At 40.0% G+C, this 57,926-nt stretch overlaps 8 protein-coding genes, 2 non-coding genes and 1 pseudogene across 11 annotated transcripts; 9 read left to right on the forward strand and 2 right to left on the reverse strand.

The window, feature by feature from the left end:
- The first annotated feature begins 7,098 nt into the window (after positions 1-7,098).
- Positions 7,099-7,205, forward strand: LOC125582754. Its single transcript, XR_007320208.1, has one exon. It is a non-coding gene; the product is annotated as a small nucleolar RNA R71 (small nucleolar RNA).
- A 2,920-nt stretch (positions 7,206-10,125) lies between these two features.
- On the forward strand, positions 10,126-10,232 carry LOC125582576. The gene has a single exon (XR_007320033.1). It is a non-coding gene; the product is annotated as a small nucleolar RNA R71 (small nucleolar RNA).
- Positions 10,233-16,286: 6,054 nt separating this feature from the next.
- Positions 16,287-18,392, forward strand: LOC106381942 (farnesyl pyrophosphate synthase 2-like). The gene is made up of 10 exons (XM_013821880.3): positions 16,287-16,587; positions 16,651-16,791; positions 16,882-17,085; positions 17,182-17,270; positions 17,362-17,413; positions 17,502-17,597; positions 17,678-17,722; positions 17,802-17,891; positions 17,973-18,044; positions 18,123-18,392. The coding sequence occupies exons 1-10, from the start codon at positions 16,345-16,347 to the stop codon at positions 18,249-18,251; spliced, it is 1,161 nt and encodes a 386-aa protein (XP_013677334.2). The 5' UTR covers positions 16,287-16,344; the 3' UTR covers positions 18,252-18,392.
- Positions 18,393-21,815: 3,423 nt separating this feature from the next.
- On the forward strand, positions 21,816-23,899 carry BNAC02G33500D. Its single transcript, XM_013818652.3, has 7 exons — positions 21,816-21,908; positions 22,073-22,159; positions 22,265-22,459; positions 22,550-22,708; positions 22,801-22,854; positions 23,068-23,199; positions 23,438-23,899. Exons 1-7 carry the CDS (start codon positions 21,816-21,818, stop codon positions 23,837-23,839), a joined length of 1,122 nt encoding a protein of 373 aa, XP_013674106.1. The 3' UTR covers positions 23,840-23,899.
- A 208-nt stretch (positions 23,900-24,107) lies between these two features.
- On the forward strand, positions 24,108-25,725 carry LOC106381941 (DNA-directed RNA polymerases IV and V subunit 4). The gene is made up of 9 exons (XM_013821879.3): positions 24,108-24,274; positions 24,360-24,425; positions 24,501-24,569; positions 24,636-24,710; positions 24,791-24,902; positions 24,989-25,066; positions 25,158-25,191; positions 25,275-25,343; positions 25,460-25,725. The coding sequence occupies exons 1-9, from the start codon at positions 24,223-24,225 to the stop codon at positions 25,532-25,534; spliced, it is 630 nt and encodes a 209-aa protein (XP_013677333.2). The 5' UTR covers positions 24,108-24,222; the 3' UTR covers positions 25,535-25,725.
- Positions 25,726-27,236: 1,511 nt separating this feature from the next.
- Positions 27,237-32,774, forward strand: LOC106380219 (subtilisin-like protease SBT5.4). Its single transcript, XM_013820028.3, has 9 exons — positions 27,237-29,239; positions 29,324-29,436; positions 29,507-29,604; positions 29,675-29,839; positions 30,148-30,883; positions 30,962-31,207; positions 31,288-31,405; positions 31,720-31,933; positions 32,004-32,774. Exons 1-9 carry the CDS (start codon positions 29,156-29,158, stop codon positions 32,537-32,539), a joined length of 2,310 nt encoding a protein of 769 aa, XP_013675482.2. The 5' UTR covers positions 27,237-29,155; the 3' UTR covers positions 32,540-32,774.
- A 7,914-nt stretch (positions 32,775-40,688) lies between these two features.
- LOC106381938 (probable galacturonosyltransferase 4) lies at positions 40,689-43,792 on the forward strand. The gene is made up of 9 exons (XM_013821876.3): positions 40,689-40,922; positions 40,997-41,031; positions 41,134-41,175; positions 41,267-41,339; positions 41,424-41,578; positions 41,850-42,121; positions 42,201-42,558; positions 42,643-43,218; positions 43,318-43,792. Exons 1-9 carry the CDS (start codon positions 40,820-40,822, stop codon positions 43,591-43,593), a joined length of 1,890 nt encoding a protein of 629 aa, XP_013677330.1. The 5' UTR covers positions 40,689-40,819; the 3' UTR covers positions 43,594-43,792.
- Positions 43,737-45,785, reverse strand: LOC106381939 (myb family transcription factor PHL7). Of its 2 annotated transcripts, XM_013821877.3 has the most exons (7): positions 45,536-45,785; positions 45,192-45,332; positions 44,966-45,042; positions 44,843-44,885; positions 44,710-44,767; positions 44,546-44,615; positions 43,737-44,464 (listed from the first exon to the last, which is right to left on the reverse strand). In XM_013821877.3, the coding sequence occupies exons 2-7, from the start codon at positions 45,307-45,309 to the stop codon at positions 43,976-43,978; spliced, it is 855 nt and encodes a 284-aa protein (XP_013677331.1). In that variant the 5' UTR covers positions 45,310-45,332; positions 45,536-45,785; the 3' UTR covers positions 43,737-43,975. The 2 variants fall into 2 exon arrangements, with proteins under 2 accessions (XP_013677331.1, XP_022552694.1); XM_022696973.2 differs by lacking the exon at positions 45,536-45,785 and having other exon boundaries at positions 45,156-45,332.
- Positions 45,786-46,350: 565 nt separating this feature from the next.
- Positions 46,351-47,417, forward strand: LOC106378539 (transmembrane protein 87A-like). Its single transcript, XM_048749158.1, has 4 exons — positions 46,351-46,486; positions 46,745-47,070; positions 47,174-47,269; positions 47,406-47,417. Exons 1-4 carry the CDS (start codon positions 46,351-46,353, stop codon positions 47,415-47,417), a joined length of 570 nt encoding a protein of 189 aa, XP_048605115.1.
- A 1,079-nt stretch (positions 47,418-48,496) lies between these two features.
- Positions 48,497-50,025, forward strand: LOC106381935 (NDR1/HIN1-like protein 2). The gene is made up of 2 exons (XM_013821874.3): positions 48,497-49,328; positions 49,703-50,025. Exons 1-2 carry the CDS (start codon positions 48,618-48,620, stop codon positions 49,787-49,789), a joined length of 798 nt encoding a protein of 265 aa, XP_013677328.1. The 5' UTR covers positions 48,497-48,617; the 3' UTR covers positions 49,790-50,025.
- Positions 50,026-50,122: 97 nt separating this feature from the next.
- Positions 50,123-51,108, reverse strand: LOC106381936 (annotated as a pseudogene).
- Positions 51,109-57,926: the final 6,818 nt, after the last annotated feature.

Genomic DNA, 57,926 nt, shown 5'->3' on the forward strand with positions numbered 1-57,926 from the left:
GGAGTCCTTCGTCAATGGGAATGCCAGACTCCACTCTCAGCCTGGATAAGTGATCAGCTACACCATTCTCAACTCCTGGCTTGTCCTTGATCTCTAAATCAAACTCTTGCAGCAAAAGAATCCATCTCAAGAGCATGGGCTTTGCATCCTTCTTCGCCAAAAGGTGTCTCAACGCAGCATGATCTGTGTAGACAATGACTTTAGATCCCACCAAGTAGCTTCTGAACTTCTCAAAGGCAAAGACAATGGCTAGCATCTCCTTCTCTGTTGTGGCATATCTCATCTGAGCATCATTCAGGGTTTGGCTCGCGTAGTAGATCACATGGGTCTTGCCATCTTTCTTCTGCCCCAAAACAGCTCCCACAGCATAATCACTAGCATCACACATGATCTCAAAGGGGGGATCCCAATTTGGTGGCTGGACAATTGGAGCACTGATGAGTTCACCTTTCAGCTTCTTGAAGGCTTTTAGACACTCCACATCAAAGCTGAAGGTGGCTTCTTTTCACATCAGCTTGGTCAATGGTCTAGTGATCATGGAGAAGTCATTTATAAATCTCCTGTAAAACCCAGCATGACCGAGAAAACTTCGGATGTCTTTCACTGTCTTTGGTGGGGGCAAACCAACCATAGCATCGATTTTGGCCTTATCCACCTCAATCTCCTTCTCTGAAATCTTATGCCCCAGCACAATCCCTTCTTTTACCATGAAGTGACACTTCTCCCAGTTCAGCACAAGGTTGGTGTCTTCACATCTCTGTAGGACCCTGCATAAATTTGACAAACAAGCAGAAAACGAAGATCCATAGACAGAGAAATCATCCATGAACACCTCCACAACATCCTCAATCAGATCAGAAAAGATCGACATCATGCACCTTTGAAAGGTAGCTGGAGCATTACATAGACCAAATGACATTCTTCGATATGCAAAGGTACCATAAGGACATGTGAATGTTGTTTTCTCTTGATCATTGGGATGTATGGGGATCTGGAAGAATCCTGAATATCCATCAAGAAAACAATAGAATGGATGATTTGCAAGTCTCTCAAGCATCTGATCAATAAATGGAAGTGGAAAATGATCTTTTCTAGATGCAGAGTTCAGTTTGCGATAATCAATACACATCCTATGCCCAGTGACTGTTCTTGTTGGTATCAATTCATCCTTATCATTTTTAATCACAGTTATACCACCCTTTTTTGGCACAACATGCACAGGAGATACCCATTTAGAATCTGAGATAGGGTAGATAACACCAGCATCTAAGAGTTTAAGAATCTCTTTCTTTACAACATCCTTCAGGTTAGGATTTAACCTTCTTTGATGCTCGATAGAAGTCATTGATTCATCCTCAAGATGTATCCTATGCATGCACAAAGAGGGTGATATTCCATTGATGTCATCAAGTGAGTAACCTATTGTTTTTCTAAATCTTTTAAGTGTTTTCAAAAGTTTAGATAGCTCAGTTTCAGTAAGTTTACTACTCATAATGACTGGATAAGTTCCATTAGGACCAAGAAATGCATACCTTACACCATTGGGGAGAGGTTTAAGCTCCACCTTAGGCGCCTTAAGTTCGCTCCAGTCGTTTTGCTGGGTGTCCCCTTGTTGAATGACCGAGGCTTCCTGATGGACAATTTGAGGCAGCTCCTCATACTGATAATTACTACCAAATCCTCTGTGTGAATCCAACATCATCCCATATGTAGCACTCTCCAGGTTCTGAATCACTTCAGCTGGCCTCTCTATCGTCAAAGCATGCTGTAGAGGGTCTTCTATTGACAATTCTTCAAGGAGCTCATCAGCAATGGCATCCATCTCTTCAATGTAGAAAACTTGCCCTTGAACTGTTGGTTTCTTCATTACCTCCTTGATGTCAAAGTGAAGAACATGCCCTTTACCCAAGTGGAGATCAATCTTGCCCTCTTTCACATTAACAATTGCTCCTACTGTAGCTAAGAAAGGCCTTCCAAGGATTAAAGGATCTGCAGCTTCCTCACCCATCTCAAGCACCACAAAGTCTGTAGGGATCTCATATTTTCCAACCATAACGGGTAGGTCCTCCAAGATACCCACCGGGTACTTCACTGAACGATCAGCCAATACCAGAGACAGTCTACACTTCTTGTACTGAGTAAAACCAAGCTTCTTAGCAACAGATAAAGGCATCAAGCTGACACTAGCTCCCAAATCGCAGAGACATCTATCAAATACCATAGGTCCAAGAGCACAAGGTAATGTGAAGCATCCTGGATCTTCTAGCTTCTTTGGAACAACAAGCCTCTGGATGATGGCACTGCACTCATGAGTGAGAATCACCACGCCCTTCATTTCCTTCTTCTTTGCAGCTACAACATCTTTCAGGAACTTACTATATTGAGGAATTAGCATGAAAGCATCAATGATGGGCATTGTACTTCTCTAGCAGCTGCCTCTTGAATCTACCAGGGAATGGTAGTTTGGGTTCATAAGGAGGAGGAACAAAAGAATTTTCACTTGCTGGATGATACACTAAATATGAATCTTTGCTACTGTCAAGTTAACAGTTGTGATTATAGTACTTTAGATTCAATCCAGAGGACCAGTCTACACTTTACTCTTATAAATTTAAATGACAAGCTAAGAAGAAAATGGTTTTCAATTCAATTGGTGACGCGGAAAACAAGTAAACTAGAGTTTGATTCAATTTAACAAGAAGCTAGCCTAGGGTATTTCATTGGGTGTTGAGCGAGAGCCAAACAATTATTCAAGCGCGATGCAGTGCTTTCTAGAACTCGGATCACTCAGCTGGAACACCCCACTGTCGTGGTGGTGATCTCTTTGCTGGTCGATCCCATCATCTAACTGTCGTTGAGATGAGAAACGACTGCAAGCCCTAGAGATCAGGTCCGATCAGTTCACTTGCTACCCTAATATCTACTTTCGCTGATTAGGGATACTAAGCTCATTCAATACATGTCAAGCTATCTCCTAAGCGGTTAGCTAGGCGATAAACTTAGGATCTAACATCAAGTGATCAGATTAATGGAAGCCTTAAGAATAGTATGGATGAAGAATAATCAAGAATAGCTTATCTATGTTTAGCTCATATTTCAACACCCTAAAAACCCTAGGCGAGCTAGATCACTACTCAATCATGATGCAAGCAATCAAAGACATAGATCCTGAATGAAACTGCATAATAAAACAGATAGAAAGAGGGTTCAGGATAATCTTCTCTATGGTGAGAGAGATGGAGCCTTCTCCCTTTACAATCCAAAAGCACAAAAGTCTCCAATGGTTTTCTTCTGTCTAGAATAGCGTAGTATGGTAAAGAGAAACAGAAAATATGATATATCAAAGCCACAGGCGGCTGGGAGAGAAAACAAGGATAATTAGGGCAAATCCCGTAATGATTGTAGTTTCCTTAAAAATCTCTGCCGCTGGAACACTCACTCGGAACAGTCACTCGGGTTGCTCCGCTATCTGACTGTTCTGCGTGAAAACCACCAAATTGCATTGTTTTCTGCCTCTTTTGTTCCAGCTGGTCCATCTCCCATCCAATGCAACTCCAGACCTGTAATGACTCCAAAAGGACTAGAAAGACTCGATAAAGACTTGAAAACCAATTTAAAAGCATGTATACAAGATGTATAAAACACCATATATCAATTCCCCCAGACTTAGATTCTTGTTTGTCCTCAAACAATGTCAAGTATCAAGAACAGGGAGAAAGGTTTGAAAGTGTGGGAACTCTCCTATTCTCAGCAACCATACTTTAACCACGAATCTCTGAACCATACAAGCAGTAAAACTAGGACAACACACCCTTACCGGAACCCCACTGACTGCTGTTCAAAAATCGGCTCCATACTCTTCATCTCAAACCTGAAAAAGGAACACTATCGAGACAGAACTCCTTACATTCATTTAAGAGTAGTGTAACCTTCTCATCACAGGCATCATTCAGGGTAGACGGTCTAGGTGTGGAACAGGCTATTTAATGGTGGAGTTAAAAGTGTTTAGGGGCTACCATTTCATTGAAGAGGATGCAGGATATCACACAAAATGACAAGAGAGGATAGATCCATTGATGTCCACAGCCTCTACTCGTTTTTGCTCTATCTGGTGCGACTGTTCTGATGATGGAACAGCCAACTGATTGTTCTGCGTTCCACTTTCCTTTTGGTACCCACTCCTTTGCTCGATCTTTCCAGTGGCTCATATTTCTTTGATCTCATCCCCTTATTTTTTTTTTTTTTTTTTTTTTTTTTTTTTGAAGACTGATATGGTGATGTGACAAAGAAGGAGGTCATACATGATCGTTCTGAGTGCCACTGGTGGTTCTGATTTCGCAACCATCCTGGTTCTCCACCCCTGCTCTTGCGCAGTTCATTGGTTATGGAGCGGTTGCTCCCTTAATCTGCTTGTTCTCCTTTCTGCCATAATTTCTGGAGCAGTAACGAGTAGGAGGCTGCGTTGATCCTTTCCTCTCCGACCTTTTTGCACATATCTGCACATATGACACTGAAAAACAAATGCATGAAGGTGGAATAAAATCTAAGGTGCAGGGTGGGAACTAGCTAAAGATGAGCTAGCCACTCAGGATCAGCAAGATGGATAAAAAGGATAAGAAGTCCTGAGTGTGTTCTCGTTTCCCTGATCTAATGCCCATAACAAGAAGGATTTCAGTCAAGATTAGGTTCAAGTAAGGTGGAGTTAAGTCTACCCAGTGTAACCTGATCGGCTGAGAACATCTGGAGAATCAAGTGAGATATGTCAGGGTGTTCCAGGTCCACATGTGTGTCTTTCGCCACTGCTAAGGTCACTAAATAAGATAACTAAAGCACGAGGTGGTCAGTGATCAACACGGAATAAGGGCCTAATTCCCACAAATTTTGACTGACTCAAATTGACACAAAAGAAAAACAAAAGAAAGAAACGAGTTAGTAAACGACGAAAACCCTCCCCCAGACTTACTTCACAACGTCCCTGGTGTGAAAATAAATCAGAGAGAAGGTGAAAACAAGAATAAACATTTTTTTTTTGGGGTCGAGATACTTACCTGAGTGGAGCAGGCACTCCATGAAAATTCTGGGTGTTCTGTCGTCAGATGGTCGCCTGGAACAACCGCTCTTTTCAGGGGGTAGGTTGTTCCGTTTCTGCAACCCAGAATTTTTGAAGTATCTCGAATTTTTATGCTTTTTGACCTGAAACTCAATAAACTAAAACGAAAATAAGCAACCAAAAACAAAAGCAAGTTATATTTACACTTACCAGTGGGTTGCCTCCCACCAAGCGCTTGGTTTAAGTCACTAACTTGACTTGGTGACAGGGATCAGTCGGGTTGATCATGAGGACTTGTTCCAAAACAAGCTCCACAATCAGACATGTTTCACAGCTGCTTTTCCTTTCTCCTTCAGCTCATGTGTGAGAATAGCTCTGATTTTAGAGAAAGGTTTAGAGGTACCCTTGCACTTTACCTCATACTCAATGGAGTTCCCATCACACTTGAGAGGTATCAAAGTCATTGTAGGATCTCCCTTGACCCTTTTCTTCTGGACTTTCTGTTTCACCCTTGAATTCCCTCTGAATTTAGTAGGATCAGTGCTAGGTTCTTCATCAAAGAACAGTCTCCTCTCACCCTTATCACCATGCTCCTTCTCTGGAACAACCTTTAGCTTTTCTACATCAAACACTGAGATGCAAGAGGCGTGTGATGAGGAAGATCTGGTGGGTACAGCCTTGTAGAAAATTTTCTTGTTGATGTTGGAGAAGCAGACTCTCTTGTTGGGCATATCGATGGTTGCTCCAACAGTAGCCATGAATGTCCTTCCAAATATCAAAGGCATCTCATGATCCTTGTTCATCTCAACAACTTGAAACTCAGCAGGAACAATGCATTCCCCTACTTGAACATGAAGGCTGCGGATGGTTCCATATGGGACTGCTCTGGAAGAGTTTGCAAAGGTCAGGGTCAGCTGAGAACGCTCAACATCAGCAATACCCAAATCGTCTACAATATAGCCTTTGAGATGAGATTCACACAAGAACCAGAGTCACAAAGAGCGTCCTTGAAGGTTGTTCCTGCGATGGAACATGGGAAAACAAACTTTCCAGGATCATCAACGTTAGGCAATACCTTCAGTGCTGGCGTAGACAGTGCTCTGGTGTAGAGGACCTTGATCTCTTCTTGAGTCTCTCTACAGTTTTTAAAGAACTGGAGCAATGGACGAATCTGCAGAGCATCTTCGAATGCAAGTTCTTTAGGAAGCCTTCTCACCATCTTGTTAAAACCTATCAGCTGCTCTTCACCAATGGGATCCATCAGATGTCTAGGTGGAATTGGATAGGGAACCTTAGGAACATAAACTCGGACTGGTGGAGTTTCAGCAGGTTCGCGAGGAGCAATCACTTCAGAGCTAGCAGACTGCTCCGTGTTCTCTTATGCGACTAGAATAGTCTCAGCAAACGGCTGCTCTACTGCATTACAGTGCTCAGTCCTTGGATTTTTATCAGTTCTTCCAGGGAGCGTCTCTTGTTGCCTCTTGACACTCTCAACTGTTTGAGCAAGCTGAACATCGATCTTTCTCATATGGATCGCAAGATTGTCATACTTGTTATTCAGCTCAGTGAACATGTTGCCCATCCTGGTGTCAATTTCTGTGGTTACCTGATTCAACACCTTGGCCTGAACCTGCTGACCCTGCAACAGCTGTTGCATCATCATACCCAGACTTTGCAGCTCATCTGGTTGATTGTTCTCGTTAGCTGGAACAGCTTGCTGATTGCTCTGCGGTTGTCGCTTGTTATGGTTCTGAATATGTCCGGCCGTAGCTTTCTCCATGCTGAAGACGTGCCCTTGGTTGTTTTTCAGTAGTTGATCAACCTTGGCAGTCAGCTCATCTATTTTCTGGGTGTCAGAACTGTTCCCTTTCATGGAGCAATCACTCTCCTCTTTCTTATTAGCTGAGCTAGCAGCCATGTTCTCAATCAGCTTAAACGCTCCATCAGTGGTTTGAGTCATGAAGTCTCCATTGCTCGCAGGGTTCAGAGCACCTTGGTATTTCCAGTCCACTCCATCATAGAAAATGTCCAGGAGGTAATCATCATCAAATCCATGGTGAGGACATTCTCTGCGATAGTCATTAAAGCGCTCCCATGTGTCACAGAAAGGCTCATCAGTGAGCTGTCTGAAGGAGGTGATCTTGTTCCTCAATGCAGCTGTTCTCACCTTAGAGTAGAAATGGCCAAGGAACGCTGATCGGACCTGTTCCCATGAAGTGAGAGAGTCGGTAGGGAGAGAGTTCAACCACCGTGCAGCTTTTCCATCAAGAGAGAATGGGAATAACATGCACGTGATGTAGTCTGGTGGAACACCATTCACGCGAGTGAAACTACAGACTTTTTCGAAGCTCTCAATATGCTCCATTGGAATTTCTGTAGAGAGACCAGAGAACACCTTTCTCTGTACTAGACCAATCAAAGCAGGCTTGATCTCGAAGTCCTGCCTGGTGCAGAGTGGAGGAACAATGGCAGAGCCCGTAGTAGGGATGTTACGCGGAAGGTTTCTCTGCCCGATTGGAACAGTCTGCGCCTATTGTTCCTGCTGCGCGAGAGCAGCCTGTTCAGCAGCATCCTGCTGAGCTTGGATGGTCTGCTGCATTTTTTGCATCTGCTGCTGCATGAGTGCCATAGCCGCAGCGAGATCATCCTGATTGGCGTGATCACCCATAGTGGTGTCAGTTTGCCTTGGTTGTTGACGGTTCTGACGTTCTAATCTCGCTAATTCTTCGTTGGTGAGCTGATGCAATGGTCCTTGTGCGTTGCTCCGAGTATGTCTACTGGTCATGCACCTGGATCATTAGCTGTGACAAAGAAACAGAGGCGAGTTAGATATCTTAGACTTAAAATGAAACTGAAAAGTAGAGGTAAAAAAAATCTGGTCCCCGTCGCAACGGCGCCAAAACTTGATACACTAAATATGAATCCTTGCTACTGCCAAGTTAACAGTTGTGATTATAGTACTTTAGATTCAATCCAGAGGACCAGTCTACACTTTACTCTTATAAATTTCAATGACAAGCTAAGAAGAAAATGGTTTTCAATTCAATTGGTGACGCGGAAAACAAGTAAACTAGAGTTTGATTCAATTTAACAAGAAGCTAGCCTAGGGTATTTCATTGGGTGTTGAGCAAGAGCCAAACAATTATTCAAGCGCGATGCAGTGCTTTCTAGAACTCGGATCACTCAGCTGGAACACCCCACTGTCGTGGTGGTGATCTCTTTGCTGGTCGATCCCATCATCTAACTGTCGTTGAGATGAGAAACGACTGCAAGCCTTAGAGATCAGGTCCGATCAGTTTACTTACTACCCTAATATCTACTTTCACTGATTAGGGATACTAAGCTCATTCAATACATGTCAAGCTATCTCCTAAGCGGTTAGCTAGGCGATAAACTTAGGATCTAACATCAAGTGATCAGATTAATGGAAGCCTTAAGAATAGTATGGATGAAGAATAATCAAGAATAGCTTATCTATGTTTAGCTCATATTTCAACACCCTAAAAACCCTAGGCGAGCTAGATCACTACTCAATCATGATGCAAGCAATCAAAGACATAGATCCTGAATGAAACTGCATAATAAAACAGATAGAAAGAGGGTTCAGGATAATCTTCTCTATGGTGAGAGAGATGGAGCCTTCTCCCTTTACAATCCAAAAGCACAAAAGTCTCCAATGGTTTTCTTCTGTCTAGAATAGCGTAGTATGGTAAAGAGAAACAGAAAATATGATATATCAAAGCCACAGGCGGCTGGGAGAGAAAATAGGGATAATTAGGGCAAATCCCGTAATGATTGTAGTTTCCTTAAAAATCTCTGCCGCTGGAACACTCACTCGGAACAGTCACTCGGGTTGCTCCGCTATCTGACTGTTCTGCGTGAAAACCACCAAATTGCATTGTTTTCTGCCTCTTTTGTTTCAGCGGGTCCATCTCCCATCCAATGCAACTCCAGACCTGTAATGACTCCAAAAGGAATAGAAAGACTCGATAAAGACTTGAAAACCAATTTAAAAGCATGTATACAAGATGTATAAAACACCATATATCACTGGAGCAACAACTTCACCATCTTTCACTGTTTTCTTCTCTTCCCCAACCTTTCCTTTACCTTTCGCTTCCACAATCTTCTCCAAGATTTCATCATTGATTTTCTCATCAACAATCACCACTTCATCATCTATGTTGATGGCAACCCCCTCACCTTGTTTCTCAGCATCCTTGGTGAGAGCTTTCTGAGGTAACTCCTTACCACTCCTGAGGGTGATAGCTTTCATGGTCTCCTTGGGGTTTTGCTCAGATTTTCCAGGTAAAGAACCTTGTTGGCGATTTTGTTGAGTGTTCATGGCAGCAAACTGGTTCTCCAAGGTTCTGAACTTGTTGTTGAGCTCATTGTAGCTTCCATCAATCTTTGCGTGTAGGTTTTTCAACTCATAGCCAACATGCTTCTCACTTCTTGTCTGAAACTCCAAGATTTGTTTCAGTAGGGCATCAGTGCTGCTGACTGGAGGAGTAGAGGTAGAAGTTGTAGGTTGTTGTTGGGCAGGTTGTTGTCCTTTGTTGTTGAAACCGGGAGGAGGGTTTTGTTGAGGCTGATAGCTGCCTTGCTGGTTGTTCCGAGGCTGATAACCACTCTGTTGGTTGTTGGAGTAAGATCTCTGTTGGTAGTTGTTGTACTGAAAGTTTGGCTCTTTCTTGTACCAGCTACCATTGTTGTTGATGAAGCACAGCTCTTCTTGCCCTTCCAAACCATCTACTTCCTGGACCACAGGTGTGGCTTCCTTGTTTGGGTTACCAACAAAGTGCAGCTACTGCTAGGTGGCCTTATCAGCAATGAGAATGTCAATCTTATCCTGGAGAGCCTTTAACTCCCTCCTCGTCTGCTTGTCATCTGTTCGACTGCCTCTGTCGTGGTCTCCACTGTAGACAGCATCACTCTTTACCATATTGTCAACCAGCTCTTCTGCATCTTCCTCAGTTCTCCCCAAGAAGAACCCATTGCTAGTTGTATCCAGTCTGGCCCTGTACTTAGGCAGAGCACCACGGTAGAATGTGCTCAGCAAGCTCTCCTTGGAGAAACCATGGTGTGGGCAATGAGCTTGGTAGCCCTTGAATCTCTCCCAGGCTTCACTGAAGCCTTCTAAGCCTTTCTGTTGAAAACTGGAGATCTCATTTCTCAGCTTAGCAGTTCTTGAAGTAGAGAAGAACTTTTCCAAGAAAGCTTTCTTGCAGTCATCCCAAGTGGTGATTGAGTCACTTGGTAGAGACTTCTCCCACTGTCGTGCCTTATCCCCTAGAGAGAAAGGGAATAACTTCAGCTTTAAGGCATCCTCAGACACACCATTGGTTTTTGACAACCCACAGTAGCTGTCGAACCTGTCCAAGTGATCAAATGGGTCCTCTAGAGCCAAGCCATGGTACTTGTTGTTCTCGATCACGTTGAGGAGTCCTGATTTGATCTCAAAGTTGTTGGCTGCTACAGCTGGTGCTCGGATTCCCAATCTATGACCATGAATGTTGGGGCGGTCATAAGTGCCAATGGGTCTAGCTGCTCGCTGTTGGTTATGTGGAACGTTGTTGGCATCATTTTGAGGTATGTCTCCCATATCTGTATCCAATCTCTGCAAGTGAGACTGTTGCTCTTCTTCTCTTCTCTTTCTAGCACACTCTCTCTCTAAAGCTCTGATGTCTGCGGCTCTTGGAACTAGGTTTGATGGACCCCTGCTCCTCAAGTTCATACACATGTAAATTAAAGGGAGGTGAAGAAAGAGAATCAGTAACTAAAGAAAATAAAAATGACTTACTCTCAAGCAAATGACTAAATCTCAATGTTCAAATCCACTTAGAGTTTGGCAACGGCGCCAATTTGATATTAGGAGTTTTCAAGGCTCGTAGGACAAATGTTGTAGTATAAATGATTGTCGAACCAATTCTAAGGGATTTCAAGCACTGAGAATGCAAGTACTTACTTAATCTAAGTGCAACCGATGATTTTAAAGGTTTTCTAAACTAATGATTATTACTAATGCAGTTTCAGAATAATAAAAACGGTAATTGAGTTGACTTTCTTAACTAAGGAAATGAGAACTCATGGGCATAGGAATTAGACCTTGGGTGTTCAAGTTTCGAACTAAGGATGGCAAACGAGCAATCAAACTATCTACCTTAAGCTTAGACACGAATCTAAACAAACTCTATGTCTAGATGAATGTTCATTTACTAACACATTTCAAACAACAAATGTCTTCGGTTGAATAATATGGAAGCAATCATTACTAATAGGTCTAAGGCTATCTTAGCATTTCTAACAACAAATGTCTTTGGCAAAATATGCTAAAAGCTTAGAAGAGTTGTTTCAGGCATTTCATCGAACACCTTTTGGGTGGAAAATGCCTAAAGATCAACTTTTGAGAAGCTAACTCAGAAGATGCATTATCATTACTCTACTAGCAAGGTTTTGGAATGATCTACTCTAAAACATCCTAGCTCTAACCTAATCACCATTAATCTTCCTAACCCATGAATTCAAATGGTGATTACTCACTACTCTTCATGATTCCTCTTAAACCCATTTTGGATTTCAGATTAATCATACAGAGGGATACAACAACGAATTGGAAAAACAGAATTGCAATAACTAGATGATTCAAGAGATGAACTTTCCAAAGGTTTTTTCTTAGAATAAAGATAATATGTCTGGTGGCTGCCAAGAGTACTTAAAACATAGGTTTTCAGAAGTAAAAACGTGCATAATAAAATGACCAAAAGGCCCTTGAGTAGAAATGAATTCGAGTAATCAGACGTCGCGCAGCGACCTCTAGTAGTCGCTCCGAGAGGTCGCTCCAGGCTTCGGGAGCGACCTGGAGAGGTTGCTGCGAGACGTCGCTCTGGGTCGCTCTTCGCGAGCGACCTCGCTACATCGCTCTGGTCACGTCGCTCCGAGTGATGGAGACGCGAGCGACCTCGCTGCGTCGCTCTGGTCAAGTCGCTCTGGGTGATGGAGACGCGAGCGACCTCGCTGCGTCGCTCCGGTCAAGTCGCTCTGAAAGGGTGTCACAGCGACTTCACGGTGTCGCTCCGGTGAGGTCGCTCCCATGCACTGCTCGTCCAATGATCACCTTTTTCACCTCTTTTGAGCTCCAAATGCACCCAAATGTCTCCAAAAACTTCATGTGGTACTCCAATACCTGATAAGGACTCATGTTTGCAAAATGCAACCTAAACATGGCGAAATCCTAGTCTATATGATCAAAATGCACATGGGTGAATGAATAAGACAATGAAAATATGCAAGATATCAGAAGTCCCTGTTACAAACAAGTCATCGATGTATATATCTATGATCAGAAGCTCTCCCTTATCTTTCTTTTAATATACCGAAAGTTCCTTGGTGCACTTCGTGAACTCCATCTCCTTGAGAACACGGTCGAGTTTGATGTTCCAAGCTCTCAAGCTCTCGGCGCTTGACGTAAACCGTATAGAGCTTTGCTGAGTTTGTATATGTGATTCTCTTTACCTTTCTCTTCAAAACTTTCTGGCTGAGTTACGTATACATCCTCGTTTAAGTCTCCATTTAGGAACGCAGTTTTTACATCCAAGTGATGGATCTCCCATCCATTGGTCGTTGCTAACGCCAAGAGTAGTCGTATGGTATCTATCCGAGCAACTAGTGCAAACACTTCGTCGAAGTCTATGTCTTGTTGTTGCACGTAGCCTTTTGCAACTAGCCTTGCTTTGTATTTGATCACCGTTTCATCTGAATTCCTCTTGATCTTATAAATCCACTTCAAACCTATCGGTTTCACACCTGCCGGCTTCTTGACGAGCTTCCAGGTCTTGTTTTTGATGATAGATTCGATATATGCCTTCATTGCATCGATCCAAGCTTGTATTTCTGCAGCTTCGTTTAACTTTCTGGTCACCATCTATGGTAAGCAAGAGTCTACCACCTTCAACTTCGGCGAGTAGAATGTAATCATCGAACTGCTTTGGTTTACTGATGTTACGACCATATCTTAATGTTACATGCTGGTCTTGGTTTGCATCGTTGTTCTCTGCTACTTGCTCTTGTTCACCTGCATCTACAACTTCTTCTTCTTCATTATTGTTTTCCTCTTCATGGTGTTGGTGATCTTGATGCTCATCACCATCTCCTTCTTCTGTAACATCGATATGAGGAAGTTTGAGAGCTCCCGGTTCATCGTTTGTAATCATTGTTGTTGTCCAACTCTTCTTCTCATCGAAGATTACGTCTCTACTAACAATAATCTTCTTCGTGACAGGAACATAGAGCCTATAAGCTTTTGAACCAGGCTCTATCCCGAGATTGATTATCATTCTTGATCGATCATCGAGCTTACTAAGATGTGGAGCATTGATTTTTGCAAAAGCGATGCAGCCGAAGATCCTTAGATGCTCAATGTTTGGTTTCCTAACAAATAAGCCTTCGTATGGAGTTTTGTTTTCCAAAGCCTTTGTAGCAATGCGGTTGATGATATACGTTGAATGATGTACTGCTTCCCCCATAGCTGATTAGGAATCTTCATAGTTTTCATCAAACTTCTAGTCATCTCCATTAGTGTTCCATTCTTCTCTCGACCACACCGTTTTGTTGTGGTGTATACGGTGCGGTGAGATAACAAGTTACACCGTTTTATTCACAAAAACGAATGAACTCAGAAGATGTGAACTCTCCTCCTCTATCAGTGCGAATAAGTCTTGAGTTTGAGCTTCGTTTGATTCTCCACGTACTCCTTGAACTTTTTTGAACCGATCGAACGCTTCACTCTTCTCTCTTAGCAGCATCGTCCACATATATCTTGAGTAATCATCAATTAAGACGAATACATATCTATTGTTTGCTGGTGTTGATGGTGATGTCGGACCGCACAAGTCACCATGTACCAACTCCAATGCGTGTGATGCTCGATACTTTGCTTTAGGCGGGAAAGACTTCCGAGTTTGCTTCCCAACCAAGCAGGCGCTGCACACATCTTTCTCATGTATCACCTGAAGCATCCCTACTACCATCTCCTTGTCTACCATATTCTTCATGACTCCAAAGTTCACATGTCCTACCCCCGCATGCCACGTCCATGTAACATCAGTTTCTTGTATTTTAATACACTTCGGATATTCAACCTCCATTGGCGTCTTGTACAATCGGTTTGGTTGCCTTGCGACTTGTACTAATAGCCTTCCACGGGGATCTTTCAGCATCAGTAAGTCTTCTTTCATATTAACTTCACAACCCATCTTGTTGCTTGTCCAATACTTATGATATTGTGTTTAAGACTTGGGATGTAGTAGATATCTTTGAGTGCTCTTGTCTCCCCTGTTTTTTCGATGAATGTGATTGAACCTTTCCCAACAATCTCAACGTTTGATCCATCACCGAATTTGACTTTGCCTTTGATGCTCTCGTCTAGGTTTGAGAAGAACTCTTTCTTGCCTGTCATATGGTTTCTTGCACCATTGTCAAGGTACCATACACTCGTATTTTCATCGCATTCATCAAACCTCTTAGGAAACACTCTCTCTTCGTTGAGGAATACTACTTCATGCATATATAATGCATCTACTTCTTGTATTTTTGTTATGTTAGCTTCTTCTCTTGGTCGTGTAGGACAATGTGACACGAGGTGCCCCATCTTGTCACATCTCCAACATCTAACCTTAGAGTAGTCCTTCTTGGTCTTGTCTGAAGCTTCTCCTCCTTTGTTATGACCATCAGAACCATTAGACCTTCCTCATCCTCTTCCTCTTCCACCATAACCTCTACCTCTGACTCTTCCTTGCGAGTTGTTATGGCTTTCATTACCTTGCGTATCATTCTTTCCAAACATGAGCTTCGATTGACCTTCATCTTGGGTTTCTTCTTTTATGTGTTCATCGAAAGCCTTCAATCTCCCAACAATATCTTCGAACCCCGTTGAATTTAGATCCAACACTTGTTCTAACGAATCTACGATGTGAATGAACTTTGTTCTTGGAAGTCCCTTCGGAAACTTCTTTACCATCTTCGATGCTTCCATTATCTCTCCAAACGCGGCTGCTCTCGATGCTAAGCCTGAAAGTTTTCATGTGTAGTCATCCACCGTGTCTGTGTCTGCCATCTTCAGTTTGTCGAACTCAGACATCAAAGTCTGTAACCTCGCTTCTCTCATGCGATCAGCACCTAGGTTACAAGATTTGATAGCTTCCCAAATCTTCTTCGATGTATCATGCCCTCCTATCTGAAGTATTAGCGCTTCCGGGACTGATTGAAAGATTAGAGCAATCGCCATATTGTCCTTCTTTGCATCATCGCTCCATGGATCAATCGTATCCCAAACATCGTATAAACGAAGCATCACTTTCATTCGCATCGACCATACGGTGTAGTTGGTCGATGATAGGATCAGACATCGTATGTCCTTCTTCATCTCCAGACCTTTATCACGTCCTTGAGAATTGTTATTGTCTCCCATGTTTTGATCGAGTTACAACTCCTCTTGTAAACGATCTTCGAAATCTGGAGCTCTGATACCAATTAAAGTTGCACAAACACAAAGATTATAAGAACTTCTCTTCATATTAGATTTAGAAACTCTCTCAAAACTAAATCTCTCAATGTGTTTCTCTTGATGGAACATCTCTCTATGAGAACTCTTTATATAGGACGAAGCTACATCTTTTCCTATGGGCGAAGCTACATCATTTCCTAATAATAATACGAAAACATTCCTAAGCTCGATATGTTTTTTTTTTTCCTTAACTCATCAAACTTCACTTTAATGAGTTAACTTGCTCCTCGTGTTTTATCTATTTTTATGAAAATGTATTTTTAAAGAAAAAACTATTTTTACAAAAAAATTGAGGGCTGGCGATATCCGAAACTTAAATTCTGCTGACCGCACTTGCATTCGCTTCACTTAAAATACACTTATCCGCAAATTAATTTTTTTTAAATCTATCGATCCACACCCGCGTTGCACCGGATCAAACGACGCGGAACATGCATGTATAAAGTAAAATTCCCAGGTCGCTTAGTCCTCCAAGTGACCAAAACATGCCCCGACCAAACACGACGGCGTGGCATCTGAAAAGGCCCATTATCATATGGGCTTCTCTCAGCCTCTTTCTTAATTAAATTAAAATTAGAAAATTATTATTGGCTGCACTGGCTTTTGCCTTGACAAGTCAAGTGTTAAAGTGGGAGTTGGAGAACAACAACTCCGACTGTCTTGGGGGAAGTAGGTGGCACAGGTCGTAAATAAGAGGAAAGACAAAGGGTATTTTCGGAAAGAAAGCTAAATGAGTGTGAGTGGTTGTTGTAGGAATCTGAGAATCACAATAAAGGCTGTGCTGCATTTACGTCTCAGGCCTCCTCGTGGATCCAGTCCCTATCGTCGTATCCAAAGTAGGCACCTTTCCTCCTCCTCTTCAATGGCGGATCTCAAGTCAACCTTCCTCAACGTCTACTCCACCCTCAAATCCGACCTCCTTCACGACCCTTCCTTCGAATTCACCGATGCATCACGTCTCTGGGTCGAAAAGGTAACTCTTTTAGATGCTCAGATCCTCTCCCGACCCATATCTTGATTCTGTCTTTGTTTGTAGATGTTGGATTACAATGTACCTGGAGGGAAGCTGAATCGTGGTCTCTCAGTCGTGGACAGCTTCAAGCTTTTGAAGGAAGGTGAAGATTTGACCGAGGAAGAGGTTTTTCTCTCGTGTGCTCTTGGTTGGTGCATCGAATGGGTATGTTAAAGGTTCAACCTTTTTTTTTGAATCTCTAGCTAGATTAGATACCCTCCTATCTTAATCTCTTGTTGTTGTGTTGTGTTTCAGCTTCAAGCTTATTTCCTTGTGCTTGATGACATTATGGATAACTCTGTCACTCGACGTGGACAACCTTGCTGGTTCAGAGTTCCTCAGGTTGGTATGGTTGCCATCAACGACGGGATCTTACTTCGCAATCACATCCACAGGATCCTCAAGAAGCATTTCAGGGGAAAGCCTTACTATGTTGACCTCGTTGATCTCTTTAATGAGGTAATAATCTGTCTACACTCTTTTTACACTGAGCTGAAGCATTGATAATTAATTTATTATCCTAGTCTATTCTTTTTTTATATATATATATTTTAGGTAGAGATGCAAACAGCTTGCGGCCAGATGATTGATCTGATCACCACCTTCGAAGGCGAAAAGGATTTGGCCAAGTACTCATTGCCAATGTGAGTCGAAGTAGTGTGTGCGTTTCAAAAATATTTGAATATGAAAGGCAGTACGTTTTCTGAGTTATTGAAATGGTTTTCCAACATGCAGTCACCGGCGTATTGTCCAATACAAAACGGCTTATTACTCATTTTATCTCCCTGTGAGTAGAAATATTCTTGTACTCATTCTATAGACTCTATTATTTTTTTAGATGTTTCTGTAACGAGCTTTGTTTGACTACTTTTAAGGTTGCTTGTGCGTTACTTATGGCGGGCGAGAACTTGGAAAACCATATTGATGTGAAGAATGTTCTTGTTGACATGGGGATCTACTTCCAAGTGCAGGTAGTTTTGCTTCTATGTATTCATGAGAGCTATTTGTTAGGCTAATGCCAAGAGCTTGAAAGTTCTTGTTCTTTTTGCAGGATGATTATCTGGATTGTTTTGCTGATCCAGAGACACTTGGCAAGGTTTGTTTTTTTCGGACTTGTTTGGCTGTATTAGTATGCTCACTTGATGCAAGCATATTGGTAACGTTTGATAATGCAGATAGGAACTGATATAGAAGACTTTAAATGCTCCTGGTTGGTGGTAAAGGCATTGGAACGCTGCAGCAAAGAACAAACTGAGATATTATATGTAAGAACCTTATTGTTTTTTTTTTCAACAAAAGGTTTTGCATTTTGGAACGTGAAAGAGAGTTTTGGTCTTATATTGTAGGAGAACTACGGTAAACCAGACCCATCAAACGTTGCTAAAGTGAAGGAGCTTTACAAAGAGCTTGACCTTGAGGTTTGAAACTAGTTGGAACATTACACAACTAACATATGTGTGCTATTCTAATTTTGATGATGTTTATGAACATGATAGGGAGTGTTCAAGGAGTATGAGAGCAAAAGCTACGAGAAGCTGACTGGAGTGATTGAGGCTCACAAAAGTAAAGCTATCCAAGCAGTGCTCAAATCCTTCTTGGCTAAGATCTACAAGAGGCAGAAGTAGTCAGTCTTAAGCCTTTCCAGATTATGTCTTTGATTCTTCTTTGGTGATTTGTGTAATTCTGTTCAAGTGCTCTTCATTTTCTTAAACTAAATCTATCATTTCCACTTTTTATCTAGAGAAAAAGACAAAAATAGCACTAAATCAAGTTTTTGTTTCCAAACTAGCACTCAAGGTCAAAAGTCACAAAAATAGCACTTAATGTTTTATCAAAAGTCACAAACTTAGGGTTTAAAGTTAAAGGGTGGGGTTTAGGATTTAGGGTTTAGGGTTTAGGGTTTAGGGTTTAGATTTTAGGGTTTAGGGTTTAGGGTTTAGGGTTTAGAGTTTAGGGTTTAGGGTTTATGGTTTATGGTTTAGGGTTTAGGGTTTAGGGTTTAGAGTTTAGAGTTTAGGGTTTAGAGTTGAGAAATGAGGTTTTGGGGATAAGATTTCAAATTTTGAAAAATAAAAAAATTAAAATTTTCAAAGGATAAACTTTGAAAGGTGCTATTTTGGTCATTTTAATTTTTGAGTGCTATTTTTGTGATATAAACTTAGAAAGGTGCTATTTTGGAGATTTGCCCTTTTATCTATTCAAAAAATTTGTCTCTTTAAAAAAAATATATCAGACCTTCAGTAAAATGCAGGGATAGAAATTACAAAGATATAGTTGGTTGTATTAAAACAACAGTATAAATAGATATTTTTGTCATCATTGATGATTATCAGTTGATATCACATAAGTAATAGATTGTTATAGATTATTCTCTGCAAATAGGCGTTTCTAAAGAGTGTGTTCTTCAGTTTGGAGAAGTTGATTTCATCTGAGATAGTAAATTTGGTGAATCGATTCTGTGTGTTCTCTATGATAATCAATCATATACAGTTGAGTGCTTATCACCAGTATATTGTAGACAAAGAGAAATCTATTTGCAATCTAGAGTTTCTGTTGAGACTGTCTGTAATCTACATTGCCATATAGTTTGAAAAAGCTTGAATATGTATTGAATATTGAGATCCTATTATTGATTAGCTTACTGTCAAAAGATTTTGTCCAAACTAGACCAAGTCCCTCTGTCGCTTTAATATTGATAATGCTAGCCATCTACTTTTTGGTGCAGTACAAACGACATGCAGTGACGGATCCAACCAGGGTATACATATTATATCACGCACGGATACAAATATTTTATAAAATATTTATTCTGTTTTATAAAATTAAAATATTTTTTTAGTATCATAAAATGAGATGTGATTTTGTTGTTATGTCATCCACTCTCTCTTTCTTTCACCAGATACTTGCAAATGGAAAGAGTATAACCCACAAAATGTAGAGTAAATGTTAGTTACTTAATAACATCAAATTAGCATTATATTCTTAATTTTCATTCAAAATTTGATTAATTAGAGCATCATTAGTAATACAGTACATAGATGAGTCTCTAGTCATTAAAATAATGATTACACTAGGATAAAACCTGCGCGTTGTGAATTTATTTGTATATATTATCGATAATTTTTTTTTATATTTTATCATTTTATTTATACATATATAATGTTTTTTCGTTGTTATTATATAATTTCTTTCTGATGGACCGGATTATTTTTATTAAAAATTGTGGAATTAAACTATAATTAATATATTATGGGTTGATCGGATTGGACATTAAACAAATTATGACACAAAATCTTATTTTTTTTCACCGAACACATTTTTTTTTTAAATGAACAGTATTGTTTCCAAAGTTGAATTATTTTGGCATTTATCTTTCATATGGTTTTGAGAGGTTTCAGATTCAACCGTCAAATTGATACATGTCATTTTAATGCTTTTAGTCGTATGGTTAAGGAAAACTTACATTTTTTGTAATTTAAAATCGTTTAAAAAATTCAAAATATAACATATAAGAAAAATCTAACATATTAGAAAAATATAACATATAAGGTTTCCTCATTTTTGTAATTTAAAGTCATTTTCAAAAATCTAAATATAACATATAAGGTTTCCTCATTTTTGTAATTTAAAGTCATTTAAAAAAATCAAAATATAACATATAAGAAAAAATCTAATTTTTTATATTATATGGTTAATGTTATTGTTTAATTTTTTAAATAATATAAAATTAAACAAAAATGAAGAAAGATGCAAAAATTGTTATCAAATATTTATTATTCATAGTCATTAATTGTCATATATATGTTAATCGTATTAGGTAATTATGTAACTTTTATTTAAGGAAAAAATATATGATTCTTATAATTTGGGTTATATAATGAACCAACGTTATATTTTTAAACTATGGTTTATATAAGGTGCTCTGGAATTCTTTGAAATAAGATTTAGAAGACATACACAACTGCCACATAAGATAGAGATTTTTTTAATTTTTACAAAATTCAGGTTATAACTATTTAAAAGATTCTCAATTAATATATAGAAGATTACCAACAGTGTGAAAAAAAAAGTGGGAAGAGAGAAGGAAAGACGTTATCTGCTAGGAGGCTTCCTCTAGCATTTTAGAAACTAAAGAGCATCAACATTGACCTGTTTCTAAAACTTTGTCTCTTCCCATTATTATATTATTATTTGTAAATAATTTATTAAATAATTAAATTGTAAATTGTTAAACAAAATTGTGTGAATAAAAGACTGGCAAGTGGCGTGGTAGTTTCTCAAGATGGTGTTAGAGTCTCCTCGTAAGAGCATCTTCAAAAACATTCTTTATTTTAAAGTTTGCAAAATTCTATATTTGAAATTTCAAGTTGTTCTTATTCAAAAGTAAAGCTTCAAATTTAATTTCAAAATTATTTGTAATTTATACTATGATCTTTATATTTGTCATAATTAATATAAATTCAAGAAAAATTTATAAATAACTAGCACATATATTAAATTATTACATGAATATTAATTAATAAAAATTTACACTAAAATATAAAGTTATAAATAGAAATACATAATTCAGTATTAAACTACAAGAAAAATACCACATTTTACGTAAACGCTATTGGTTTTTCATTACTACTTCATTCTCTAACGCTGGTGATGTTCTTAGCAAAGAAAAAAAACTGAAATTTACTATAGAAAAAAAAAATAAAGGAAACTTTGCTAACTAAATTTTAGTTTTGAAATATCTTTTAGTTCTAAATACATTGTAGTTGTGTTGGCCTGTTGTTACAAACTAATAAAAATGATGGAATTTTACATTTTAAAGTTATGACATGTACAATAAATTAATAAACTAATAGAAAAGGAATATGATTGCAATCTTTTTTTTAAGTAGAAAATAAAGATAATCACTGTAATAAAACATTTTTAGAAACAATCACTGCAGATCCAACCATTGCAGATGCATGGTCGTAATTATAGGTTCGAGTCAAATATCTTGATTTCCTTTATTTGAAAATCCATTACCTTAGACAATATTTAAAAAAATGAAAACTAGTCAAACATAGCAGTTTAAAAAACTAGTCAAACATAGTGCTATATATAGCTTTTCCATTTCTACATCGTATATAAATAACAGACCTATATTCATCCTTGAAGAAACAAAACTAGTTAATAAAAAGTCTAGAGCATTTACGATGGCTCTTATCGTGAATCTCGTACCTCTTTTGTTCTCAGCAGCCCTAGTTTATTCGGATCAAAATACAGTGCCGCCTCTCAAATCTTTCAAGGTCAGCTTTAAAACAAAGCTTGAGACACTCCCTTTCTTTCTATTATTTTGATCTACAAAACTTGTCATTTCTTACAATTTGATCCTTCATTTACTATATGTAGTTTTTTTTTATGAAGTGAGTGAAACAGTACTGTGTTTATCATGTATTTTTAACCTTGATAGATCAGTGAAAATGTGATATACGATTGCATTGATATTTATAAGCAACCGGGACTTGATCATCCCTTGCTCAGAAACCACAAAATCCAGGTACAAGGTTTTACAAATATATCTCGCCTTCATTTATGGTTTTATAAAATATAAATTCAATTCAAATAAACAAATATTGACTATAAAATTTATTCTTTGGAAAAGATGAAACCATCATTTTCACCACATGATTCAACGAATCAAACTGGCAATAATGCGACATACAAAACGAAAATAGCATGTCCATATGGAACTGTTCCTATACTGAGAAATACAAAGGAATTCAACACTAATGCACAAATTTTCGCCGAAAAGTATCTCAATCCGATTTTAGCCGATGGGCTCGATCCTCTAACACATGTAAGCATTCAACTTTTCTCCTAATTCTTTAAATCTACTAATATATATGTGTGCGCGCGCGCTCTATAATAATTTATTCTTGGTACGTAGATTGCTGGAGTAAGGTCGGAACCTGGTCCATATCGTGGTGTGCAAGCCTTTTTTAATGCATATAACTTAGACCTCAGAGACGATGAAGCGTCATATAATCAAATATATATAGGGAGTGGACTTAATAACGAGGCCAATTTTGTGATGACAGGTTTAATGGTAGGTTTTACATTTAATTTTGGTTTCTTTCTCAGTACATCCATCAATCATCAGGATAGTGCTCAAGTATTGCAGTCTTTTTTAAAATACAGATAAATCCAAGCTTATATGGAAACGACAGTGTCTGGACATTTGGATTTTGGCAGGTCTGCATTTGAAATGTTAAGATTTATATCACATATAACATGAAACTGTAAATATTTATATCGAAGTTTTAAAGTATCAAAATTTTGAGTATAATGGTTTATGGGCAAAGATAGTTTGAGTAATTTAGGCTTCTAAATACATAAGACCGGATCTATATACGATTTTCTAAAAGTTCTTCAAAAAAAAAAAAAATCTATATACGATTTTGACAGGGTAAGGATGGAAAAGGATGTTACAATACTGGATGTCCGGGGTTTGTCCAATTATCGCCACGAAATCCTATAGCCTTTCCCTTAGGAATGAAGCCACTAGAAGCTGGCAACATACATCCCTTCATCCATCAGGTATGTTACATGATTTGAAATACTTCATTTTCTAATTGAAATGTTTTAATTTTGTTGAAAATATTGTCACTAGTTATTCTCATTTAAACATAATCATTTAACTAGTTAGGTTTAAATTATTACCGTTACCTTTTAACATTCGTTTGCGTTTAAATCAAAACTATGACTTCATTAGTGCAAACACTGATTGCAAATGTGTTTTTTATTAACAAATGATATTTGCTTTTACTGGTAAAAGGATAAGCAAACAGGAAATTGGTGGCTTTCAACCTTGGGTTATAATTTATTTAAAGTAGATATCGGCTATTGGCCAAAAGAGCTATTCAACCTTATGGATAATGGTGGAAATATTGTTGGAGCTGGAGGTGTGGTTCATGCTTCTCCATTTGGTTCAAGCCCTGCGATGGGTCATGGTCAATTTCCAAAACAACCAGTACCTTCCGATGGATCACCGACTTTTTCAGATGTTAAAGTCATGAATTCTAAGTATGAGTCACATAGAATGGATTATTTTCCAATAGAGAAGTTGTTAGACAGTCCCCAGTGTTATGGGATAGAAATTGGGATAAACGAACCTCCTCACCATGATCATCGCGGTTTCTTTTTTGATGTTGGTGGTCCGGGAGGAAACACTTGTTGAATTTGATATTTGTAATTTCATTTATACCCATGATATTTAATGAAACTATCATTTTATAAATTAGTAATATTGACACTGTAAACATTAATGCAAAAAGAACGCACCGTTTCTTTTCTTTTTTAGTTAAAAAAAAGTTATTTCATTTGTTTCCCAAAATCAAGTATTGTAAATAGTTTTTTTTTTCATTTTGCTAAGATAAAGGATTTGGGTGATTCAGTTTGGGACTAGTTAATGAAAAGTGTAAAAGCCCATCAAAAGCCCATCAAGTACACTACTGACCAAAGTAAAAGCTAGCGAGAGAGCCATTCCAGACTTGCCATCTCCGCCGTTTGTTGCTGACACTCTCCTCCTCTTTGCCTTCATCTCGATCATCGGCACTAGTCATGTCGGAGAAAGGAGGAAAAGGGTTCAAATCTTCTCTCAAATCCTCTTATGGTATCGCATCTCTAAACCAACTTTCATCAGATTTTCTTACCTTCTTTGTCGGACATTGTCTTTAACTCGGTTTTGAGGGTTATAGGGTCCGGCAAGGACGATAACGCAACCAAGTCCAAGAAGACAAGGAAAGTCCAGTTTGATCCTCAAGGTTTGCCCTTTATGCTTTCTCCTCGCTTCCTTCCTCATAAAGTTCCCAACTTTATCCTGTGATGTTCAAGTTTAGGCCCACGAGAGTCCAAGTACACGTTTCTTCAAGAGTCTGATGACCAGATTCAAGGTTCTTCTGCTAAAGGTACAAACTTTCTTCTTTGTTTGATTGTGTCTCGTTTGCTTAAACTCTTACCTTCTTGGACTATAGGTGGGAAGGGAAGCAAGGCTAGGAAGAGTACTCTGTCTAAAGAGTCTCAGCCGCTTGAGCTTAAGACTGATAAGGGTTTAGTACATTCTGCTACTTTCTCTACCAAGGCCCCCCCTTTGTTCTGCATGTTAATATATGTGTGATGGTGTTTGCAGAGCTTCCGGAGAATGCAAAGTGCTTGATGGATTGTGAAGCTTTTGAGATTCTGCAAGGCATCAAGGAGCAAATGGCTGTGCTATCTGAAGATCCTAGCGTAAAGCTTCCTGTGTGAGTAACAACATTCACGACATTGTGTTCTGTTTTCCGTGCGGGAAAGGTCTTTGGATTCTCACTAATGTGTGGTTTGTTTTCAGGTCGTTCGACAGAGGACTGGAGTATGTGAAGTATGGTCGTTGCTACATGAATCCTCAGTCTGTCAGACAGATCCTTGAGTATCCTTTTTTTAGCTGTCTTCATCGATCTTTGATGCAGATTCATATGTGATTCTATTCTGTGTTTATAACTTAACGAGTATGATATCAGGCCTCTGAAAAAGCATGGTGTTTCTGAAAGCGAGGTACTGAACTTAACCAAAGAGCTTTGATTCATCCAGACAACAAACCCTAAGCAGGTTTCTAACTTTTGTGTTGTGTTTTGCAGATGTGTGTGATTGCCAATGTCTGTCCAGAAAGCATTGATGAAGTCTTTGCTTTTGTTCCATCCATGAAGGTATGCATTAGCGCTCGGTTCTTATGCTTTCTGTGTATATGTTTTACTTTCATCTGTGAAAAATGCCAATCTGAGTTTATTTGTTTGGTGCATTTTTGGTTTGTGGATTTATATAGGGAAGAAAAGACAAGATCAGTGAGCCCTTAGAAGAGGCATTGATGAAGCTCTCCAAGCTCAAAAGATCTGCTTAATGAAGGTTACCAAGCTGTTTGGCATAGTCGTAACTTAAGGATGTTTAAGTTGGGCTTGGGTTTTTTCTTTTGGCATGATAATGAATTTACTACGCAAGGGTCGGGTGTTGTAAATGATCTAATGATGTACAACAACATTTGATGTAAGTTTTAATCGTTTCCTTACAATGCTATGGAATGTTCTTAAACCATCAAGCACATTAACTCCTGTCACTTGAGCTCATTCAACAACAGATGTCAAACTGAAATCTAGTGAAAGAACCAAAAAAAACTAGACACTGGAAATACCTATGCCATAGAAAGGAAATTAAATGGCAGTAATGTGTAGCCTAGTTTCTTCTTCAGAATCTGGACAAGCTTTAGCTACTTTCTACACGATGTCCTTACACAACCAACTGCTTTGGTCCTGCACCTTTCACACCTCGTACACACTTTCAGCACCATGATTTGCTGATCCCGATGACAAAATCTTGTTAACTGTAGTTGCTTAGCTTATCAGGATGAAGAAACCAACTGATATCAATGACTTACTTAAAGAGAGGTACATAGTTCTCTTGTGATTTTGACTATATTTGGCAAACCTCTCTTTTGGGAGTGGGAGTTCACATACCCATTCGGATTCTATTCTGGTTTTGGGTTTTCGAGATCAAAGATTTCAATCTCATTCAGGTATTTCTAAATTTTGGTTCGGTTCGGGTTCAGATAACCCATTTAAATTATTTTAAAATTTTAAAATTCATTATATACTTTAGCTATTTTACATATTTACTTTTGACTGTTTGTATATGTTTTCAAGTATTTTGGACAATTTAAAAATATTTTACAACTTAAAATATCTTACATACTTTGGATGTTTTTAATATACACTAAATCTAAAAATAATTAATATATTTAGGTATATAAATATATTTCGGATACATTCGGGTACCCGAAATACTTCGGGTCAGGTCGGTTTCGGTTCTCTAAATACCAAAATTTTGAACCCATTCGGATATTTAATCTATTTTTGTTCAGATTTAGTACTACTTTTTTGGATCGGACTCGGTTCGATTCTCCGGATTCAAATTTTTTGCCCAACCATACTCTCTCTCATTAAGTTTCTACGTATAGTAACCATCACTGTATTAATTTTTATTTTCATCGTCCTATATATTAAATGAGAAATCACTTAAATGACTTTTTCTTAGGTGTCAATTATAGAGAGAGTTTAAGAAAAAATGTTATAATTTGATTGGTGATAAATTTTCAATTTTCAATTATTTTAATTTGATATAAAATAAAAGTTAAGTCTAAAACTAATTAATATCACTTACCAAATAAACTAAAAGATATTACAAATAATAATTTATAGTAACTAATTGTCAAAATTATAGAAAGTGGAAAAATGTTTGATTAATTCTTTTATATCTATATACTAAATAAAATAATTAATAGAACACAATTTATACAAAACGATATAATGATTTCATATTCTTATATAAAATATTATATTTATATATATAAAGCATTATAATAATTATTAATGTCTTATAATGTCTATATATATCTTATAAGTCATTTATAAAATAATCCATCATGGCTTATTTTTAAACTATTTATAAGAGTTTATCAAACATTTATAAAAAATAGAAATCTTCCTATATATCAAACGAGAAGTCTACGTATCGTTCATTTTTTAATTCTTAAGAAAATTATTATAATTTTTTTTTTTTTGATGACCGTGGTATCCGAATGCCCCGAGGGGATCCGACTAGCACCTAATGACCGTCCGGGTAAATCTGAGCCACTAAGGGCCCGCCGGAGCCCGCCGAAGGCATCCACGAGAGCTGGGTATCCTCATGTAATAAGCCCAGTGGCCACGCGCAGTTGGAAGTGTCCGTATTAGGCCCAAAGGTCCCTCAAGAGCAACATCCGCCAGAGTTGGCCCTCGAACCCAAGACCTCCCGAAGGAGGGGGAAGGGAGCGAGATTGTTCAACTACCACTGGACCACTAACGCGCGGTTAAATTATTATAATTTTCCTGGTCAATAATTTTTAATTTTATTTATTTTAGTTTAGATTTAAAATAAAAAATAATGCTATAACCAATTAATATCACTTGCCAAATAATCTAAATTATGATGACAAAAAAATCTAAATTATATTACAAATAATATTATTTTCAGATAATAACACAATATATCTAAGAATTATCTTATTTTTAAAATTATATTTTTAAAAAATTTATTATCGTCCTACATATTAAATGAGAAGTCACTTAAAATGATTTTTGCTTAGGTGTCCATCGTAGAGAGAGTTTAAGAAAAAAATGTTATAATATGATTGGTGAGAAATTTTCAATTTTCAATTATTTTAATTTGATCTAAAATAAAAGGTAAGTCTAAAACTAATTAATACCACTTACCAAATAAACTTAAAGATATTACAAATAATAATTATAGTAATTAATTCAAAATTCTAAAAAGTGGAAAAATGTTTGATTAATTCGTTTATATCTATATACTAAATAAAATAATTAATAGAACACAATTTATACAAAACAATATAATTATTTCATATTCTTATATAAAATATTATATTTGTATATAAAGTATTATAATAACTATTAATGTCTTATAATGTCCATATATGTCTTATAAGTCATTTATAAAATAATCTGTCATGGCTTATTTTTAAAAATTATTTATAAGAGTTTATCAAACATTTATAAAAAATAGAAATCCTCATATATATCAAACGAGAAGTCACTTAAGTGATTTTTACTTGCGTATCGTTCATTTTTTAATTCTTAAGAAAATTGTTATAATTTTCTTGGTCAATAATTTTTAATTTAATTTATTTTATTTTAGATTTAAAATAAAAATTAAAGCTAGAACAAATTAATATTAGAGTGAATCGGTTGAAAACCATAAACAAATGAAAATACCTATGATTTGACTCATTTGTCTCTATGGAAAAAGGTATAACATTGTGGGATTTAGGGTGTTTGGTTAATTAGGATAAAAGTGTAGTGTATGGGGTGCAATTTCCCTTAATATTACTTGCTAAATAATCTATATTATGATGACAAAAAAAATCTAAATTATATTTCAAATAATATTATTTTCAGATAATAACACAGTATATCTAAGAATGATCTTACTTTTAAAATTATATTTTTGAAAATTTATTATATTGAATTATAATTAATTATTTAATATCTCATATAAATATAATATTAGTAAAATAAAATTTGTTTTAAATTATATATAAAAATTCATTAATGATAATATTAATATTAACCATTTTAACTTTTAATGTGAGAGCTCAGTTGCAAAAAAATCACTTCGCAAATAATAGTATAGAAGAGGTATGTTCCGTATCATCATAACACTTAAATTCGTAAGTTTGGTTAGAAAAAATCTAACAAAATAAATATTTTTTTATCAATTAATTAAGTTTGGTAAGTTTAGATAGAGAAGAATCCATCAAAATAAATCAATTATGATTTATTTCCTTTTGTAGAAAATTTGTTATTTATTTCTAAAAAATATTTCAGTTTTAATAATATAGATTAAGATACAAGCTACCGTATATATAGGTTATATTAATATTTTCTTCTCCACTTTCTGCACAGATACAATGCTATCAGCTATGACGAAAACTCTACTTGCATTGTTAATCATCTTCTCTCTGTTTCATGTCCCTGCTTTTGCGGTGAAAAAGGTAAGTATCTTCTTATAAGGAACACGTTCTTGTTACGTATGTGAGCTTATATATTAACAAGACTTTTGTTTTGATTGACTATAGAAGTCGTACATTGTTTACTTGGGATCTCACTCACATGGCCCTGAAGTCTCCTCCTTAGCCCTTAAACGTGTAGCTGAATCTCATCATGAGTTGCTGGGATCCTTTTTGGGAAGGTAATAATATGACTTCACGTCTCTTGCTTATATTCTTAGTGTTTGATTTGGTTCTCATGCTTTTCGATAGTCATGAGAAGGCTAGAAACGCAATCTTCTACTCATACGATAGACATATCAACGGCTTTGCAGCAGTTCTTGAAGAAGAAGAAGCTGAAGCTATTTCAAGTAATTCAAAACTCTCGTTCTCTCTTTTGAGTTTATTTGAGAGTTTAACCTTCAGAGTGTTTGAACGCAGAGCATCCGAATGTGATCAGTGTGTTTCTAGACAAGGGGAAGAAGTTGCATACAACACATTCTTGGGAGTTCATGCAATTGGAGAAGGATGGTGTGATCCCGTCAAGTTCCTTGTGGTCAAAGGCAAGACTTGGTGAAGACACAATCATCGGAAACATTGACACTGGTTTGCAATTTTCACTTCCTCTGCTCCCTCTTCCTTAATTTACTAACTAACAACAACTAAATCCACAACCGGACGCTTGTGGCCTGGTGGTAAAGGGCTCACGGCTGTGAGTTCCGCCACCTAGTTGTCACGTCGATTAAAATGGGGTGAAAAAGACTCCTTCTGGATGCCTTAAGCGGGCTCCTCGGCTTAGCTCCAATAAACAGTCATTAGGCGCTAGTCTTGTCTCTGGTCTTTTCTGAGGGCATCCAGATACCAAAGTCATCAAGAAAAAAAACAACTAAACCCACATCTCTGTTTATCATCAGGTGTCTGGTCTGAATCCCAAAGCTTTAGCCCACATGGTCTTGGACCTGTTCCTTGTCGATGGAAAGGAAGTTGCAACACCGCTGGCAATGTTAGTTGCAACAGGAAGCTTATAGGGACAAGGTACTTCAACAAAGGATACTTAGTTTCCGCGGGTCTCAACAGCAACTCTTCCTTTGAGTCTGCTCGTGACCATAATGGTCACGGCACTCACACGCTCTCAACAGCAGGAGGCCACTTTGTCCGGGGAGCTAGCGTCTTCGGTGTAGGCAACGGAACTGCGAAAGGAGGCTCTCCATTGTCCAGAGTAGCTTCCTACAAGGCCTGCTGGCCTCCTGTTAACGGCTCTGAGTGCTTTGACGCTGATATCTTGGCTGCCTTTGATATGGCCATCCATGATGGTGTTGATGTCCTCTCCGTCTCTCTCGGTGGTGATCCTGCTGATTACTTCGCAGATGGCATTGCCATCGGCTCCTTCCACGCTGTTAAACATGGTATCACTGTGGTCTGTTCCGCTGGAAACTCTGGCCCCGCTCCTGCAACTGTCTCAAACGTGGCCCCTTGGATACTCACCGTAGCAGCCAGCACGCTAGACCGTGAGTTCCAGTCCTTTGTGCAGCTTGCGAGTGGCGAACGGTTCAAGGGAGAAAGCATGTCAAAGGCCTTGCCTGCAGGGAAAATGTTTAGTCTCACAGCGGGAGCTCAAGCTAAACTTGCCAATGCATCTGCTATAGATGCGTAAGTCAAAAACAACTTTGAGCTACAATTCTGTCTAGTCTAATTGTAGTACATAACTTGTTGTTGTTGTTAAACCAGGATGCTTTGCAAAGAAGGCACGTTAGATCCACACAAGGCAAAGGGTAAGATCATGGTGTGTCTGAGAGGAAACTCATCAAGAGTGGAAAAAGGTAGACAAGCAGCTCAAGCTGGTGCTGCTGGTATGATTCTATGCAATGATAAGGCATCAGGGAATGATATCACAGCTGATCCTCATTTTCTTCCTGCTACACATATCAACTTTTTCGATAGTCAAGCCTTGTTCTCTTACGTTAACTCCACTTAGTATGCACTCCCAGTCCCATATACTTGTTTTTTTTTTGTGTGTACTGCTTCATCGTTTTGATTATAACGTTGGTTTACAGTTTAGAGCCCATGGGAACTCTTACTGCACCTGCAGCAGCTTTTGGCATCAAACCAGCTCCATACATGGCAAATTTCTCATCTCAAGGACCTAACACTGTTACACCAGGAATCCTTAAGGTCTATTCTATTTCTATCTCCTCATAGATACTCCCTCCGTTGTTCCGTTTAAATAGATTAGATAGATGAAATTTCGTTTCACAAAAATAGATTTTTGTGTTTTCTATAAAAAAAAATTTGTAAATTTCAAGAAAAATAATTGATTTTGTTGAATTAAGACCGGTTAAAAGTTATTGAAAACTGAAAATTAAAGAAAACATTTCTTAATATTAACGAAAACACAAAAGAAAAATCCATTTTTTTGGAAAGGAGGGGGTATATGTATCCATTCCCCCCGCTTCTTCTTGCTCATTTGATGGTATGGTTTTGATTAGCCTGACGTGACTGCTCCTGGGGTCGACATCATAGCCGCCTACACAAGGGAACAAAGTCTCAGCGGCTTGGAATTTGATCATCGCACGACTGCATTCTATATAGAATCTGGCACTTCCATGTCCTGCCCTCATGTTGCTGGTGTTGCCGGTCTTCTCAGGACAATGCACCCTTCATGGAGTTCAGCTGCCATCAGATCTGCTATCATGACCACCGGTATATGCTTATTTCCACTCTTTTCATTCGAGATACATACACACTCTCATTATTGCGCTTTCACGTGCAGCGAGAACACGAGACAACAGAGTTAGCCCCATGCTCAACGGGTCTTACGTGAAGGCAAACTCATTCAACTACGGTTCAGGACATATCAGGCCAAACCGTGCAGGAGATCCAGGATTGGTCTATGACTTGACACTGAACGACTACTTGGACTTTCTTTGCGCAGTTGGGTACAACCAAACGATGATTACGCTTTTCTCAGAGAGTCCTTCCTACAAATGCCCCAAGGAAGCTAGTGTTGTAGACTTGAACTATCCATCCATCACGGTGCCTAACCTCACAGGCTCTTCTGTGACTGTGACCCGGAAACTGAAGAATGTAGGATCCGTGGGCACTTATGCGGCAAATGTCAGGGAGCCACATGGCGTGTCCGTGAATGTTGAGCCGAGTGTGTTGAAGTTTGATAGAGTTGGTCAAGTTAAAAGCTTTAAGATGACACTGAAGCCTAAATGGGTTGCAAAAGACTATGCCTTTGGTGGTCTCACATGGAGTGATGGCAAACACTACGTAAGAAGTCCTATTGTTGTCTCTACCGCCTAGTTGATAGAGAGAGAGAGAGAGAGAGAGAGAGAGAGAGAGAGAGAGAGAGAGAGAGATCCATTATGTTGACACAGCTTTTCTTTCTTGGTTTTACTCCTTTTTACCTAATGATCGATGTTGGTGGTTGAAATGATCTAATGCTGTTCACAGCAACATTTTATCTAAGTTTTTTACCGTTTCCTTTCTCAAAACTAACAAAATATATAAGAGAAAAAGACAAAAATAGCATTAAATCAAGTTTTTGTTCCCAAACTAGCATTCAAGGTCAAAAGTCACAAAAATAGCACTTAATGTTTTATCAAAAGTCATAAACTTAGGGGTTAGAGTTAAAGGGTGGGGTTTAGGATTTAGGGTTTAGGGTTTAGAGTTTAGGGTTTAGGGTTCAGAGTTTAGGGTTTAGGATTTAGGGTTTAGAGTTTAGGGTTTAGGGTTTAGGGTTTAGGGTTTAGAGTTTAGGGTTTAGGGTTTAGAGTTGAGAAATGAGGTTTTGGGGATAAGATTTCAAATTTTGAAAAATAAAAAAATTAAAATTTTCATAGGGTAAACTTAGAAAGGTGCTATTTTGGTCATTTTAGTTTTTGAGTGCTATTTTTGTGATATAAACTTAGAAAAGTGCTATTTTGGAGATTTGACCAATATATAATGCCATGAAATATTCTTAAATCATCAACAGGACAGCAACTCACTCATGTCACTTTGATCATGCAACAGAGTTTATTCAACAACGCATAGCAAGTTTGAGACAGTTATAGTCCAAGAAAGTGTATGTGCCAACTAAAACTGTGTCGGTTTGATTGATTAGTGAGCTGTGTTAAGGGGGAAATCTGGACCACATAATACAGAGACAATTAAACATCGAAATCATTAGAAATAATTAAATACTAGATTAAAATTCGCGCCTTGCGCGGAATAAACATTATATATATAAATTATTTTATGTATTATATGTTTTTACATACTATGAAATAATAAATATATATTGAATAATTAAAAGTCAGTAATTATTACATATATAATTAAATTGGTGCGAACGTATAAATCAATTTTATTAATCCAAACATTTTAAAATTTTTTTTTGATAGGATATGTAATTAAATTTAAATGATATTAACATACACAATATATTTTTAATATTAATGTCTATTTTTTTTTTAAATGATGCTTTCTACTTATATGTTTTTTTTTATCATGTGTATTTTTAATAGCAAAAACTTTAAATTACTGATAACAAAATTTTCATTGTGGGATCAATAATTTTAGTAATTGATAATTTAAAACAATTTATCAATGTTAGTTCAAAACTTTTATAAAAAAAAATTATTCAAAGTAAATTTTGAAACTAAAATATTTATTTATTCAATATGGTTTATAGTTTAATTTAGAATGATATATATATATATATATATATATATATATATATATTAAATTTTAATGATTAATTAAATTAGACTTTTACTTATATGATTTTGTAATCATTTGTATTTTGTCATAACAAAAATTTTAAACCATGGATTGCAAAATTTGAATGTGAGACTTTTAACAGTTTTAGTAATTTACAGTCATTTTTTAAAATTCAAAAAATAAAATATACAGAAAAATCTAAATTTTTATAATATGGTTATTTTGTTTTTCTAAAAATTATTTTAATAGTTTTAAATTAAACAAATTTGATAGAAGATACATTTTTTTTATCAGATCTTTATTATTCAAATTCATTAATTGTCATATATATTTTATCCACATTAGGCAATTCCGTAATCTTTATTTAAGGAAATAATAAATGACATTAATAATGAATTTATGGTTAGTTTAATAAAAAGCTTATTATATAATTAGATGGACCAACCTATTTCTTTAATAATTCTAAGAATCATCCTATGGATGACATGTGGGTACAAAAAGAAGTTGTAATGTTTCACAAATAATATATAGGGTGTTACGAAAGACAAAAGAAAAGATGAGCCGCTTTCGTTGAAAATATAAAAAAATGTGGGGCCCGCTGCACTATTTGCACAGTAAATTTCCTTCTATATATACGAACGTTTGCGTTCGTTTGTAAACACACCATCCTTCTCCTTCAATAACACATCCTCTCTTCTTATCAGTATTATCTTCTTCGTACGGGTATAAAATTTTGCTTTATTTAAATTCTTGCGATATAATAAAATTCCAGTTCTTTTTATAACACGTTATCAGAACGATCACTCTGCGATTCGGTAAAATTTATTTGTATCATTTATACCCTGTTATAATGGTCGGTATACCTCCTCTACTATTATTTATATCAATGTTATAATGGCCGGAATACCGCCTATATTATTTACTATTAATTTAATTTATTTATTGGTCGGCCGAGCCGCCTTATATTCTGTTTATTATTTATTGGTCGGCCGAGCCGCCTTATATCCTGTTTATTATTTATTGGTCGGCCGAGCCGCCTTATATTCTGTTTGTTATTAATTGGTCGGCCGAGCCGCCGTATAATTTATTTATTACTCTGCATTGATCGGCTGAGCCGTCACATGATTTGTTGTCATAACATAAATATTTCATTGCCATAATTTTTAATTTTATGAAATTTTATAGATTTGATTGACTGTTTAATACGATATTTTCAGACTGATTTTTAGTGCACTCGATTTAACCCCAACGGTCACAAAGAAATTTTTTCAAAATTTTCTCTTTCTCCAACGGTCATGAACAGTAATTTTTATCTATAAATACAACTCATTTTCACTCCATTTCATCATCCAAAACATTTCATCTTCTCTCAAAAAATTTCAAATCGATTGCCTCCGATTTTTCATTTCAAGAAAGATGATTCGCGCACTTTTGTTTTTATGTGCAATTTTTGTTTGTGTTTCTATTTATGGTTTATTCGTTGGAGAATTTACTCCGAGTGAATTTAAGATGAATATCGGTTTAATTTTCTTTACATCACTTCTCCTTGTAATTGCTTGCATGATTAATGTAAACGGTTTTTAAATTATGAAGTTCTAATAAAATTATTATTTTGTGTTTTAGAAATACAAATGGCAAACATCGAGAAACTCCAGTTCCCGGCCCTGAAAATAACTGGCGAAAATTACGTCGGGTGGGTCACAAACGTGAAACCATATCTGGTGATGAAAAAGATAACCGAAACAATTGTAATCGGTAACAAATCACCACCCGAGCATATAGCCGAAGCGATAATCTTCCTGACGAAGCATTTAGATGAAAATCTAACGCACGACTATGCAAACGTCGAGGACCCAGCTGAACTGTGGCAAACTTTAAAAGAAATGTTCGATAACCAGAGACAAATCAACCTCCCTCACGCTCTAGAAGAGTGGAAAAATCTGAGGTTCCAAGATTTTCAAAAGGTTGAGGATTACAATTCCGCTGTCCTGAGTATAGTTGCACTCCTGAAATATTGTGGTAATCCTGTCTCTGAGGCAGAAATGATGAATAAAACATATATCACTTTCCACAAACAGCTTCACTTCTTGCCCGAAATTTACAGAAAATGCGGGTACACGAGATTTTCTGAACTGATGGTTGCGCTCATGTTAGCGGAAAAGAACAATGAGCTTTTGATCAAAAACCACAATTCCCGACCTACGGGAGCCAAAGCATTCCCTGAAGTGAATACTACGGCGATAGAAAATTCGGAAAGGAGAAACCAGGCCAATCGAGGTCATGGCCGCCGTTTCAACAACAAACGTGGAAAAACTTACAATCCCAAATGGAGGGGATCTAACAAGTGGGTTAGACCCGGGCAAGTTTCCAAGGGTAAAGAAACTCAAGAGGATACCACCCAGAAGCGTGAGACAGTGTGTTACAGATGTGGTTGTAAAGGACATTGGTCCCGTACCTGTCGTACTCCTTCACATCTCTGTAAGTTATATCAAGAGTCCACGAAAGGCAAAGCTAAAGAAGTGAACCTCACTGAAAACTTTGAAGGGACATCGTACCTCGATGCCTCCGACTTCGCTAATGAGCTGGACTAGATTACTCCTGAAGAGAGCCGAAATGCTTATAATAAGACTATTGAATAGTTTTCAATATTATCATGTATAATTATTACATTTCCTGTTTTAAACAAATAATGGTGTTTTAACATCACCTTAATGTATAATTATTGTGTTTTTCCTTATATGAATGAATTTTATGTTTCCTTTTATATTTATGACAATTTCAGAAATGGATCAGAATGCTAATGGAGCAAAATCTAAGAAACGGATTCGTGAAATATGCATACCAGATAGTGGAACGACGCACACTATTCTGAGACAAAAGAGATATTTCTCTGATATAAAACCGACAAGAATTGTCGTCAATACAATATCAGGTCCTGCAGACATGATTGAAGGAACTGGTAAAGCAAACTTTACGTTACCAAATGGAACAAAATTTTCCATAAATAATGCTCTATATTCTCCAAGTTCTAAAAGGAATTTGTTGAGTTTTAAAGACATATATCTTCACGGATATGATACTCAGTCTGCAACTGAGGATGGAAAGAAATACATGTATGTAACTTCTGAAAAATGTGCCAGAAAACACATATTGGAAAAGTTTCCAGAACTTCCTTCAGGACTACATCATACTTATATCGATGAGATCGAATCAAATCTTGTAGTAAAACGAAACCCAGAAGAGTTCACATTATGGCATGATCGCCTTGGCCATCCAGGCACTACAATGATGCGTACTATCATAGAAAGTTCACATGGTCATCCACTGAAAATCCAGGAGATTTCTCAAGGGAATAAAATGACATGTGTTGCATGCTCTCTAGGAAAATTGATCGTAAGGCCATCGCCAACCAAAATCGATAAAGAATCACCAAAGTTCCTTGAAAGAATTCAAGGCAATATATGTGGACCTATACACCGACCTTGTGGACCATTCCACTATTTTATGGTATTAATTGACGCATCCAGTAGATGGTCACACGTTTGTCTATTATCATCTCGAAATGTGGCATTTGCGAGATTTCTAACTCAGATAATCAAACTGCGAGCACAGTTTCCTGATTATACTATTAAAAGAGTTAGACTAGACAACGCTGGTGAATTCACATCCCAAGCATTCAATGACTATTGTATGGTAATGGGAATTGAAGTTGAACATTCGGTTGCTCATGTTCATACGCAAAATGGTTTGGCTGAATCTTTAATTAAGCGTCTGCAATTGATTGCAAGACCATTGATCATGAGATCAAAACTTCCAACCTCTGTATGGGGACATGCCATTTTGCATGCAGAAGCACTCATTCGGATCAGACCGAGTGCATACCATAAGTATTCCCCACTACAGTTAGCGTTTGGTCGAGAACCAAACATTTCCCACTTTAGAATCTTTGGTTGTGCGGTATATGTGCCTGTAGCACCACCACAACGTACAAAGATGGGACCACAAAGAAGATTGGGAATATATGTTGGTTTTGATTCCCCATCAATTATAAGATACCTAGAACCACAGACTGGTGACGTCTTTACAGCACGTTTTGCTGATTGTCATTTTGACGAAAATGTATTCCCAGTTCTAGGGGGAGAAAACAAAAATGTTGGAAGTGATATAAAATGGAGTGTACCATCATTGTTATATCTTGATCCTCCCACTAAAGAGTCAGAACTAGAAGTTCGACGAATTATGCATTTACAGAGTATAGCTAACCAGCTACCTGATGCATTTGTAGATACCAAGACGGTAACTAAATCTCATATACCAGCTGCAAATGCTCCTGCTCGTATCAAAATGCCAAATGAACAAGAAAAGGAGGATGACACACGAGAGCCAAAAACACGCCTGAAGCGTGGTAGACCTGTTGGTTCTAAGGATAAGAATCCTAGGAAACAGAAGAAAGCTGAAATATATGATGCACCCAAAATAGCAGAAAATATTTTGGAAGAAATAAATGATAAGGATTCTGATGAATCAGAGCATCATGAATCAGAGCATCATGAATCGAAAGATAATCATGAGATTTCTATTAATTACATCCATAATAAAAGGATATGGAATAGAAATGAACAAAATGACCTTGATGATGCTTTCTCATATATTGTGTCAAGTGAAATAAATGAAGAAATCGATGATCCAGAACCAAAATCTGTCTATGAATGTCAAAAGAGACATGATTGGGAACAATGGAAAAATGCAATACAAGCTGAACTTGATTCGCTTAATAAACGAAAAGTATTTGGATCTATTGTGCTCACACCTGCAGATGTGAGACCAGTTGGGTACAAATGGGTTTTCGTTCGAAAGCGAAATGAGAAAAATGAGATTACGAGATACAAAGCTCGTCTAGTGGCTCAAGGTTTTTCTCAAAGACCTGGAATTGATTATGAAGAAACGTATTCTCCAGTTATGGATGCCATCACATTTAGATTCCTGATGAGTCTAGCAGCTGATAAAAATCTAGAGATGCGTCTCATGGATGTTGTTACAGCTTATCTATATGGATCATTAGATATTGATATCTACATGAAAGTTCCTGATGGATTTAAAATGCCAGAAGCATTAAGTTCCAAACCTAAAGAGTTATGTGTTATATGTGTTAAAGCAATCTGGACGTATGTGGTATAATCGTCTCAGTGATCATTTAACAAAAGAAGGATATGTGAATGATCCTATATGCCCATGTGTTTTCATCAAGAAAACAATATCCGGATTTGTAATAATCGCGGTATATGTTGATGATCTTAACATTATCGGAACTCAAAAAGAAATACAAAAGGCATCAGACTATCTCAAGAGAGAATTTGAGATGAAAGATCTTGGACAGACACAGTATTGTCTTGGCCTGCAAATAGAACATTCACAAAATGGTATATTTGTGCATCAATCCACATACACTAAAAAGAGTGTTGAAACGATTTAACATGGATAAATCAACTCCTCTTAGCACCCCAATGGTCGTTAGATCACTTAATATTGAAAGTGATCCATTTCGACCACCTGAGGAAAAGAAGAGATACTTGGTCCGGAAGTACCATATCTAAGTGCAATTGGAGCACTGATGTACCTTGCAAATTGTACACGGCCTGATATATCATTTGCTGTGAATCTTTTGGCAAGATTCAGCTCATCCCCAACTCGAAGACATTGGAATGGGATTAAGCATGTTTTTCGTTATCTCCAAGGGACCATTGATTTAGGCTTGTTTTATCCTAAAAGTTCAAAAGGTCAAATGGTTGGTTTTGCAGATGCAGGATATCTTTCAGATCCACACAAAGCCCGATCGCAAACAGGATACGTTTTTACGATCGGAGGCACTGCTATATCTTGGCGTTCTCAGAAACAAACGCTCGTGGCTACTTCTTCAAATCATGCTGAGATCATTGCACTCCATGAAGCAAGTAGAGAATGTGTATGGCTAAGATCAATAAGCCGACACATCTGTTCAAGCAGTGGAATTGACGAAAATATAGAGCCAACTATTTTATATGAAGATAATGCAGCATGTGTTGCTCAAACAAAGGACGGATATATCAAAAGCGATAGAACGAAGCATATTCATCCGAAGTTCTTCTCATACACTCAAGAGCTCGTGAAGAAGAAAGAGATTGAAGTAAGATATGTCCAATCATGCGAAAATGCAGCTGACCTCTTCACAAAATCACTTCCGACTTCGATATTCAGAAAACATGTTCGTAACATTGGAATGCGTCATCAGAAGGATCTATGACTGCTCATTCGAGGGGGAGCTTACGTAGTTGTACTCTTTTTACCTTACTATGGTTTTTCCCATTGGGTTTTCCTAGAAAGGTTTTTAACGAGGCAACAAAGACGTTAAGCGAGAGCGGATAGTGACACCGGCCCCCAAGGGGGAGTGTTACGAAAGACAAAAGAAAAGATGAGCCGCTTTCGTTGAAAATATAAAAAAGATGTGGGGCCCGCTGCACTATTTGCACAGTAAATTTCCTTATATATATAGGAACGTTTGCGTTCGTTTGTAAACACACCATCCTTCTCCTTCAATAACACATCCTCTCTTCTTATCAGTATTATCTTCTTCGTACGGGTATAAAATTTTGCTTTATTTAAATTCCTGCGATATAATAAAATTCCAGTTCTTTTTATAATATAGAGGATATTTTATATAGTTAATAGCTGAATAATTTGAGAAAAGCGAAAAAGGGTAAAAGCGTCTTTCTCCGAACAGCTGCTAATTTTCACTTGGGGGTTATCTTCTCTCTCACTAAAAACAAACAATAATCCAGAGACCGCAACACACGAGCATGTTGTTGTTCTATCTCTCTTGATCTTGATGCGACGAAGACGACGATGGTGAAGTTTCAAAATGTTGTTCTTTTCTTCTTGCTCCTCACGGTAGCAGCTCCAATCCTTCTCTACACAGATTCCTACACCTCCGTCAAGACCCCATTTTGTCAGTTTCCTCTCTCCCTCTATCTCTCATCTCCGATTTGGTTGGTTTCTTATCCTCTGTGTTTGATTCTGCAGCTAAACGCGAGTTCCTCGAGGACGTAACCGCCCTGGTCAGTGTCATTCTCTCATTTTCTTCTTCTTCTTCTTCTTCTTCCTCCTCGATATCTGAGTTCTTGTGATTTCATTCTTACGCTTTATTGTTTCTTGTTCAGACTTTCAATTCCAACGAGAATCGTTTGAATCTGCTTCATCGGGTGCTTTTCTCTCTTTGCAAGTTACTTGATTCCCTTCAGATCTTTGCCCGTCTCTTAAAATTTGCAATCTTGTTGTTCCAATTGGATATAGGAATCTCCGGTAGATGTTAGAAGAGGAGTCGTGGGTGTAGTCTATTCCAAACTAGACTCTGATTCGTCTATAAGTACTGCGAGCTCCTTCTATCTTGTTTCTTTACGTGTAACTCTTATTCTTTACGTGTTGGTTCACAAAAGTTTCTCTTTTTCAGAAGCTAGAGACCAAGTCTCTGCTCGAGTTCTTAAGGCCACCGACGATGAAACTCAGTCTCAAACTGACAATACCATCAAACAAGTCACTGATGCTTCCTCTGAGATTGATAAGCCAAAGGTTATGCACGCTTCTGATGGCAACGCCCACAATAGGGTACGTTTTCTATATGAATTGTATGGTCACAATTCTTCGTTTAGATCAATTAGAACTTGTTCCCGCAATAGAATCAGATTGGTTTTCATTCGCTTCTCTTCATTGATAGTCTCTAGGTTTGCCTTTATGCGTGATAGTATAGCTTAGGAGAAGCTGAACTTGTCCTTCGTGGTTTAACGTCTAGCAAAAATCACTGAGCTACAATGTCTACTACTACTAGTGTAGTTGTCCTGTCCACCTAATTTCCTGCACCGATCTCATCATCTTGTAGGAAAGGATGCATGTTCAGTTGACCCAGAAAACTTCTGGAAAGGTTGATGAGCAAGAGACTAAAGGTTCTGGAGCTGAGAAAGAGAGCGGAAACGTGAGGATCCCTGATGCTCAGGTGAGGCATCTTAAAGATCAGCTGATCAGGGCAAAGGTTTATCTTTCACTTCCAGCTGCAAAGGCTAATGCACATTTTGTGAGAGAGCTTCGTCTCCGTATTAAAGAAGTTCAACGGCTGGTCGTAGATGTCGCCAAGGATTCGGATCTGCCAAAGAAGTAAGTGTCCTTGGAAATGCAGTTAGAATAAAAACTTCGTCCTGTGATTAATTTCTCTGGCCTTTTTTAAAAAACTCAGCGCTATTGAAACACTGAAAGCGATGGAACAAACATTGGCCAAAGGCAAGGAGATCCAAGATGACTGTTCCACAGTGGTCAAGAAGCTACGTGCAATGCTCCACTCGGCAGAGGAGCAGCTACGTGTCCATAAGAAGCAAGCCATGTTCTTGACACAGTTGACTGCTAAGACGATTCCAAAGGGCCTTCACTGCCTCCCTCTACGCCTCACTACCGATTATTACGCTTTAAATTCGTCTGAACAACAGTTTCCCAATCAGGAGAAACTAGAAGATAATCAGCTGTATCACTATGCCCTCTTCTCTGACAATGTTTTGGCTACATCAGTTGTTGTTAACTCTGCCATAACCAATGCCAAGGTAAGAGTTGACTCTGTACATCTGATTAAACAGTTAAATGAGTTTATTTCTGTAAAACTTATTGTCTTAATGGCTTATTGGCAGCATCCCTCAAAGCATGTCTTCCACATCGTCACGGACAGACTCAACTATGCGGCAATGAGGATGTGGTTCCTAGACAACCCACCAGGCAAAGCCACCATCCAGGTTCAGAACGTTGAAGAATTTACATGGCTGAATTCAAGCTACAGTCCTGTTCTCAAACAGCTCAGTTCTCGATCGATGATAGACTACTACTTCAGGGCACACCATGCAAATTCAGATACCAACTTGAAGTTCCGGAATCCAAAATACTTGTCCATCCTTAACCATCTTCGTTTTTACTTGCCTGAGATCTTCCCCAAGCTCAGCAAGGTGCTCTTCTTGGATGATGATATAGTTGTGCAGAAGGACCTTTCTGGTCTTTGGTCAGTTGATCTCAAGGGTAATGTCAACGGTGCTGTTGAGACTTGTGGGGAGAGCTTTCATCGCTTTGACCGTTATCTGAACTTCTCGAACCCACTCATCTCCAAGAATTTTGACCCTCGAGCTTGTGGATGGGCGTATGGTATGAATGTTTTTGATCTCGACGAGTGGAAGAGGCAGAACATCACAGAGGTTTATCATCGATGGCAGAATCTGGTATGCAGATACTATATTCACTTTGGTTTTAGCTACTTGTGGAGGCTGGTTATGTTGCATCTGTCTTTTCTTATACACGAACCTGTTTTGAACTTGCAGAATCAAGACCGAGATTTGTGGAAGCTAGGGACACTGCCGCCTGGTCTCATCACATTTTGGAAACGAACATACCCATTAGACCGGAAATGGCACGTGCTGGGTCTTGGATACAACCCGAGTGTGAACCAGAGGGATATTGAAAGAGCAGCCGTCGTGCACTATAATGGCAATCTCAAACCATGGCTAGAGATTGGGATCCCAAAATATCGAGGCCTCTGGTCAAAGCACGTCGACTACCAGCACGTGTACCTCAGAGAATGCAACATCAATCCTTAGAATTAGAGTCTCTATTGAAGAGCACTGTAATATGTTTGAAAACTTTATTTCTTTTATTTTTTGATATTTCATTACAGGAAAACAAAATTGTAGATGATGATGATACGTTAAACTACATTACTACTGTTACTATTTGTGATGAATTAGTTTCACAAGAATCTTCACTATGTTGGGAATAAGAAAGTACATTTGTTTTGTATTTTTATCAAATTACAGCACAACGCGAAATATATTCATTGTTCATCCTATAGTGGCAATGTCTATGATTAGAGAGTTGTGATCACCTCACTAAGAGGAAACTCCTAACTAATGGGAATAAGGATAGACAAACAAAACTACATGCGACAGATAACTCAGCTACAGATGCCACCTGATACACAACTCATAGATCGTCTCCTGAAACCTTGTCTTGAGTCCCGAGCAGTGATGTAGATGGATGGTCAAAGGCAAGAGCATGGTCTGGCTGATGGTAAGAAGCGTTCAAGCCTGATTCTAGTATTGGGTGAGCCACTACCATCTCAGGTGTATAACCAGCTGCACCTCCTCTCACCAATCTAGGCTTCTTTGATGATCTCTCTTCACCTGCGCTCTCGTCTTGAGAACCAGCGTTACACCCTGACTCTGGTGTCAATGGCTCCCGGTAAGATGAAAGAGACTCGTCAACTGAAAGGCTTTTGTCTGGTCCACAATCCTTGCCAGATTTATCTTGTAGAGGAGACTCGGATGTTGGAGCAGGTGTTGCAGGATCTGATTCGCCAGTAACTGGGCCTGAGGGCTCGCCGAGAGCTCCACTGAGTCGCTGTTGCTCTTCAATTATCTTCTTCAAGTACTTCCCTTGGGCTTCTATCCGTAGTTGCAGCTGCCTTTGCACCTACAAAAGCATCAAAGAATGTCATATTTGACGCAAACTAACTGCTTAACTATTTATTTAAGTGGCGTGGTGAAGGCATACTTCTAGTTGCTCGTGCAATCGTTTCTGAACCTCCATCTGCAACTTGAGGGCTTCAGTTATCTGCATTCCCCTGTAATCGAAAAGTTAGCCTCTTTATGATCATTTAATCTTAAGCACCAGGCGGTAGCATCAACAATCAACTGAAACAATGGAAGTTCACGTACGATGAACCGTCCAACCCAGAGAGCACATCTCCAGATTCTTTCTTATCAGTTTTCTTCCCTGAAAGATAAATAAAATATCAGTTTCAGGTAAATAGGTAAGTGGAAAGATTAAAGGAAATTAATGTCCAACTACCTTCTAAAGACGAATCTGGCAGATACTTTGCAAGTCGATATTTCTGAGTTCAAAACACATTTGTAAAAATCAGTAAAAGAAACTGGGGGGGTTGCATACACAGTGTTATCATTTTCAGAATACCTGTAAGTGACTCTTGACATGATATATAGTTAACCCTTGTACACCCATCACTCTAAGAACGCCTTTAGGTGTAGCTCCTTTTGAAAATCAAAGAGAAAACAGATATTCAGTAACCCTAACCGAACAAACAAGCTTTGCCTCTCATGACTAAAAAACATGATGTTATAGAATCAAGAGTTACTAAATATACCATAGAAGGGTTACTAGATAAAAAGGGGAAACTCACGATCAGGGCCACCGAGTTGAGCAACGGAATCAACGAAGCGTTCATGTAGCTCATGGGTCCAACGCAAACGTTGTTTTGAAGCATGACTAGAATTGTTCCCTCCCTTGTCTGCTTCCATCAGGGCTATTATATGAAGCGAAACTATGAACACAAAGAAAAAGACATTGCTTTGTCAGAAACACCAATTTAAAGATTTGAGGACATCAAAGCTTGTAACTTTAGAACTAATACGAAGTTCGAATTAATCTACAACTTTTCTTCAAATAGAAGGGGGGTTTGTTACTAGAAAGAGAAAAGAACAGATGAAGTAGAAAGAGAAATCGAAGGTTGCAGAATCTACGAACCTGTGGGTGGATCTGATCTACACAAGAATCAGACGGCGTCCCTCAATGTTCGGAACTTTGCTCAAGTCTCCGTCTCTCCGACACTCCAATCTAATCCGATGTAGTTTTTATCTATACGCGGTGATTCCGTAGATTTCACTCAGTCGTGGAATTCCAACTGTTCCTGAGGAGCGGCGATGCAGACCGGGGTTCTTCTAGTAGTCCCTCTCAGCCTCTCTCGCTCTCGCTTAGATCGAATTCGAGACACTAGCATTGACTATTGGATTTGTATTAAATGGGCCGAATATCTCGTTTAGGCCCATTACGGCCCAAACTTATATCAGTGGTGAGTCCAACTCCTCCTTCCCGATAATGGATTCGAGAAAATTAATCCACCTCTCTCTGTTCTTCCCGCTTCATCTCTCTTTCCACCTCAAAACCTCAGAATCCTCCGCTCACATATACCCATCACAGCCCCTTCCACGGTGTCGGTAACTCTCTCCTCCTCTACGGCGGCAGCGAAGGAATCTTCGCCTCTTCCCAATCTTTCATCAGGTTTAACCATTTTCCTCTTCTACATTCTCAACTTTTCATGCGCTGTATGAGTGTATGTATCCTCACTAGGTCTCTTACAGGTTCGAGAGCATCACTCTCTGGAGAACAAACGATGCATCACGCAAGCGACGCAGTAACGGATTATTCCAAGCTGTGATCTTCGAGGCCTCGGATCGTAACAACATCGGTGGCCAAAGATCTATCTTCCAGGAAGGCTCCGTTGATGCAGTTTTATTATGTGTACATGTCGTTTGCTCAGTGGTGTCTGGTTCTTCCAGTATATGAGATTTAGTGAGGATATATTGCCGCTTCAGCAGCATTGCATAACAGTGGTTATTGCTCTTGGATTGCTTGAAATGGTCTTTTGGTACTTTGATTATGCTAATATCAACAGCACTGGGATGAGCTTGGTGACATGTAAGCTCAGTCATCAGAGTTGGGTAAACCTTTCAGTTGAAGCAGAGGGTTTGCTGTTATCCCTGAAAAGAGAGAGTCGTCTTCTACTATCGGGTTAGCTTTGGATTTGGATTTGGATTTGGATTGAGACTCAGGTCTTGAGGAGTGTATCGTCTGTACGTATCGTCAAGAGTGTAATCGATATCATCTTGTTAGCATATTCATATATACAAAAGCTTGGATTGAGTTTAGATTGTGATTCTATTGAATTTTCTATAGCTAGAGGCCTTTGGCACTTACTACATGGGTTGTTGCAGTCGGTGCTTTCAGAAAGACTGTGTGACGGATTCTCTTACTCTGTGTTTCGATGGGATTCATTTGGGGTTGTCAAGTCCACTCTTGGTGGGCTTACTTCCAAAGTCCTCCTTGATGGAGTTACTTACTTCGTAGCTTCTGAGATGCTTGATATAGCTGAGAATGTTGGCATTATTGACGATGTATCTGGAAGAGCAAAACTTTTTCTTGTCCTGCCTGACGCCTTCCTCGATGCATTTCTCATATTGTGGATCTTTACCTCTCTTTCGAAAACAGTGGAACAGTTACAGGTATCTCTTTCTTTCCAGGTTAGCAACTCTGTAAGCTATAAGGCTTTCAGGCAAGATTCAGCAGATTAGCTTATCAACTTCTTTGTGATGGAATCTTATGCAGACGAAGAGGACCTCGGTGAAGTTGGATATTTACAGGAAGTTCTCAAATGCTCTTACTGTTTTGGTTGTTACCTCTGTTGCTTGGATAGTGTATGAGGTACATTCCTGTCTAGCCTGATGTGACATCTGATGTAGTATACTGTAAACTGGTGTGGAAATCAAGCTAGCGAGAAAAAAAAAGCTCCTTCTTTCTTGGAATGTATCTAGCTTGCTTCATAATTTGTCCCCTGCAGGTGTATTTCTAAGCAACAGACCCATTCAATGAACGATGGCAGACAGCTTGGACTATTACTGCATTCTGGGATGTTATTGCATGTGTGTTGCTATGTATTATTTGTTATCTCTGGACTGGACCCCGTCGCAGAACTCTCAAAGGTATGGTTTCTGCGAGCAAGTACTTACTGAAATTAAAAAAACTGTTCCAGCTGAGCATGTTGTGCTAGCCTTGTGTAAGTCTTTGCTAGATGCTAGTGGCTCAATGTATTGTGCCTGTATGTGAAATGGTTGCTAACGTGAAACTAATGATTTGTCAGATATGCTTATTCGGGAGAAGTGGATGAAGAAAACGAGGTAAGTTCAATGTCTGACAGGGGGGAAGCAAGATGGTGATATTAGCTTAGAGAAGAATACGGGCTCGGACACGGAAGAAGAGGATAAGAGGGAATGAGGGAGAGAGTCAGCAAAAGAAAAGGGTGACATCTGTGCTTGATCACAAGTCCAGAGAAGTAAATATAGTGTCTTTTAGCATCAGGTCAACTTTAGCACAAAGCAGCCAATTGATTTTACACAATATTTATCTGTAACAAAAGAAGAGTGATTTGCGTGTTTGTATTTGAGGTCTCTATCCTCATTTGTTTTCTAGTACATAAAAGCCTCTGTTTCTCGCTACATGGAATCAGTTTCTCAATTTGAGTGTTGCATATACAATCAACTATCATTTTTGACGAACCATTCTCGGCTCCAACATCTGAATCATGCAAACCTTCTATGTGCAACTTAAACTCATTCCGCATCCCATTTTAATCTACTTGTAACTGAGGTATGTTTGTAGAAACTGAGATTTGCCTTTGTTTATTTACTCTCTCCGTTTCTAAATGCAAGTAGTTTACATATTTCAATGCATCATTTTCATTTATTAGATATTGCGTGACTAATAAAATAATATTAAGTTTTTAATAATCGGTTGAATTAATTGGTTAAATAATATATTTTTTAAAATAATAATTTTTTAAATATTCGTGTTTTTAAACAAAATTACTTACTATAAATTACAATAAAAAACGGAGAGAGTATTTTATTGTGGTTAATAATCGTATATTTAAGTCGTGTCAACACTGTCCTGACGCGGAAGTCTCTCTCTCTTTTGCTCTGTCTTTTTGTTTCTCCCAACACCTCTATTGCAGTGAGACAGGGAAGGGAGAGAGAGCTTCTTGCTTTCACCTACTATGCCTCCACCTCCTCCTTCTAGACCCAGTCTCAACGGCAACACCGGTCATCATCACCAACCTCCTCTTCCTCCTCCTCCTTCTAGACCCAGTCTCAACGGCCACACCGGTCATCACGTCCCTCCTCCCCCTTCTCACACGGCGAGGCATCAGCAACCGTATTACCGTAGCTACTCCTCCTCCTCGTCATCAGCCTCACTCAAGGGATGCTGCTGCTGCCTCTTCCTCCTCTTCGCTTTCCTAGCCCTCCTAGTACTAGCAATAGTACTGATCGTGATACTAGCGGTGAAGCCGAAGAAACCACAGTTTGATCTACAACAAGTGGCGGTAATGAACATGGGAATCACCTCCTTAGATAATCCCAACCCTAGCGTCTTGGATCCAACCACCGCCTCCCTCTCCTTCACAATCCGGATGCTATTCACCGCCGGTAACCCGAACAAAGTCGGGATCAGGTACGGTGAGTCCAGCTTCACGGTGCTGTACAAAGGCTTGCCACTCGGGAGAGCGACAGTGGCTGGATTCTACCAGGACGCGCACAGTACGAGGAACGTGGAGGCGACGATTGCTGTGGATAGAGTTAATCTTATGCAAGGTAACGCCGCTGATCTGGTTAGAGACGCTTCGTTGAATGATCGAGTTGAGCTTACGGTTCGTGGAGACGTTAGCGCTAAGATCCGAGTGATGAACTTCGATTCCCCAGGCGTTCAGGTTCTTCATCTTTTCTTATTTCTGTTCAGTTCTTGTCTCCATTGTCGGATCTGTGTTCTTAGTGTGAACACAGAGAAAATAAATTTTTACCGGATCAGTAAAAAATAAACTGCGGGTAGAAAAAAAAGAGGAGAGGAAGGATTTGTTGTTAAGTAATAGATTCCTTTACACCGACCACCACCACTAGTCCTACTCTGCTTTCACTTTTGGCCTTTGCTTATTCTTCACTTTTGATTTTTTCTAGGATCCACGTCTGCACTTTGCATTTTTTCCTTAATCCTCCAGCTAAAAAGATTCTCTTTTAGACTTTTAAGTCTTTAAACTTCCATTTATTATTTCATCTAATGTTAAAAGAGTTATGTGTTTTTTTGCAGGTTTCTGTGAATTGTGGGATAGGCATTAGTCCAAGGAAACAAGCTTTGATTTACAAGCAATGTGGTTTCGATGGCCTTAGCGTCTAATTTCGAACTGTAACATATAAATTCTACTGACCACTCCCAAACTGTGTGGAGGAGTTGCAAAAGAAAAAGTTAGAAGTTCCAAAGCCAAAAGTGGTAAAAAAAACGGAACAGAGGATCCATCTTGGAAGTTTTGTGTGTTTTTTGTTTCCTTTGTACAAGCAAATATTTGGAAAAGCAACAATGTTGTTTACTGAAGTCACTAATCACTTGAGTAATTAGCATTTGTTTCTGTCAAATATAGATGCTACATATCAAAATGTTCCGTGATTTACTGAAAAGAAACATATTTTGGCAGTTTTCAGCAACCTTGATTTTGTATAACCGACGGTAATATTATTATCAGAAATATGTACTTTTTATTTAAAATTCAATCCAACACAAACAACTATTCACACCAGTAAACATGCATTTCCTATGAAATTTACAAAATCCAAAAAAAGAAGCGTCTTTGCATTTTAATCTTTCGAGTTGGCACAAGAAAATGAATGGTCCAGTAAGATAAGACCACGTGTCCATCAGAATCCGGTAGTCCAAGAATCCCCGTCACCAACGATCAGATCTTCTTCCAACGGCGGTTGTGAAACTGGAACCTCCCCAATCCGCGGCGGCTCTGCTGGTGTACGGCCAAAAAACTCGATGTAATCTTCTGGCGACGGTGAAATCCACCACGTGCTCCTTGGCGATGGCGAGTATGATGGCGAATATGACGGTGAAAATGACGGCGAATATGACGGCGAATCAACAATAGGTGGCAAAGCAAAGGCGCGGTTCTCGATGTCATTCCAACGCGATCTGCTGAGTGGGAGAATATTGGCGAGACCATGGACGGCGATATGCTGGTCATAGAAAAGACCAGGTAGGTAAACTTCGACGCCGTCGAGATAAACGGAATCGGAGGAAGAAGGCTTAGTGATAAGAAGTGAGTGTGAGGGGAGGAAGGTCGGGACGGAGGAGGCGTTAGAGAGTGATCGGAGCTCGAAAATCGTGAGGCGGAGAGGTAAGGCGTGGAGACGGAGGGTGGAGATGTACATGGGGAGAGAGTACCTCATGTCGAGGTCAAAAAGCATGGCGTCGGTGGGGACTAGGAGGGTGAGAGACTCGGCGGAGTCGCGGAGAGGAGATCGAAGAGGATATCGGAGGTGATGGCGTTTGCGAATAGAGCGCGGCCTCTGACGCGGAGGACTGAGATGGCTATTTCCAGCTCTCCCGATGGGACTGCGACGGAAGGTAGAGGGAGACAGAGCATGAGTGCGAAGAGAACGAAGGAGGTGAGACTAACGATCGCCATTGTTGTGAAATTGAGCTGAAAGAAAAATCTCAAGAAGTTCACAAGTGAAAGAAGCAAGAAAGATGAAGCAACGGTTACGATTTAGTTACGTAAACCTTCTGGGCTTAATGGGCCTAATATAAGCTGATCTGTTGAAGGCCCATATGCTTTAGAGATGAGCCCACGAACTGTAACCGAAGCGGCGACTATACAGCGTGGAAGCGATGAGATTGGGGGAAATCGAATTACAACATTTTGGGTTCATCGTTTGGCGATCAATCGGGTAATGTCATTGAATTCTCGTTTCGTGTATCATATAAAAGCATTGTTTGATCGAGAAACGGTAATAAATAAGATATGGGTTTAAACAAAGACGTCTTATTAATGGTCGGAGAAAGAACGTTCAATCGGTTACAAGGGAAAAGAAGAGAACGCGACAGAAAGAAAGTCGGTGGCTCGATAAGCTACCGGAAAAGTACAACTAACGGCGAGATGAAGCAAATGTGAAAACCCTAATCTAGCCGCCAAGTGTTAGTCAATGATTTCGGATCCTCTTCTCGTCGTCTCTCCTTTCCCTTATATAGGCGTCCTGGTGCCTCGTCCTTGACCTAATTTACGCCGTCTTGGTGGGCCTCCTCTGCTGGGCCGAGAAGCCCGTAGGCATCCGAGCAGCCGCTGAGCCGAACGTACTTCAGTCGATGATGATCAACTAAAAGTACTCAAGAGTCAAGCCGAGAGACCTGACTCTCGAGCCGACCGATCGAGGCGTCGCTCCTCCTAATTCGGGCCAGGCCTTCCTATTCCTCGGGCCTTGTGGGATGGTCAAATCCATCCTCTACAGTAAGTCCCCCCTAGTCCATTAGTGAGCGGAGTGCTTTCCAGCTCGTGATGGATTCTAAGGTTTGGAGGTTTGAGGGAATATAAGGCCTGTCGGAAGGTTGGAACGGTTGGTCGATGAGTCGCACTGCGTTGTTCTCTCGAAAGCGAGCAGTAGAGGCTTTTATCTCTTCTTTTGGTCGTCGTGTCGCAGGAAGGGTTCGTCGCGAGGGTTCGATGGACATTTGGGAGAGTTTCAAGGCCCATTTAGGCCCGTTTAGGCTTAATGACGACACCTCGAATTCCCCCCCATCACTTTTTTTTAATGAACCGAGAAGTCGAAACGTCGCGAGGGTCCGTTGGGTTTCTAGGGCGGATTTCGAGGCCCGTTTGGGCCCGAATAGACCTAATGATGTCGCCTCGAGTTCCCCCCTCTCTCTTTTCCTTATAAGTACGCAGACCCCCCTTCATTTCTTCAAGTTTTTCTCCGCGATCAAAGGTACTTTCTCTCTCTATCCTTTGTCTCTCTAAGCGTTGTTAGATTCATTCGAAACATTCTTCACCGTTCCGTTCTGCAATGTCGTCGAGTCAGAGGCTTTCGAAGCAACAGAAGGGAAAGGCAGTCGCAGCGACGTCGAATCTGACTAGGAATCCCGACGGGGGTCGTGTCGGTGATCCGGAGGCGATTCATCGCGCGGCAATGATGGACACGGCGAATCTATCCCGCTCTCATCGACTTCTGGTTGCGGATGCTGCGAGACTAGCGAGAGAAGGATGTCAGAACGTCGTTGCGAGGGATGCAATGGAATGTTCGAGAGACGGGCAGAGCGGGGCAATGCCCGTTGACTCGATCACTCTGAGAGCTCGACCTGCGGAGGTTGGTCTCTCGGAGGACGATGATTCTGAGGCCGAGTTCTTCCCGACCACTTTTTACCCCGATGGGATTTTCGAAGAGCTTCCTCAACTCCATCCCGATTTATTGCGTCATGCCTTCTTGGCCGGTCAGGACTGGGAAGGCGTAGAGGAGACAAAGTCGACTCTTGGAAGCGTGAAGAGGGTTCTTCGGGCCGCGGGTGCCGTAGGCGTGACCTTCCTTGTGCCTACGGAAACGCAGAGACCCTGGTCTCCTCCGATGGGGTACCAGACGGTGTATGAATCCTATTTTTAGGAAGACACTCGTTGCTGGTTCCCCATCCCGCGACTGATCACAGCATACGCCAGACGTCGAGATCTCGCGATCAGTCAGCTGCTGAATGGCTCGCTGCGTCTAGCGGTCACTTTGTCGGTTTGGCGGAGCAGATCGACATGCCGATGAGCGTTAGGTCGTTCGAGGAGATGACCTCGATAACCGACATGAAAGATGGCACTTACTCGGTGAAGATGCGACCGAACTGCAATGTGTGTGCCGGTCATCCGAATAAGACGCAGAATTGGCAGCGCTCCTACTTCTTCCTTAAGTCCGACAGCTCGGCCTTCGAGGAGCCTCCCCAAGATGATTACCGAGTTCTTTGGAACCGTTCTTGCGGTAGAATACTCTGTCGCGAACCGTAAGCGATTTGTCGATTCTAACCAACCATTTTTTTGCTTTGTATGCAGTTGGCCATCCTACCTCCCCAGCTTATCCCGAAGATTTCTTGAGGAGTGTTCGCGCCGTCGCTCTGCTTCGAGTCTATCGTTGGTCTGAGATCTCCGTCGAAAGGATCCGTGAGCTTAAGGATCGAATCGCTCGAAGTACGTTCTCTCGCACCTCTAGACAGTGCTCTTTTAGTCGCAAGTTTTTCTGTCGCGTCCTGACCCTTCTGCCTTATGTTTTCAGGAGAGTGGAGATCCGACCTTCCGATCGTTCTTCCCATTCGTGCTAAGCGACTGGACATCTTCCCGAGAGACATCCAAAAACAAATCACCGAGGCGAAGAAGATGGGCACTCTTCCTGATTTGAGCGCAATAATAGCGGCCCAGCTGGGGCTGACTAGCGGGGAAGGGCCCTCAACGGCGGTTCCTCGTTCTGACGAGGTTTTCCCTTCCGATGCCAGAAGTGCGGGGAAGGGCAATACAAGAAAAAGAGGCGATGGTTCGGGAGCCGGGAGGAGTAGTGAGGAGACAAGTGATGTCCCTCCTTCCAGTGAGCCCCGGAAGAAGAGCAAGAAGAAAAGGACAAAGAAGAAGTCCACCGGCGAGCAGTTGGAAGATGCTGACGAGCAGATCGAGCAAGAGGAAAAGGATGCTCGACGAGAAGAAATTCAGCCCGAAGAGGGGGGTTCTGGGGCTGAAGCCTCAGAGGGACGGAATGTCGAGGAGGGAGTAAGCGAAGGAGGGGAACACGAGACTTCTCTTAACGCCGCCTGCTCGGGTGATTCCGAGGAAGATAGCGAAGGGTCGCCACTCCTGATAAGGAGGGGAAACGACGAAGACGATGATGAGAGGCGGTCTCCTGTCCTGACGTTTCCTCGCGAGAGAACTCCAGTTCCCGTCGGAGGAGGGGCCGTCCAGATCAGTACTTCTTCCCATGGCTCGGCTATCCTAAGGAGGGCTCCCGAATTCAGTTTTCCCGATAAGGTCGACTTCCATTATGAGGGACCGGCTCCCTTAGTGTACGTTCCAGAGAAATGTGGAGAGTTTCTCTGTCAACTAAGAGGGAGGGCGAAACCTCTTCCTGCTGTGAAGGACCTTATCTTCGGAGGTGAATACGAAGAAGCTGCAAGGGCCAAACTGCTGGTAAACGGCTTGGTCCTTTTTAAAAAAAATTCCTTGACTCCTAACCTCTCACGATTTCCATTGTGTCGCGTGTTCAGGGTGATAGCACGATGAATGTCGTGATTGATAAATACGACACGGCGCTTAAAGGAGCCTTGGGGGAGCTCGAGCTGGCCAAGAAAGAGTTTGCTGAGAAGGAAGAGGTTTCTGCTCGTCAACTGAACGAGTCAAGGGCCAATCTGCAGAAGCTCGACAGGGTGATGGCTCGCACCGTTGCTCGGCGCGATGAGTTTAAAGCCGCGCTGGAGTCGTCTCGAAGAACCATCCGCGATCTTGAACAGAAGAATGCTGACCTCGAGAGCGAGAAGGCTTCGCTCGCTGCCACGCACGAGCGAGAGATGAAACGTCTGAGAGACTCCAGAATCTTGGAGGTGACGAGAGAAAGGGGGAGGATTGAGGAGGAAATGACCGCCAAGGCTAGTCGTTGCTTCGCCAGGATTCGTTCTCGAGAGGAGCGTCGGGTTCCTTACGACGAGGCTCGGTTACTTCACAGCCAAGCCTTCGGGACTAGGAAGTGCCTCGAGGCCTTGAAAGGAGCCGGGAACGACATACCGCAAGCCTCTATCGATATGTTCGTCGAGTACGAGAGGAAGTACGAATAAGAGGCTGAGCAGCTGAAGATTGGCGAGATCCCTGAAAGCGATTTTATACTCTCTCCTCTCGTGTTGAAATCTCAGTTTGTGGATGCTCGGATTCTGGCGGGTCTCGATCCGTATGGTTCCAACGCTGGCTTAATTGACCCGGAGACCGCGGCGAATCTGCATGTCTCGTGTACTTTTCCGGTCGGAGAAAGGCGCGAGGAACCGACGCTTCCTATCGAAAACCCTTTGACTGTTCTTGAGGAAGGGGTGCCTGGTCGAGGAGCCCGAGTCGATGGAAATAACGTTCCTGTCCTCGTGCTTTCGGACACTTCAGTCGAGGGTCGCGATTCGTTGCCTCCAGAAGAGTCTCATCGGGATGGCGAGGAAAACACTGGCAAGGTGTCGGAGGATGCTGCGGTGCAAGTCTCTCCGATTGCCCGCGAATCGAGCGTCAGGGCTTCGGAGATTTCCGCCCTTAATGATCGCGAGAGTGATCGGGAAGCTTAGTTTTCCTTGTTTGTTGTTTTCTTTTGAGTCTCAGAGGATTTATGTTGTTGCCTTCTAAACTTTTGCCTTTCGAGGCTTTTGCTTTGTTGTTCTTCCGTTACAACTCTTCGAATCGTATTATCTGTTTGTCTTTTATTGTACTCGTCTATCAAATGCATGATTTGTCAAGATTTGAAGTGACTATTTGTTTGGTATAACAGTATTCGAGATATCGAATCGTTGTAGTTTTGGGCTCGTTATGACGTTGTCTCCGTCGATTTCTTTGACTCGCGATCGTTCGTCATTTGAGTTTAATTGTAATCGAGACAGTTGTATTGTTAAGCTCGTCATGACTTTGTCTCGGTCGATTTCTTTGACTCGCGATCGTTCGTCGTTTGAGTTTAGTTATAAGTCCTCGACGTTGACGGTTCCAAATCGACTCTAGCGTAATTTTCAAGCGTTCGGTGGGCCAAACATTACTTTAGTAAATTACAGGGTGAGTTGGAGTCATTGTCTCGGTCGTGTTGGTTTAAATCGCAACATGGTCGACCCCCGTGAATACGTGTCTGATCAGGACATATCCATCGTGGGACGCGAGTACCGATACGCTTGTTCGAGAAGCCGGGACGTGCTCGCGTCGGCACCGCTTAAGTGATCGTCTGCTTGGGAGGTCGATTCCTCGGGGAGGGGGTTTGTATTTTTTTTTTCGGCTGGACCCCTTTTTTTTTGGGCTGCCTACGTATCCCTTTGTGGGAATCAAGCCATTCGTAGTTCTTAGATTGCGAGTAAAAGTGGCTTTTGAGGCGCATTTACTCGGTTTTTTTTTTTTAGGAGACCGAGTAAAAGTGGCCTTAGTGGTGCATTTACTCGTTAAAGTGTTCGTTTTGACTAAGGATGGAAGAGGCGGAGATGTTTGGAGTTCCAAGCTCTCGGTACTGCTTCGCTTGTTGAAGTCTCGAGGCGGTATACTCCTGGTTTGATGACTTCGACTATCTTGTATGGTCCTTCCCAGTTGGCTCCAAGCTTGCCGGCTTTCCACTCCTTAGTATTTTTGAAGACCTTTCTTAAAACAAGATTTCCCATTTCGAGGGGACGCGACTTAACCTTCTGGTTGTAGTAGCTCTCGATTTGATGCTGGTAATTTTGGATACGGAGCAGTGCTTGGTCGCGCTTTTCCTCGATGTCGTCGAGTGCGTCGAGCAGCATGTCACGGTTGAGTTTGACGTTTTGCGGCATTCGTGATCGGCGCAAACTCGTCACATTCACTTCTGCGGGAGCCATTGCCTCGACGCCGTAGGCCATTGAGAAGGGCGTGGCCTTCGTCGCTCCGCGAGGAGTTGTTCTGTGGGACCACAGACACCATCTAGTTCATCCGCCCAGCAACCCTTCTTTAAGTCGAGTCGTTTCTTCAGACCGTCGATGATGGTCTTGTTCGTCGACTCAGCTTGGCCGTTACTCTGCGGGTTTCTCGGGGTCGACATGTTGAGTCGAATTCGCCATCTGTCGCAGAATCCCTTGAAATGATGCGAGATGAATTGCGAACCGTTGTCTGTTATGATCTCGTATGGGAGCCCGTGTCGGCAGATTATGTTCTTCCAGACGAAATTTTGCACCTCCTTGTCGGTGATGTTGGCATAGGCTTCGGCTTCGACCCACTTGGTGAAGTAGTCTGTGAGGACCAGGATGAACTTCTTTTGGCGAGATGCCGGCATTGGACCGATGATGTCCATTCCCCATCGCATGAATGGGTATGGAGCAGTCAGGGTATGAAGGAACTGCGTTGGGCTGTGTAAGGTGGGAGCATGACGCTGGCATTTGTCGCACTTGCGCACGTATTTCTCGCAGTCGGCGTTCATGGTTGGCCAGTAGAATCCCAGATTCTTCACTTTTAATGCAAGAGCTCGTCCCCCCGAGTGATTGCCTGCTGCTCCTTCATGTGTTTCGGCCATGACTAGTCTCGTTTCTTCGCCGGAGATACATTTGAGTAGCACCTTCGTCGCGGTCTATCGGTGTAGTTCCCCGTCCATGACAACGTAGTGTGCACTACGTCGCTTCAGTCGCCGCGCGTCCCATTTCTCGGTGGGCAATAAACCTTCAGCGAGGTAATCGATGAGTTCCTTGCGCCAATCTGTTGGCTGATCGTCCTGCGAAGGAGGTTCCGCTTCGTTGATGTCCATTGCTTCGCTAATCGCTGCTGCGATTGCAGTCTGTTCCGCCTTCGTGTCGATGCTCG

The sequence above is a fragment of the Brassica napus genome, chromosome C2 (assembly GCF_020379485.1).
Source record: "Brassica napus cultivar Da-Ae chromosome C2, Da-Ae, whole genome shotgun sequence".
NCBI lineage: Eukaryota > Viridiplantae > Streptophyta > Magnoliopsida > Brassicales > Brassicaceae > Brassica > Brassica napus.

Coding starts and splice junctions, on each gene's coding strand:
- LOC106381942 (XM_013821880.3), top strand. CDS start 16,345: ATGAGTGTGAGTGGTTGTTGTAGGAATCTGAGAATCACAATAAAGGCT. Junction 17,414..17,501: donor ATTACTCATTTTATCTCCCT/GTGAGTAGAAAT, acceptor ACTACTTTTAAG/GTTGCTTGTGCGTTACTTAT. Junction 18,045..18,122: donor ACAAAGAGCTTGACCTTGAG/GTTTGAAACTAG, acceptor TGAACATGATAG/GGAGTGTTCAAGGAGTATGA.
- BNAC02G33500D (XM_013818652.3), top strand. CDS start 21,816: ATGGCTCTTATCGTGAATCTCGTACCTCTTTTGTTCTCAGCAGCCCTA. Junction 22,160..22,264: donor TCAGAAACCACAAAATCCAG/GTACAAGGTTTT, acceptor TCTTTGGAAAAG/ATGAAACCATCATTTTCACC. Junction 22,460..22,549: donor GGCTCGATCCTCTAACACAT/GTAAGCATTCAA, acceptor CTTGGTACGTAG/ATTGCTGGAGTAAGGTCGGA.
- LOC106381941 (XM_013821879.3), top strand. CDS start 24,223: ATGTCGGAGAAAGGAGGAAAAGGGTTCAAATCTTCTCTCAAATCCTCT. Junction 24,426..24,500: donor AGTCCAGTTTGATCCTCAAG/GTTTGCCCTTTA, acceptor GTTCAAGTTTAG/GCCCACGAGAGTCCAAGTAC. Junction 25,067..25,157: donor TCTGTCAGACAGATCCTTGA/GTATCCTTTTTT, acceptor GTATGATATCAG/GCCTCTGAAAAAGCATGGTG.
- LOC106380219 (XM_013820028.3), top strand. CDS start 29,156: ATGCTATCAGCTATGACGAAAACTCTACTTGCATTGTTAATCATCTTC. Junction 29,605..29,674: donor AGAAGCTGAAGCTATTTCAA/GTAATTCAAAAC, acceptor GTTTGAACGCAG/AGCATCCGAATGTGATCAGT. Junction 31,406..31,719: donor TTACACCAGGAATCCTTAAG/GTCTATTCTATT, acceptor GGTTTTGATTAG/CCTGACGTGACTGCTCCTGG.
- LOC106381938 (XM_013821876.3), top strand. CDS start 40,820: ATGGTGAAGTTTCAAAATGTTGTTCTTTTCTTCTTGCTCCTCACGGTA. Junction 41,340..41,423: donor AGACTCTGATTCGTCTATAA/GTACTGCGAGCT, acceptor TCTCTTTTTCAG/AAGCTAGAGACCAAGTCTCT. Junction 42,559..42,642: donor CTGCCATAACCAATGCCAAG/GTAAGAGTTGAC, acceptor GCTTATTGGCAG/CATCCCTCAAAGCATGTCTT.
- LOC106381939 (XM_013821877.3), bottom strand. CDS start 45,309: ATGGAAGCAGACAAGGGAGGGAACAATTCTAGTCATGCTTCAAAACAA. Junction 44,886..44,965: donor ATGTCAAGAGTCACTTACAG/GTATTCTGAAAA, acceptor TTTTGAACTCAG/AAATATCGACTTGCAAAGTA. Junction 44,616..44,709: donor TCTGGGTTGGACGGTTCATC/GTACGTGAACTT, acceptor TTTCGATTACAG/GGGAATGCAGATAACTGAAG.
- LOC106378539 (XM_048749158.1), top strand. CDS start 46,351: ATGAGATTTAGTGAGGATATATTGCCGCTTCAGCAGCATTGCATAACA. Junction 46,487..46,744: donor TGGGATGAGCTTGGTGACAT/GTAAGCTCAGTC, acceptor AATTTTCTATAG/CTAGAGGCCTTTGGCACTTA. Junction 47,071..47,173: donor AAACAGTGGAACAGTTACAG/GTATCTCTTTCT, acceptor AATCTTATGCAG/ACGAAGAGGACCTCGGTGAA.
- LOC106381935 (XM_013821874.3), top strand. CDS start 48,618: ATGCCTCCACCTCCTCCTTCTAGACCCAGTCTCAACGGCAACACCGGT. Junction 49,329..49,702: donor TCGATTCCCCAGGCGTTCAG/GTTCTTCATCTT, acceptor GTTTTTTTGCAG/GTTTCTGTGAATTGTGGGAT.